This window comes from Phascolarctos cinereus, unplaced genomic scaffold (genome assembly GCF_003287225.1).
Source record: "Phascolarctos cinereus isolate Bilbo 61053 unplaced genomic scaffold, phaCin_HiC Scaffold_2;HRSCAF=192, whole genome shotgun sequence".
NCBI lineage: Eukaryota > Metazoa > Chordata > Mammalia > Diprotodontia > Phascolarctidae > Phascolarctos > Phascolarctos cinereus.
The window spans coordinates 201,596,497-201,668,585 of record NW_027555625.1 but is presented as its reverse complement, the minus strand read 5'-3'; the positions used below and the strand labels follow the sequence as shown (position 1 = coordinate 201,668,585).

General features: G+C 40.0%; 1 long non-coding RNA gene across 1 annotated transcript; it reads right to left on the bottom strand.

The window, feature by feature from the left end:
- Positions 1-31,305: 31,305 nt before the first annotated feature.
- Positions 31,306-44,856, bottom strand: LOC110212604 (uncharacterized). Its single transcript, XR_002325716.2, has 2 exons — positions 44,753-44,856; positions 31,306-31,525 (listed from the first exon to the last, which is right to left on the bottom strand). It is a non-coding gene; the product is annotated as an uncharacterized LOC110212604 (long non-coding RNA).
- Between the last annotated feature and the right edge of the window lie 27,233 nt (positions 44,857-72,089).

The window sequence follows — 72,089 nt, the reverse complement described above, 5'->3', positions numbered from 1 at the left end:
GTGTTGTGTCTGATGTTGTTCATGGACTACTATCTTGGAGATTTGTAAAGGGGAAAAATAGCAATAAAGACTTCCATAAAAACCAACCAACAAACAAAAAAAAAACTGTCACAGAAAGGGAGCTTAAAATAGTGGGGAAGATTTATGAAGTTACATGCTTAAAAGAGCCCTCCCAAGTCTTGTATAATCTGATACTAACTTCTTCTTCCCAATAAACAGACTTACTTCTACTGATCTTTTGACCAGACTTTCAGTGGAAGATAAGGTATTAGAATAGGCAGAACAAAACAACAACAACAAAAAAAAACCACCAAAAAACTATCATTTTAGCCCCAGTTAAGTTGGGGTTGCAGACATAAAGTCAGACAAGCAAAGAAAGGAATATTTTTCCCAGTTTGTAGATATTTATTTTATAAATTAGAGACTAAATTTATAACTGAAATATAATATCTTTGCTGTAAATTTCCAAATTATGGTTTCAAGATTTTTGTAAATGCTGAAATATTTTAAGAAGGAGATGAGAATAGAAGACATCTTTGGAACTGAGTTAACTGAAAGCATTGGGCTTTGTAATTTGAAGTGCTGACAGATAATAGGCCTTGGGAAAACTGAAATTTTGAATGATTTGCGATCACAAATCCACAGTTGATGTTATTTGAGTTTATTGCAAAACTAAATTATAATGTAGTCTTATTTAAAGTGAAATATGTTCCCCTATTAGGATAATTTGGATGCCCTCTATAAGTAGATCAGACCTTAATGGAAAATACACTAGATATTTGGCATTTAGTCAATATCCTAGAAACTGCACTTAAAAGAATTAAAAGTATAACTGCTTCAGAATTGCTCTATATTGGCTTTTGAATGCATTTAGTATAGAATGTCAAATTGATAGATGGATGAAGCAATTTTCTATGTGAGATGATTCGAAATGCATTCAACTAAATTGATGTTATTTGACTGGCAATAAATTTTGTGTTATGTTTTTAAAATCCATAAAATTGTTTTGTTATTGTTAAGCTTCTAATTTCTCTTATATTGTGATTTTGAGGAAATAATTGTATAAGAAAAGATGTTAATTTGAAAAATGATACCCAGGAAGTGATGCAATTGCATCATTGGAAAATTAACTCTTCTTTTGATACTGTTGTCATGATGGTTAAAACAAACTGCCAAGTATTTAAATTAGGTATGTTTTGCATTACAATGAATAATAATAATTACTTAGTGTTTGGGAAAGTATTACAGACTTTACAAATATTTGTGAAGTTCTTTGGGGACTTGTCAGATTTTTAGTACTCTGGATCTTCGGCTTTGGTGAGGTCATAAATCTTATTAGCTCTGTGACAGAAGTTGCTGAAAGAATGCTATGAAGTTCTAAAATAATGAAATGATTTCATGAAAAACTAGGTCTTCCTGGTAGAAAATTGGGAAAGAATTTTTACAACCAGTCTTTCTGATAAAGGCCTCATTTCTAAAATATATAGAGAATTAAGACAAATTTATAAGAACACAAGCCATTCCCCAACTGATAAATGGTCAAAGGATATGGACAGACAGTTCTCAGATGAAGAAATTAAAGCCATCTATAGTCATATGAAAAAATGCTCTGAATCGTTATTGATTAGAGAAATGCAAATCAAAACAACTCTGAGGTACCACATCACAGCTATCAGATTGACCAACATAACAAAACAGGAAAATGATAAATGTTGGAGAGGATGTGGGAAAATTGGAATGCTAATACATTGTTGGTGGAGTTGTGAAATGATCCAACCATTTTGGAGAACAATTTGGAACTATGCCCAAAGGGCTACAAAAATGTGCATACCCTTTGATCCAGCAATAGCACTTCTAGGGCTATATCCCAAAGAGATCAAACAAATGGGAAAAGGACCCATATGTACAAAAATATACATAGCAGCTCTTTTTGTGGTGGCAAAGAATTGGAAATTGAGAGGATACCCATCAATTGGGGAATGGCTGAGCAAATTGTGGTATATGAATGCAATGGAATACTATTGTGCTCTAAGAAATGATGAACAGGCTGACTTCAGAAAAACCTGGAAAGACTTATATGGTCTGATGCTGAGTAAAGTGAGCAGAACCAAGAGGACTTTGAACACAATAACAGCCACTTTATGCAATGACTAAGATTGTTAAACTGAACCTTTCTCAGCATTATGAGGATCTAAGACATTTCCAGAGGCCTTGGGATGGATAATGCTGTTCACATCCAAAGAAAGAACTATGGAAGTCGAATCACTATCACTTATTTTTACCTTCTGTTGAGTTTTGTTTCATCTTTCTGATGGTTCCTCATATTGGTTTTAATTTTTACTTACAACTTCACTAATGTGAAAATATGTTTAATAGGTATGTAAATGTAAAACCTATATCAGATTGTACACCATCTTGGGGAGGGTGGGGGTGAGCAAAAGGAAGAAAAATTTTCAACTCAAAAGCATATGGAAAAAATTAAAAAATTTTAAAAATTTTTAAAAAAGAGGATTAAAAAAACCCTAGGTCTTCCTATAGCTAAAGTAAGGGGGCTTACAAATGTATTTTATAAAAATAATTTTAATCTGATAGATGATCTGATCGTTGCTTTAAAAAATTATGAAAGTGTACCTGGAAAAGTATATATTGAACTTATATCTTTGAATTAAATTAGTACTGACAGATCCCAGATTTAAAAATGTCATTTTTGCTCTAGGTTAATATATGATACTTTCAGATATTGATATCTGTCAGCCTAGAGGTTTACAGTGGCCAGTGTTTTTCTGGGTTCCAAGTGAATTATCATGCATTCACTATATGTGTGAAACTACAGATCAAGATTATTTTCTTAATTTCTAATGATTAATTTCTGCTCCATGATGGATTTAAACTAGAAAGAATGAATAAGATAAGGCCTTGTATATGCTTATCATTAACTGTTATCACAACATGAGAAAAATAATAATAACTATCCCTAACCCTAAGCTGTGATTAATGAAACATACTATTTGAGGTAAAATCTCTTGGGAATGTAATTTGATATAGTTCTGAGATAAGAAATTTTGGAAAGGCAGCTGGGGTAAATGAGATAATAAATCGATTAAGAAGGTGTAAAAGGTTGTCTTACTAAATGAGGGCCCAATTGAAATCATATAACATAAATTTACAGACCCAGTCAGCAGGATTTTGTGATTTTCTCTAGCTTCCTTCAACATTTGAATAGGAGCCAAGTGCAGATAGTGGGTATAATTCAAGGTTGAGGTGTGGCAATGTGTGGTTGAAGATAGGACAAGGGGAACAAATGATTCAAATATTTTGGATAGTGTAGAGTTCAAATGATTCACTAAGGAATCAAGATAGAGAAAAGAAGACCGTCTTGACAAACATAAGTGATGGCTTGAGAAAGAACTGAAGAGCAGAGGGTAAAGGGTAAAGACAAAGAACAAAGTTAGGGGTTGGAAAGCATTGGGAAAGACAGAATTATAAAAATTATCAGATAAAAGAATTTCAGAGCTCATGAACTTAGAAGTGAAACCTGTAGAGCAATAGTTCAAAGTTATGACCACTTCTGCATGTACCAGAAGTGGAGTGTAGTAAATCACTAAAAATTGAGTAGACTGAAGAAGTCAACAGGCAATAAACATTTATTAAGCATGTGCTATATGCCAGGCACTATGCTAAGCACTGGGTATACAAATACAAAAAAGTAATCCCTTCCCACAAGGAACTTACAATTTAATGGGAGAAAACAAAACACAAAAAAGCTGAAAAGTAGGGGTGGGGAAAGGAGAAGGCAAGAGACAGGGGCATAATGAAGAAGTTAGCCAGAGAAGTCCCGAAGTAATGGAGCCAATGAGAAATAAAGAAATGTATGAGTTGAACTCTCTCCTTAAATGGAGGTTTGGAGTTCATGGCCTTACCCTCAAATCAGAGAGGTAGAATATAATAATTAGTCAGAGTACCAAGGCTAATGAGATCTTATAGGATGATAAGGTTATCACAATGAAGTCCCTGGGACATGGTGGAGAAGTCAGTCAGAGAAGTCCCAAAGCAGTGCATGGCTAAATCACACAAGATGAGACATGTGGAAGAGTTGTGAGCTATACCAGTGGAAGGAGTGCCTACATCAATGAGCCTGTGGAGTCATAAAAACATTAAAGTAGTAATAGCAACTATTGTTCACATAGGGCTCTAAAGCTCTAAAGCATCCATTTATCACATTCTATCTATCTATCACATTCTAGCCCTGTAACAACCTTTAGAGGTAGGTACTGCAGATATTATCATCCCCATTTTATGGATGAGCCTCAGAGAGGTTAGATGACACACAGTAATGTCAGTTAGCAAAGTTATGGAGCACAGTTTAAATTTAGATCTTTCTGAGTCTAAATCTAGTGCTCCATCCTCTGTATGCATGCTACCTCTCCAAGGAAAGATCATATCGATAGTTCATATTTCTATAGTGCATTAAGCTAAATGGCCAAGTGGATAGAATACAGGACTTGGAATTAGAAAAACAGATCAAATCCTGTCTTGGACACCTACTTGTTGACCCTAAGTGAGTCATTTAACCTCTCACAGCCTCAGTTTTATGAGGCCCCTATGAGTTGACATGTAAAGAGCTTTGCAAACCTTAGAGTGCTATATAAATGCTAGCTATCGTTCTTAGTAACTAGTATTATTTATAAAGCACTTTCCTCATAACTCTGCATGAGGTAATATAAGCATTATTTTGTAGATAAGGGGGTAGAGCCAAGATGGAAGAATAGTGAAGCACTCAGCTGAACTCTTCCAAATTCCCCTCCAAACAACTGCCTCAAAACAAATTCTGTACCAGCAAAATCAACAAAAGGATGGAGTAAAACAGTATTCCAGCTCAAGACAACTTAGAAAGTTGGCAGAAAATGTCTGTCTCACTAGGGCCAGAGAGGAGGATAGTCCAGCACACACCACGCCTTGCAAGCCAGCAGTGAGGCCCCAAGCCTCAGTGCAGGCCAGCATCAAGACCCTGTGTTCTAAAAAGCTAGCAGAGAGGTCTTGAGCCCCATCACAAGCCAGCTGTGTCAGTGACTTCCAGAACTCTCATCTCACAGACAGTAAGGGGGTTGGACAACTAGTCAGGAAATCACAAGGTACACTATGCTACACTGGGTGCAGAACTCTGTTGCATTGCCCATACTTGGTTCCAGGTCTCAGTCCCAGGACAAGAAGGATCACTAGGACATTAGAGCTCCTACCTGCAGGGCAGCAGGGACCCTGATCACAGTTCCAGGACAGAAAACAGTATTTGTGGTCACTCACAGGCCAGAGTACAGACCAGCAGAGCAGCAAACACACCTTTCCTTAGACCATACCACTTTGGAAGAACTGAAAACTTTCAGGCCCCCAGAACTAGCTCTGAAAACAACAGAACAAAAAACCTGAAGCTTCAGACTGGGCACTTTCTACCCTAGGGGCAGAGCCAAACATAACATTAAAAGTCAAGAAATAGGTTGGAAAAATGAGCAAGCAACAAAAAAAGAACCTGACCATAGAAAATTACTATGGTGACAGGGAAAATCAAAACACAAATTCCAAAAAGGACAACAATGTCAAAATGGCTGTATGCAAAGCCTTGAAGAGAAATGTGAATTGGTCTCAGGTCCAAAAAAGAACTCATGGAAGAACACAAAAAGGATTTTAAAAATCAAATAAGAGAGGTAGAGGAAAAATTGGAAAAAAGAAATGAGAGTGATACAAGAAGAAGACAGCTTAAAAAGTAGGCTTGATCAAATGGAAAAGGAGGCATGAAAGCTCAATGGAAAAAATAATTCTTTAAAAATTAGAATTAGTACACAGTAACAGCAATATTGTACAATGAACAACAGTGAATGGCTTAACTATTCTCAACAATACAATGATCCAAACAATCCCAAAGAACTCGATGAAAAATGCTATCTGTCTCCTGAGAAAGAACTGATGGCATCTGAATACAGATCAGAGCATACCATTTTTCTCCTTCCTTCTTTCCATCCTTCTTTCCATCCTTCTTTTCTTTCTCTCTTTCTTTCTTTTTCTTCCTTCCTTCCTTCCTTTGTTTTGTTTGAGTTTTTCCCCACAAAATGAATGGATTGGAAATGTTTTACATGATTACACATGTATGAGATATATCAGATTGCTTATTGTCTCAAGGAGGGGAGGGAAGGAAGGGAAGAATAGAATTTGGAACTCAAAACTTAACAATGAACACTAAAATTGTTTTTGTTATGTCTTGGAGAAAAATAATATATTTTTTAACAAATTAGATTTGGGCAAGTGGAAGCTATTGACTCCATGAGACATCAAGAAAATTTTATAAAACAAAATCAAGAGAATGAAAAAATAGGAAAAAATAGGAAATATCTCATTGGAAAAACAACTGGCTTGGAAAATAGATTGAGCAGAGATAATTTAAGAATTATTAGACTACCTACTTTGCAGATAAGAAAACTGGTTCAGAAAAGTTAAAAGATTTTCTTTTTTTTCTAATAGTTTTATTGATATGTTTTGTTTTTACATTACATTTACAGTTATTCTCTCTCATTTTATGAAACATCTTTTGTAACAAAGTAAGTTAAGTAAAACTATTAATACAGTTACCTCATCTGAAAGTGCATGTAGTATTTCATCTGTAGCTCTGTCTCCATCAATTAAAAAAAAACCAGCAAAAATCTATTTTCTCTCCCTCTCACCACCACCTCACCCCATGGGGGGAAGTCAGAAAGGAAAACAAATGTCCTTTAACAAGTGTGCATAGTCAAGCAAAACAAGTTTCCTCACTGGCTGTATACATGTGTGTGCTTATACACATACACATACACACACACACACACACACACACACACACACACACACACACACGTCTCATTGTGTCCCCTAAATCCATCATCCCTCTGAAATGGATAGCTGTTTCACCATCAGACTTCTGGAGTGGTCATTGTACTGATGGTAGTTCTTATGCTTTCAAAGTTGTTTGAGTGTAAATAGATGGATCATCCAAAGCAACCAGGCAAGCAATGAAGACAACCCAAGGGAGCACATCAACCTTAAGAAAGAGATTAGAGAGCCACCTTGTGGTGCTCTGCCCTATTCTAGTCAAAAGGGCAAAGCTGGCTTTGGTTTTGTTTTTTAAGAAGACCTAATTAAGAAGACTCAGAAGATTCTCCATATTCTATTGGAAAGTATCTTGAACATGACTATATCTTCATTCAACTGGTACATGACTTGGATCCCTCAATACTAATTTAAACATTCATTGAGTATGAGAGGAATAGTGAATACATGGCTCATAAAGAGAAGTCGGGGAAAGACTGACTCTAGGACATAGGTATGGACTAGCCTAGGGGGCAATGGAGGATTGTGAACTATCGCCTCCTTTTGGGTAATTCAATTCATCAAAAATTTATTAAGAACCTGGATGAACCCCACCCTCAAGAAGCTTACAGTCTAATGGTGAAATGAGAGGATACAATATACACATAAATATGTGTAGCACTCAGAGTCCTTTGATGTGCCCCATTCCTTTCTTAGTTTGCCCATTTTCGTGATACGATGAGTATAATCTTCTATTCAGTGACATATCTTATGAGCCACCATCAATGCATCTTTTACTAGATCAAAGCAGATGACCATGAATTCAAGACAAATATATTAATGAAACAATAACTAGACAAGAACAGGGAAATCAAGCAAGTATTGAACACTCTGACATTTATTTCAAAATAACGCCACACGTTTGAAATGCCTCCACATGTCCCTGAGGGGGTGTTGGCATGCTTGAGGGCACTATTTCTAGGCAAACACAAGAGCCAGCAAATATGTAGGAACTAGATGAGCCACGGTCACCATTTTCTTCCCATTTCTCCCTGGCTTATCCCCATATTTTCCCAACCTCTGCATCTTTTCCTTCAGAAGACATTTTGCCCAGCCTCTTACATAGGTAGAACATATTGTGAATCCTGGCTCTGTTCATTTACCAGCTATGTGACTGTAGACAAGTTATTTTACCTTTACAAGTCTTTCCTTATCAGTAAAATAGAAGGTGATAATAATAATTATACTATCTACCTAGAGAGATTATGGTTTGTTTTTTTAAAAGCACTTTGAAAACCTTAAATTGCCCTATAGATATGAGTTATTACTATAAAAGAGTCAATAACCCTCTCACTCTACCCAAGTGCTTTCCAGAATACTGTGTTCCTTGCCCTCTCCCTTCTCCCATCAAAAAAGCATCACCCTTTTCCCCAACTTCTTGGTAGTAGGAAGGAATACTGGACTTGAAGTAAAAAAACTTTGGGTTTAAATGCATTATCTTTATCTTTAAAACCTATTATTGTTATTATTATTTTGTTATCTTGTGCAAATCAAATCCCTTCTCTGGACCTCAATTTTGTTATCTGTAAAATGGGGAAAGGGGAAAGAGTCTAAATTGGATAAGACATTCCCAAGGCTATGTACATCCTTTCAAGGTTTCAGCAGTTTGACCTAATCTCCTTGGAAAGGAAACAGAAGGCAGCAAACTGTGATCAACTGATTTATTAGACACTATATAGCTCTCAGTGGCGGGGCTAGATTTGGCATTTATAGTTACTGAGTTGATAAAACTTTTCCACCTTTAGATTACCTTAAGACTGCAAGGAAAGAGATATTAAGACAATTTTTTTTCTATTACCATTACCAGTGGGGCTACTTCCTTGAGATAGACAGTATTTATATATGCATTTTATAGGAGGAAAAACTGAGGTGCAGAAGTTTAGGTATGCATGATTTATATATACTTAGGCAAACTGCCTAATGTCTCTGGGCCTCTGTGGCAACAAGGCATAGCAGAAAGAGCCTAGTAGAGGAAATATCACTTCACGAAAAACAAAACAAAACAAAACAAAAACAAAAAAACAAAACAAAAGCCACCCTATCCCCTCTAAACCACTACCATCATCACCATCAGAGCAACAACAACCTTCTCTCTTCCTACTTCAGGATCATGGAAAATAGCACAAGCTTTAGAGTCAAAAGACCTGTGTTTGAATCCCAGCTCTGCTATTTACTGATTATATGACCCTGAGTAATTTATTTAACCTATCTGTGTCTCAGTTTATTCATCCGCAACATAAGTATAATAATAATAATAATGGCTAGTATTATATAGTGTTTTAAGGTTTGCAAAGCAATATTACATGTTGTTTGTCCTTTGCTGTCAAAGAGGACCATGGCATCAGGGAGGTGACACCATGACTTGGCAAGTGGATTGGATTTAAGTGAGGGAGGGCTATGCCAAGTCACCAACCTCCCTTTCTCCTTTGGAGCCATCTGTGCCCAGTGGCAAGATATAGATCAGGATGATTGAGATGGCCTTGGATGCAGTGGGAGACCTTAGCCTTTTTAAGCAACAGTCTTTAACAGGTCTCAGATTGACTGAGGCAGTGCCCATTCAGTGATTAGGGCTAGGTTAAAAATGAGGCAAAAAATGGAAAAGTAAAGAGAGGAAGGAAAGGAGAGAGTGAAGGAGAGGAAGGAGAGAGAGGAGAGAAGGAAGGAAGGAAGGAAGGAAGGAAGGAAGGAAGGAAGGAAGGAAGGAAGGAAGGAAGGAAGGAAGGAGCTGTGTCATCCAACAGGAACTGGCCAGTTGGGTCCCCAGTGAGGCAGCTACTACTGATGGGGTGATAGGACCTGGACTCCTAAAGGAAAAGACTACGTCTCTGGAAGAAAGCCAGTGCCTGAACTTTCCTATACATTTTCAGCAGCCCAGTCCTTGGCATCTGGCCCTGCCCAGCCCATCTAGTTACTCAATAATCCTTTCAACACCCCTTTCACTGTGGCTCTCCAACCACTTAATTCCTTTCATTGTCTGCACCTTGCCCACCCCAGGCTACTTAACACTCCTTAATCCCATCAAGATCTTTTCACTGACCCTTTCCCCCTTTTTTTACATATAAGTACCAATCTCACTCCCATTGAGTTGCAGATTCACTTAGAATCTAGCCACTTCTGTTAGCATTACAGTAAAACTTGCTCCCTTGACTAAAAGAGGACTTGAGCGTGTGAATTCATTCCAGGCAAACTTACTCTATACCCTTACATTTCAGGGTTCTCAGCAACCCCAAACCACAACACTGCTACTCACAGATTGTTTGTCCTTTGTTCTCAAAGAGGACCATCAGGAAGGTGATGCCATGACTTGCAGGTGAATTGCATCAGAACAGTTTATGCAAAAGTATGGAGATAGGAGATACAATATTACATATGGAGAACAGAAAGTAGGACAGTTTGAAAGGGAGTAACTTAAGCTGTTGCTGTACCACTATACTAAATAATCTGGGTAAAAAAAAATGCAAATGTTATTAAAATAAATCAAACAATTTATCTTAAAAGGATCAACTGCCATCTTTTAGAGTAATAATATTTGGATGCTGTCCATCACAAAGGAAGATTCCAGTTTCTTATGTTGGGTCTTTCTGGCTTTTACCAATAATCTTAACTGCAGCGGGGGAGCTGATATGGAGGAGTAAAAGCAATGACTTGCTTGAGCACTCCCCCAAACCTCTCCAAATACCTGTAAAAAATGGCTCTAAACAAATTCTAGAGCAGCAGAACCCACAAAAAGACAGACTGTAACAACTTTCCAGCCCAACCTGGATGGTTGATTAGAAAGGTCTATTACATCAGGCTGGGAGAGGAATGCGCTTTAGCATGGGTGCGCAGGTAAAACAGGCCTCAGCAAAGCTGAAGCAGGCCTCAGATGACTGAATCACAGGCAGCTGTGGTGGTTTCCAGACTTCTCAACCAACAAACGCCAAAGAGCACTTAGAAAAGTCTGTGACTATGGTGAGAGAAAAGCTTGACCCCAGCCACAGTCCTGATATAGGCCCAGGGCAGCAGCTGCTTCCAGAGCTTCTGGCCCACAGACTGAGGGGGAATAGAGTGGCTGATCAGAGGGGGACTGCAGGGATCTCTTTGCTGGTGCTGGGGCAAGATTCTCTTGCTTTGCCCATGCTCGGATCTGGGTCACAGTTCTGGGTGGCGGTCCTTGGGTGAGGAAGAGTGCTGGCATGGTGGAGCCTGTAGTGGTGATGGAGAGAGAATCCTCCTCACAGTTCCAAGGTAGAAAAGAGTGCTTGTAGTCACTGGACAAGAGTACAAGCTGGGAAAGGCGTGAACACCTTGCCTTTGATCATATCACCTTGGAAGAACTGAAAATTTACAGGTCTCTAGAAGTATCTCTGAAAACAGCTGCACAAAAGCCCGAAGCTTGGGATAGTACATTCTCCACACTGGAAGCAGACCCCTACCTTAATGAAGAGTTTATAACTCAAGGAATTGGCTGGGATCATGAACAAACTGCACAAAAAAAAAATCAGACCATATAGTCTTTCTTTGGTAACAAAGAAGATCAAAACATACAACCAGAAGACAACAAAGTCAAAGCTCCTACATCCAAAGCCTTCAAGAAAAATGTGAATTGGTCCCAGGCCATGGAAGAACTCAAAAAGGATTTTGAGCAGCAAGTAAGAGAAGAAAAACTGGGAAAAGAAATGAGAGTGATGCAAGAAAATAATGAAATAACCTTAACTACATATTCCTGTTACATCCCTCATATATAGCTTGACCTCCTTCCAAGGACCCAGAACTCTGTTCACTCTCCATCTCAATTTCCAAGTAAGATTTCAGGGAAGGAGTGCGGCTACCTTCACAACATATATACTACTTGTGCAATCTCTAAAAGTTGTAGCTTCTAAGATTGTAAATTACAATTGAGTTTTTGATGTTTCTAAGATTATGTCTAGAACTGAAAAGAATCTCAGAAGTCATCAGGTCCAAGCAACTAATACAACAGGTGAGAAAACTGAGGCCCAGGGAAGTTAGGTTATTTGCCCAAGGTCATATAAGCAGTAAGCATCATAAATAGGGTTTGAACCCAGGTGCTTTGACTCCAGTATCAGTGCTTTTTCCTCTGGTAGAGGGAACTTCCACACCAAGAGTTTCTCATATAGTTGAAAAGAAAAATCTGAATCAAAAATAATGGACCAGCAGTGTAAATCCTGTGTGTGGGTAAGTGTGTGTGTGTGTGTGTGTGTGTGTGTGTATGTGTGTGTGTGAGTAGGTAATACATGCCCCTATCCTAGAAGAGTAGTATGGTGTTATAGAAAGAAAACTGGAACAAGAGTCAGAGGCCTTGAGTTGGAATACCAAATCTATTACTTATTATGGATTATAAGAAAAGCTGAGCACTGCAGAATCAGTGCTTTTGAATTGTGCTAGAGAAGACTGTTGAGAGTCCCTTGGACAGCAAGGAAATCAAATCAAGCAATACTTTTGTGTGTGTGTGTGTGTGTGTGTGTGTGTGTGTGTGTGTGTGTGTGAGGCACTTGGGGTTAAGTGACTTACCCAGAGTCACACAGCTAGTAAGTGTTATGAGTCCGAGGCCAGATTTGAACTCAGGTCCTCCTGACCCCTAACTGACAGGGCCAATGCTCTATCCATTGCGCCATCTTAGCAGCCCCAAATCAATCAATACTTAAAGAAATTAACTCAAACTGTTCATTGGAAGGTCAAATACTGAAGCTGAAGCTTACATACTTTCTTATAAATATTGAGGTCTCCTCACTGCTTCGGGTCTCCCCACTATGGATGGGGCCCTGACACATGTGTCCTTGTTTGCAAACCATTTCTCTCACTTTGAAATTAAATTTCTATTTCATTCCTGACTCTCCTATCTCTAGCCTCTCTGTTTGGCTCCAGCTATCCAGAGGTTAGAAACTGGTTCAGTCTGGTTGACATTAATTGGTGTCAGAAGTGGGATTGGATATGGAACCGGACCATTAGACTCTCCAGTACAGCAGGAATGGACCAGGTGCCACCAGAGATTTATTTCTCTGGAGTCCAAGCCCTCTCCTCTGATGAGTCCTTTGTCCCTGTCCCTGCTCCAATCCTCTGAGCTCTTACCTTGGTCAAACTCACCATTCTTTGTAAGGAAAACTCCAAGGCCCCTCCTGTGACCTGGTTCATCTTGGATCACTCTGGTAAGGTTATCCCTTTTTTTTTTTAGGCAATTGGGGTAAAGTGACTTGCCCAGGGTCACACAGCTAATAAGTGTCATGTATATGAGATCCGATTTGAACTCAGGTTCTCCTAACTCCAAGGCCAGAGCTCTATCCATTGCACCACCTAGCTGCCCCAGTGCCTCTGCTATTTTTAAACTGCATGCTTCTTAAAGTTGCAACTGCATGCCTCTGTTGTTTTTAAACTTCATGCCTCGGTGACTGTGTACCTCTGTAAAATTAGAATTGTAACTGCACACTTTGTTAAAGCTGTGTCTATTTGTATGTCTTGTCATTTTGTCTGTGTTTGCGTCCTTGTACAATGTAAAATGTCTGTGTCATGTTTGTATTGTGAGCTAGATTCTGTTACCTCGAAAGATTTAAAATATAGCCAGCCAACTTCTAAGGGCTATAGCCAAAGAGTTTAGAACACTGGGGAAGATTAATGAACTCTCATATTTGAAGCAATTGTCCCAGTAAGTAGGACTAACTCTCACTTTAGGCTTTTCAAGGGAGATCAGGTTATAAGAAAAAACAAACAAACAAACATGGTAGACATTTTTTTCCTGTCATTTCAACTTTGGTTGAGCTGGAATACCAGAAATAAAGTCAGGTAATCATAGTCTGTAGAACTGCTAAAAACATCTTAGCATATTTTTGAGGTTTGAAGATTTATCATTTTTAAGATTGTAGGGGAGAATTCCTGAGATTTTGGGTAATTCCAGGAACTCACTTCCTTCTGAAATATCTTAGTAAATTTTGGGGTACCACTCTGTAGAATTTGTTTTAAGAAAAAATAATCCTAAAAGTTTCAAAAGTGAATGTCAAGATTAATAGCCACATTGTTCTAGGGCAATGAAGGAAGGCAGCTAGTTTGGAAGTAATCCCAAGTGAAGAAAGGGGAAAAAAAAGGGTAAACAGTTTGCACCTTATAGCTACCTCTTGTTAACCCTTCTTTGACTATGAAAAAAGAAATTATTGTTTAAACCAAAGATTTCTTGTAACTCGCCCAGTTTAGAGACCCTCTTCCTTTCTCTGTGAACCCCTCTCATCTCAGATCAGATTCCCAAATGAAGATATTGGGAAAAAATGCTGGAAAAATGTAGGGAAACTTGAATTACTTTCTAAGTTGCAGAAATTTATTATCTGTATAATTAGCAAGTTATATTATCTCTGTTTGCTCCAGTTTCCTGATCTGTAAAGAAAAAAATAATAATGGTAGCCACCTCCTTGGGTTGTTCAGAGGATCAAAATGATATAATGATTGTAAAGTGCTTAACACAGTGACTGGCATATGCTAAGCACACATTATTATTATTTCTTTAGTTGAATGTAATTGTTCCATATCTGACAATTCTGAAGTGGTTTTATAATGCCAAAGGTAATAAGATTAATGATTTTTATATGTGATAATTTGGAAATGCAATCAATGTCATCAGAAGTTTTGTTCCAAGTTTTTGTTGTTGTTGTTGTTGTTGTTGTTGTTGTTTTTTTGTTTTTGTTTTTGCTTAGGCAATTGGGGTTAAGTGACTTGCCTAAGGTCACACAGTTAGTAAGTATCAATTTTCTGAGTCTTGATTTGAACTCAGGTCCTCCTGACTCCAAGGCCAGAGGTTTATACACTGCATCACCTAGCTGCCCCTGTTTCAAGTTTTAAATACATAATGTTGTTTGCATTATTATTGTATTTCTAAATTCTCTCATATTGTGAAATTTGAGAGACCATTATAACAGAAATGGTGTTAGATAAAACAACTTTTTAATTTGAATGCTTACATATGAATTGAGCTTTTAAAAGGATGTGACAAAAAAATTGGCATTTGAAAACTTAAATATTTAACAAAGTATATTTTGTTATAAAGCATATAATAATAATGAGTTTACTGTAATAGTGAATTTTCATTTGAAATTCTTGGCTATTATGAAAGTGTATAGGGTGGTTTAAAGATGTAGCTTCAACATATTTGTGATAAGTCAACTATCAGGTATTTGTTGTATGTCTGAAACCCCAGAATATAGGTAGTTTTCATTTATAAGTAAAGGATAAATAAAATGTTAGCTGTTAGGGAAACATCAGGAAGGACACTCAATTCCTAGGTTTAATTAGTAAAATTTTCCTATTTAAGGTAAAAATTCCTGGGATTGTAATTTAATATTGTTTTGGGCTTTGATTATGAAGATAGTTGTCTGAATTTTCATAAAGCCAATAGTAGAAAATGGCATGTGCTGTAGTCTGGAAATTGCTAAAAGTGGATATCTATACCTGGGAAAAGTTTTGGGGGTGACTTTGGCATGGCCTAGGTAGGATCCACCAGACTCCATTTTCCCATTGTGCTATTTGCTTTCTGAAAAGGAAATTTCCCCACCTGGCTCATCCTGAGCTTTGTTTTTGATACCCTGTGATTACATGATGGGCTATCAGATATGACTCATGGCTGGAATCAAACAGAGCTTAGCGAATTTTTCCCTGTGTTATGATATATGACATTGTTATAACTATGTCACTATTTTTCCTTTACCAACAAAATTCTATAATCAAGAAATTTTCTCAGTACAATACTAAATCTATTAAATAATAGATTGATATTGGAACATCTCTGAGTTACTATAATAGGATGCAAGTATGAACATCTTACAATTGCAACCTGTATTTGTGGTCAAATTATAATATAGGGATGTGATCCTCCTAAGAGGGAAATGATTAGACAAGAATAAGACCAAGATGTAAAAAGTTTTCTAAATAAACGGAATGGAAAATTTTGAGAAAAGCAACAGGATTAGAACGTTTTCTCTAAGAACTATATACATATGTATATGATTGGCTTTCAAATTTATTTGTCATGGAAATTCAGGCTTTGAGTATGTTTTAGTAATAAGTTCTCAAAATTGGATTAAGGATTTATTAATTAAGGATTAAGGAAATTACACATAAATTGTGCTGATAATGATAAAGAAAATGAAATTATTTTTTGCATTTTTAAGGTATCTGTCTGATAATCTTTTTTTTTTTTGTGGGGTGGGCTAGGCAATGGAGTTAAGTGACTTGCCCAGGGTCACACAGCTAGTAAGTGTTACGTGTCTGAGGCCGAATTTGAACTCAGGTCTTCCTGAATCCAGGGCCAGTGCTCTATCCACAGCACCACCTACCTGCCTCAATGTTTTGTCTAATAATCTTAAATGGCAGAAGAGTTCATTTTGCAGTTGGACCTCATACATTTTTTAAATATTTTTATATCAAGTATAGGATTTAGGTAAGGACAGAAATAGCAAATGGTATATAAACAAAAATTCTCTGAAGTTCCAGAATTATCTAGGAATCCCAAGATTTGGAACCAGAGAAGCAGAGCCCCTTTTAGAGCTGTCCTGAGAATACAGCTTATTGTCCAAGAAAAGTTATTTAAGGCCCAGATAACTACATAAGACATCTGGGACTCAAAATGTGCTGATTAAATGGATATTGAGAATGGGATACTATGATACAAAGAGGTAGTGTCAATTAATATTGGTGATAACTACTGTATTGCTTTGGTTTTTTGTTTCAAGATGTTTATGTTTAAGCTTTCTTGGTCACCTCAGTGACATGTAAATCTTCCTTCTCAGAACTAGTCCATTGTGAGCCCTCTAAATAGTCCGATCTATACCCGATTTAATGTAATTATGAAATGATAATGAATTTATGAAAAACCCTATTGCATTGTTCTCCTCTTCCCTTTTGTTATGTGCCCAACCATCAAGGCCCTGATTCAAGCATATGTTGGCATTTTCTCCCTCTACATTCTTGTCCCACCCCCCTCTCTTTTCTGCTTGCGAGCAAATAACGGCTAGCAATGATACCTGGGACACACTTCCCCAGTATGTCCCTTCAAGAAACTGACCTCCTGGGATCAAATGCTCATCCTGGCCCAACTGACCTCCTGTGGCATCTTGCTTATACTAGGCTTTCCTTTATTGAGCATAAAGTTAGGGGCTCTTTGAGACTCAGTCAAGTTGTTAGGAGATACCTTGTTTTCCAGAGCTAAGGCCCAGTAAGCAAGCTGTGCTCTGAGCTTGGCATAACAACAACCCTTTGCATTTACCCTCTGGATGATCTCACCTTCAGGCAAAATCCCATATAATTATGTATTGCTTTGACCAGCACCAGCTGTCCTCTGAGCTTGGACAAGCTTAGACAAGGACCTGTGTTCCAGTCACGAAGCCCTGCTATGAATCAAACTTATCTCGTTGTTGCTGTTACCCCTCATTGTCAGGGCTACAGTTCACTGCGTAGCCATTGGCATAAGTATTGAGATCAGGTCCCCCTACTAGAGATGGGGCCCCGGCACATATGTCCTTGCTTACAAGCCATTTCCCTCACTTTGAAATTCAACTTCTGTTTGATTCCTGAACTTTCCTGTCTCTAATCTCTGTTCAGCTCCAGCCATGTATACGTTAGAAGCCGGTTTGGTTCAGTTAACATTGTACTTAAATATAATGGTTTCCTTTGTAATTCTATGTATTTGATATTGCATTTAAGAACATTATTCTGAGAAGGGGTCCACAGGCTTCATCAGACCACCAATGGGGTCTTTGATGCACAAAAAAGGGTAGGAACCCTAAATTAGATAGATAGATGAACTTGATAGAACTCTAAGGTTCCTTCTGGTTATGTTATGACCTCTAGTGAGACTTTTCTGTATTAAAGAATTCAGTGAAATGGGGTTCTTTGAAAGATGGTTCTGTCATGGACACAAGGAAGTTGTGCAAATTTTGCAAATCTTTTCCCTGATATTAACAAGGTCTCCCATCCCTCTTCACCCCTCTTTTCCCCACCTCTCTCTAGTATCTCCACTGCTAGGGCTAGCTCGTTACTGGTATCTATGGGATTGCATGTGGGAAAAGTGTATTGTGAAACACCATAGTTCATTATTTTAAGACCATTTCTGTGGAATATAGATTTATAGGACTTTGAGCTGGAAGGGAACTTAGAAGTTAATTAGTCCAACATTATTATCCCTTCTCCCCATTTTACAGATGAGAAAACTGATACCTGGAAAGGGTAAAGGAATGCACGAATGGTCACATAGAAAGGAGATTTGAACCTAGGTAAGAAAATCAAGTTCTAGACAAGCCTTTTAACTCCCAATTCAGTGTTTTATTATATCATTTGCCTCTATAAGTCCTCCTTTGTCTAAAGGCTCCATTTTGCCTGAATCTATTCTATTTTTCTCTCATCTCCTCCCATTCCCCACCCCCCACCCCATCTGAAGTTTGAATTAGTCTGAAATTACTTACTTAGACAAACTGCATACCAACCATTCAGTTGTCCGCTTCACATTCATCTATTATTCCCAAAACATCAGCCACTTGTCCCTGTGACACTTTGCCCCATGGCCTCAGTCCAAGCCATTGTACTAATCATTCCATTTTATCTGCCACTGAGAGTGTTCGTTTTGCTTTGTTTGGAGTCTCCTGGAGGGGCCTCCCAATAGTGGCAGCCAATCTGGGTGGGGTGAAGACCCACCCTTGTTGTGGTGCTGTAAATTTTTTGGGGAGGGAAGAACAGTCAGCTTTTGTGAGGCCTGTTCGTGCTTTACTCCTGAGATTCTCTCTCACCAAAGTAGGGAAGAGGCAAAACTAGTCCTTTAATATCTTCTTCAAACATGAGAACAATAACCTTGAGTCTTTGTGTACCTGCTGAAGGATTAGGAGCCTGGATTAGGGTCAGCCTTGCGTGAGTTAAGTCATGCCAGTCAAACTCTTTAGAAAGACCTGGTTTACCAGAATGGTTGATAGGGGCAAGGAATTTTCCTGAGGAACCAAAAGCAGGCTTTTCTGTTACTAATTTACTGTCTTCTGTATTGGTACCATCTGAGACCCTGATATCATCTGACATCATTACATCATCTGGAGCCTTCAGGGCAGTGTAAAACCATTGCTTTACTTGGCTCTTTCAGATCTTTCTATTTAATTGGCTTTTCCTTTTATATATGCATGCGTGTGTGTGTGTGTGTGTGTGTGTGTGTGTGTGTGTGTGCACGCGCGTGCTTACGCGTATGTGTTGTTCAGTCATTTTCAGTCCTGTCCAATTCTTTGTGACCCCATGTGGGGTTTTCTTGGCAGAGATACCGGAGAGGTTTGCCATTTCCTTCTCCAGCTCATTTTACAGATGAGGAAACTGAGGCAAACAGGGTTAAGTGATTTGCCCAGGGTCACACAGCTAGAAAGTATCAGAGACCAGATTTGAATTTATGAAGATGAGTGAGTCTTTGACTCCAGGCCCAGCGAGCCACTGTGCCACCTAGTTGCCCCATGTGTGAATACACATACATTTACATACATATATGCACACACACACACACACACATGCACATATACACTTTATTAGACTGTGAGCTCCTTGAAGGCAAGGTCTGCTTTTTGTCTTTCTCTATATCCCTAGTGCTTAGAACAGTGCCTGGAGTGTAGTAGGTATTTAACAAATGTTTGTCGAAAGAAAGTCTTAAGAGAAGAGACATGAGAAGACACTCTCACCCCATTCACTTGCAGAGGTGTGAGGTCCACAAGTGTACATGACACATATTTTCAAACTTTTTAATGTATTGATTAGTTTTGTTGATTCTTTCTCTTTTGTCTTTAAAAAATACTATTCGTTATATAGAGTGTCTCTCTGGGAGGAGGAGGGGGAGGGATACTGGGAGGAGCTATGGTGATATAAAAAATAAAATACGTCAGTAAAACTTTTTTCAAGTTTAAAAAAATACTTGTTGATTTTTACTTTGTACTTTCTGTTTTTTGTTTTCTTTACATTACTCTGAATTTCTTGATATATCCCCTTACCACGCATTCAATCCTCCCGTGTAACAAAATGGGTAAGAAAAGCTGACAGGCAAAACAAGCACATTTGGCAACATATGCAATGTTCCACACCCATAGTCCACCACTTCTCCACCAACAGGAGGGAAATATTTCACCACCTGTTCATGGGACCAATCCTGGCTTCCTTCAAAATTCAATTCCAATCCCATTTAATCTGAATCCAATTGCTTTTACTGTGTTACTTTCCTTTACATTCCTGGAATGTTGTTTTCTTGGCTCCATTTACTTTGCGGTCAAGTCAACAGATATGCAGCACTTATATGTGCCAGGCACTATGCTAAGTTGCTGGAGATACAACGAAAGGCCAAAAACAGTCCTTATTGTCTAGGATCTCACATCTAATGGTGGACACCATGCAAACAACTGTGTACATATACAAGGTATAGTGGAGATAATCTGGGAGAGACTATGTATATACAAGGTAAATTAGAAGTAATCTCGTAGGCGAGGCACTAGCATTGAGGGGGACCAGGAAAAACCTCTTACACAAGGTAGGATTTTAACTCAGTACTGAAGAGATCCAGGGAAGCCAGGAGGTTGAGTCAAAGAGGGAGAACATTCCACATGGGACATTCAGTGAGAAGCATGGAATCTGGATATGGAGTGTCATGAGCAAGGAGCGTGGGGAAGGGGATAGAGTTTAAGAAGAATGGAAATATAGGAAAGGGACAGGTTGTGAAGGATTTGAAAAACCAAACCAAGGATTTTATATTTGATTCTGGAGGTAACAAGGACTTGCTGGAGTTTATTAATTAGGATAGTGACATAGAGAGACCCGTGCTTTGGGAAGATCCTTTTGTCACCCAAGTGGAAGACAGACTGGAATGGGGAGAGACTTGAGTCAGAAAGAACAACCAGAAAGGTACTGCAGTAGTCCCAGTATGAGGTGATGAGGCCCTGTGCTAGGGTTGTGGCAGAGTCAGAGAAAAGATGGCAGCATAGATAAGAGACGTTATAAAGATAAAATCGACAAGATTTAGCAACAGGTCGAATATGGGAGGGGTGAGAGAGCAAATGGCTACACCTAGATTTTGTGCTTAGATGACTGGTAGGATGGTGGTACCCTCAACAGTAACAGGGAGGTTAGGAAGAGAAACAGATTTGGGAGAAAAAAATAATGAGTTCAGCCAGTCAATAAACATTTATTAAACACCTATTATTTGCCAGGCACTGTACTGAGCACCGAGGATTGAAATATGAATACAGTCCCTGCCCTCGAGTAGCTCATGATCTAGTGGAGGAGACAACAAGCAAACAAATATGTACAAACTATATGCACGAAAAAAGGAAATAATTAAAAGAGGGAAGGGACTAGAATTAAGTGGGGATGGGAAGAGCTTCCTGCAGAAGATGGGATTTTAGTTGGGACTTGAAGGAAGCCAGGGGAGCCAGCAGATAGACATGTGGAGGGAGAACATTCCAAGCATGGAGGACAGCCAGAGAAAATGCCCAGAGCCTCAGAATCTTTTTTTTTTTGAGGAACAGCAAGGAAGCCAGTGTCGTTAGATCAAAGAGTATGAGTTGGGGAACACTGGGAAGTTCAGTTTGGGATATATTGAGTTTAAGATGTCTACAAGACATCCAGTTTGAAATATCCAAGAGGTAGCTGGAAGTGTAAGACTGAAAATCAGGAAAGGAGGTAGGGCTGGGTAAATAGATCTGAGAATCGTCTGCATATAGATGATAGTTGAATCCTTGAGAGCTGATGAGATCAGCAAGTGAAATCATATGGGAAAGAGAAGAGAAGGCCCTAAAGAACCTTGGGGGACACCCATGATTGGTGGACATGAATGACCTGGCTGGGGATCCAGCAAAGGCAACTGGGAAGAGGTGGTCACCAGTTAGGAGGAGAATTAGTAGAGAACAATGCCATGAAAAGTTGGAAAGGAGAGGGTATCCAGGAGAAGAGGGTGATCAACAATATCACAGGTTTCAGAGAAGCAAAAAAAAAAAAGAGACCTGAGAAAAAGCCATTAAATCTGGCTATTAAGAGATCATGGTAACATGAGAGAGGGTAGTTTAGAAGACAACATTCATACAAATCCTCCCATGTTTCTTTTTATTTCCCATATTTGTCATTTGTTATAACATAATAACATTTCATTAAATTTGCATACCACAATTTGCCTGCTTGATAGACACCCACTTTGTTCCCAGGTTTTTGTTTTTTTCTCTTGCACTAAAAATTCTGCCATTAATATTTTGATATATATGAGTCCTTCTTTTCTGTCCTTGACCTCGTTGGGGTTATACTTGGTAGGGATCATTGGGTCAAAGGGTTTAGGTTTAGAAGGATTTAGTGACTTCCTTCAAATAATTCCAAATCGTGTACTAATTTGTAACTCCACCAACAGTGAGTAAGTGTTCCTGTCTTCCCACTAGGGGTGGATCCCCAGTTGACTACTGCTTCTCTCAAGATTCTAGTGCTATGGTGCATGAGCCCTCACCAGTAGTGCCCTCCTATGTCAATCAGCCAGTGGAACTCTTAGCTTTTAGAAAAGAATATTTAGTAAGGACAATTGTCACAGAAAAGGTTCACCCAAACTGAGGGCACACTCTCCCCTTACATACACAAGGAACCTGGGGAAAGTGGGCTTAGCCCTCAAGTACAGTGACAGTGAGGCTCATATGTTGAGGAGACATGTGACCATGGGTCCCTTCTGACTCTTGACCCCACAAGTCTTTTTCTCTCCGCAGGATTTTCATGTTGCTCTCCTGGGTGGAGGTTCCTGCTGGGTTGGTGGATCAGTATTTCTAGAATATATGGGCAGCATTTCTCTTCATTACAAGGGGTCAAAGTCCTCAAAGCTGCCACTGTCCTTGAGAGATTGTCTTTCTCCCTCCCTCTCCTGGGGCTTCCTCAGTCATCAGCTACTACTATTAACTCTACTGGACTCTGCTCGCCATGGTTGCTTGTGAGATTTCTCATGGATTTGATGGATCTCGTGGTCACCTTTTGGTTGTTCAGATGTTGTACTCGTGTCCAACTCTTCATGACGCCATTTGGAATTTTCTTGGCAAAGATACTTGAAGGGGTAGCTACGTGGCGTAGTGGATAGAGCCCTGGATTCAGGAGGACCTGAGTTTAAATCTGGCCTCAGACAAACAACACTTACTAGCTGTGTGACCCTGGGCAAGTCACTTAAGCCTAGACAAAACAAAACAAAAAATAATGCAAAGATACTTGGATTAGTTTGCCATTTCCTTTTCTAGCTCATTCTACAGATGAGGAAACTAGCAGAGTTAAGTGATTTGTACAGGGTCACATAGCTAGTAAGTGTCTAAGGCCAGATTTGAACTCAGGAAGATGAGTCTTCCTGACTTCAGGTCCACACTCTATCCATTGCCTCACCTAGCTTGCCCCCTCTTCCCCGTGGTCACCTGGGCAATTCCTTCTTGAAATGCTCATTCACCTAAGATCAGGAAAGAATATACACAAAAGAAACAGAGGAACTATATGCTCAGAGACATACAGTGGCTAGGTGGAAGAGTAAGGGATCCAGCTTCCCTCCCCAATCCAGAAGCTCAAAGTGAGCATCCTCATTCAAAAAGCCAGGGAAAAGAGAGAAAGATGGGCTGCTCAAACCTTTCATATGCACACTTAGTTCTGGTTCAGCCTCCCCTAAGTCGTTTCAGCTCTGAAGCCAATTAGAAAGCTTTTCATCATAACATACTACTAACCCTAAGTCATCATGGTAAAAATCCCACTCAATTCATGTTTTCTTCTCCTGAACTGAGACCAGGCAGGGAGGATCCATGTATGGATACTCCCATCCAGTGGGCCCTCATTGACCAATGTCCCCATCACATACAGAATCACAGAATCTCAGAGTTGGAAGAAACCTCAGAGGCCATTTAGTCAACTGGTCCTTGAAGGAATCCCTCATGAGTCCCCTCTACACTATCAGATGAAAACCCACAAGTTTTGCAAACTAAATTAGCTCATTCTGTAACTGCCAGTGGGTTTTTGAAGAATAAGACTTCGCTGCAAATCTGAATGGGTTAGTAGCTCCCCCAAATCCATATTGTTGTCATTTTCCAGTTCCCATGACTTCATCCAGCAACTTATACATGAGGCTGTCATAGACATGGTACCACCTTCAAGCATCTGACAATGATCACCTAGTCTTTGCTTGAAGGCCTCCAGTGAGAAGCAACTCACTACCTTCTGAGGTACATATGCCATTTTTGGATAGTTTTCATCGTTACGAAATTTTCCTCACATCAAGCCCAAATCTGCCCCTCTACAAATTCCACTAAGTCCAGTCAGTCTGTCTTCCACATGCCTGTCCTTCAAATATTTAGGCACTTGTTATGACCATTCTGTGCTTTTTATTCAAGCTAAAAAAAAAAAAAATCCCAGTTCACAGGTGCTTGATTAGAGCCATGGCTATCACGAAATCACCACTAGCAGAGCCTCCGAGACAGGGGAGTTGCAGGGGGAACAATGCTTTGCAGGCAGCATAGCTAGCACCATGTTTCCATCAGCTGCAACCCCCACCTGGGGTGATATCTACCAGCATCAGAGATTCAGACACTGGAGATAATAAGTTAGCTTTCTCAGCTTGCTGACAGAGGCCATGGCAGAGTTTTAATGCCTGGTGATTCAATAGCAAAGACCTTTGTGCTCTGGCAAATTCTGCTGCTACTAGATGCGCTGCTTTCACAAAGGCCCATTGTGTGTGCCTCCCTCTGGGGCAGCCTCTTTGGAACTGACATGCAAGGGAGGCTTGTCCTGTCTTTGTATTCCTAGAAGGGTAGAGACCCCATTAGTTTGTGTCTCTCTGTGGGTGGAGAGAAACAAGAGAAATGGTTTGAGTTGGCTAGATGGTCAAGGCTGGCAGCCACTAATGAGAACTTGACCCAGACTAGGACAATTAGACTCTTTTTAGAGCTTCTTATTAAGGGAACCCCCTTCCCTACCATCCCTTGCCCCAGGGGAAAACATAGTACTCTCTCCAGGAGGGAGGTTTGCCTTCTGCCCTCCTGGTACTTCCAGTTCTGGATGAGTAGCCCTAAACCCACAAGTATGTGATTGAAGTCAGAAGGAATTCAAAGGTCTGCTGATGCACCCTTCTCCTGGTTGAAGCAGGGAAGGAGGTGATGGGGTTACTGGGTGGATCTCATATTGGAGAAGATAGCATGTTCAAAAATGTAAGGGCAATTAAATGAACCACACCTGACCTCCTCCACCCAAAAGTATTTTCTCTTGAAATTTTTGCTTTTATCACTGGCTCTTGTTTCTTGAATACCTTTTCACGTGGTTGATTAAGGTCCTGGAAAAGCTCACAGTCAGACTGGGAATATCCAGGTGACTCTGCCTGGTATACATCTCTTTCTTCTCGGTGTCCTACCTTCTACTTTTTAAAAAAGTTACACTGGTCTAGATCCCCCAGATGTGACCAAGTTCTTAAATGTTTTTTGGTTTTGTTTTCTGAGAATGGATCTCCCTAATTCAACCAGTCTGCTTCCAATCCTGGTGGCCTGGAAGTTTTAACCTTACATGAGCTGCCCTTCCTAGGTAGACTGGTGACCCTCCCCTACTCCCATTCTCAAAGGCTCACCATATTGATACCGGATTTAGCAAGGAAACTTGATAGGTTTTATCCCTACTGCAACTCAGAATTTCCAAGCTCAAGCAATGCACCAGTCTCTGGCATCCCCAGCAGCAGGGATTATAGGTGTTCAGTAACATACTTGGCTACTCAGATGCTATAAAGCTCAGGGTAGGGATTCTTAACCTGGATTCTGTAAACTTGAGGGTTTTTTTATTTTTAGCTATATTGCAATATAATTGATTTTTAAATAATCCTATGTGTTTTATTTCATGCATTTAAAAAACATTATTCTGACAAGGATTCCATAGGCTTCACCAGACTGCCAAAAAGACCTATGACACAAAAAACATTAAGAACTCTTGGTGTATGAGGATCAGGAATGTCTGTTGTGAATTTGGGGAGTGCGCTGAGTATTAATTTGAATTATTCTGATTTTCTGAGGTGATGAGAGAAATGTTACTTGATAATACGTTTATAGTAAATACATATATAAATTTAAATGCACATATACATATAAATGTACATATTTTTATTAAGGTGTGAATATAATAGGAAAATCAATTGGAAATCAAAATATTTAAATTATAGGCCTGCTTTTCTATTAGCAGCATAGTAGGTTGAGACCAGAACTGTGTGATCTCAACACAGTTAGGGGGTGGATAAGGAGTGAAGCTTCTATCTCACAGAAACCAGAGTCTCCCAGCCCTGGGGTTCACATCTGTTGATCTGTCAACCTATGCCCCCAGGGAGGTTGGTCCTGGGAGAGAGACACAGACAGAGAGAGACAGAGAAAGAGAGAGAGGGAGAGACAGAGACAGAGAAACAGAGAGAGACAGAGAGAGAGAGACAGAGACAGAGAGACACAGAGAAGGAGTAGGGTCTTTAAATGGCAGAAGTTGGGGAAGGTGGGGGGAATGAGCCACTCCCTCTCGCTTCACAAATGCACCCAGTGTTAGATCATGTCTTGTTGTGCACTCCCATCCCAGCTGTTTTTGGCTCAAATGAAAAAAAATTTCTTAGTCACACCCCTCCTTGGGGTCCAAAGATCACAGAACTTAGAGCTAGAAAGATTTCAGAGGTCATCCATTCCAGTTTCCCCATTTCACAAATAAGGAAACTGAGGCTCTGAAAGGGCAGTGTCTTGCTCTCCTTTACATAGACAGAGGTAGAATTGAACCCATATCCTCTGATTCCAAATCTAATGCTCTTTTTATACCATGCCACTCAATATCTTCATATTACAGATGAGGAAACTGGGGTCCAGAAAGATTAAGAGATTCACCCAAAATCACGTAACTGATCAGCATACTACTTGGGGATGGTGGACAATACATGGAGCACGCTAGTGTGTGTGTATATGTGTGTGTGTGTGTGTACATGAGCATGTATCTCACTCAGTAAACAGTCATTAAGTTCCTACTATGTGCCCTGCCCTCAAAGAGCACAATTCATTCATACATACACATACACATATGTGTACAGAGACATATAGAGTACATGTGAGCGCACACATATACATATATGCATATTACTATAAATGCACGTGTGTAATATATATATAAATCCCATATCAAGGTATCTATGTATGTATCATCTGTGTATTTATAAAGGGGGTGTGTAGGAGTGTTCAGGGAGGACTAGCACCTCTGGTGTGAGGGATTGTGCAGCTCTTTTCAGGGCTGCTCATACATCTTTGGTGTCTACTTGTCACCAATCTCTCACCTGTGGCTCCAAGAAGCTGTAGCATGTGCAGCAGCCACATCCCAGTAAACCGTCTCAGCAGATGGGCTAAACCAGGTTGAAGGTAACCAACAGGCCTCAAAGCCATCAGTGAATTAAGGGGATGTCTACCTAAGCATAGGAAGACATCCCCCAAGGGAATGGGCAGATGAAAACAATTTGTTCCAATGGCCATGAAGGTGGCTGAAGATACTAAAGATGCCAAGGTCATGCACTGCATTCCAGGTCATCACCACTTGTCTTGACTTTTATCTTGGCACTGGAATGATGACACTGGAAGAGAGAGTGAGGCTAATGACTGTGCAACTGTGCCTCACTTAAATCCAATCCACAAGCAAGTCAAGACATTACCTTGTGATGTCATTGGCTCTCTTTGAAAACGAAGGTCAAACAGCATTTATAAAGGAGTACTCAACATGTGGAGCAATACTATTAATGGTGGGATTACTACATTCCATCATTCTGCAACAGTTGAGTATGGAGCCAGGTGAGATAAATACAAAAGAGATGAGGAAATCTGTTTCCAGGTGACATGTGGAAGAGGCTATGGTATTTTGAGGATTCCAAGATGCTTACTCTCACACATTGTCTCTGTTGTGTGAGGGGCAGATTAATCCCACCCCTGGGGACTATTTCCATGTTTCCCTTTTTTTCCCCCTTGGCAGGACTATGTTGCCAATTTGGATTTTGTCAATACTTCTAACCACCTAATGCCCCAGTTGGCTCAAGGACTTAATGTATCAATATTATCAAAGGTGCCACATTGCCAAATGTACCAAAAGACACTAGTAGAATCAGCTGTCTACTGCTTGACAGACAAACCCTCACAGGCCCCTTCCTTCTCCTCAGACATTCATTATAGCAGAAATCAGGGGCCCTAAGTCTTCCTCATTCATTAGGTGTGTAACCTAGAGAAGTCACTTCATCACTTCATCACATTCATCACATCACTTCATCAACAAGCATTTATTAAGCTTACATGCTAGACATTGTGCTAAGCTCTGGGAAAACAAAGAAAGTCCAAAACAAGGACCCTGCCTAAAGTAGTTTACATTCTAGTGGAAGTCACCACCTCAAATTCCTTATTTATAAAATAAAGACAATAATATCTGTCCAAACTACCCCACAGGATCCTTCAGAGGATCTCAGGAGATAATGGATGTGAAAGGATTTTGTAAACTGTAAGGCTCTATGTGAATGTGAGGTAATATTATTAATTTTATTGCTCCTCCAGATCACAGATTAAAAGCTGAAAAGGATAGCTTGATGGGAACCAATGTCGTTGTTCAGTCATGCATGTCCAATTCTTCATGACCCCATGGACCACAGCACGCCAGGCCCTTCTATCCTCCACTATGTCCCGAAGTCTATCCAAGCTCATGCTCGTTTTCTCCCATGTTGCTATCTATCTCATCCTTTGCTATCCCATTTTCCTTTTGCTTTCAATCTTTCCCAACATTAGGGTCTTTTACAATGAGTTCCATCTTCTCATTATGTGGCAAAAGTATTTAAGCTTCAGTGTCATTATTTGACCTTCCAATGGAAAAAAAAAGTTTTGAACAATAGAATTTTGGGCACCTTGAAAAACCAAAGGAAGAAATATTCCTGGGCACAAGGGCTACCAAAATTAATTATGCTCTGCATCACAGATATTTTGTACTTTCATGTGCCTATGTGACAGTGTTGATTCTACCCATGTAGGTGAGATTAATTGTTATTGAAACCCGTGTTATTACCACAATCAGGGAGGTAAGGCATTTAGTCTGTGGACAGGAGGGCAGCAGCTGTTGTTAGCAGTTCTAACAAGAGCATCAGCCCCTTTCTTACTTTCAGATATAGTCCAAGCTGCTGTCCTGGCGTTAGACTGGCCCTTACACTGTGACTGCTGCTGAATAGTCTCAAAAGAAGAGGGGGAAAAGAGCCAATGTACTGGCATTGAGTGCCGAACTTGAAGTCAGGAAAACCTGAGTTCAAATCCAGATTTGTGAACTTTCAAGTTGCATGACGATGAGCAAGTCACTTAATCTTTATGAGCCGCAGTTTCCTCATCTGTAAAATGTGAATAACACTCACGGCAACTACCTCAGAGGGTTTTTGTAAGGATCAAACAACAGTGTATTAAAGTGTTTTACAAATCTCAAAGCATTATAGAAATGTCAGCTGTTACACTCACTAGTGGCAGATCAAATTTGTTTTAGGGAGTCTGGTTACATAAATGGCATTTTCTGTGTATTCTCAAACTTTGAGAATTTTCCTGGGGAAAGTCTCATTAACTGGGCCAAACTAGAAGCCGTCAGAGACCACTGGCACAGAGTATATGCTGAAGGGCTAATGATAATGACTTGTGTCATAAGGACATCGATGCCTGTGTTCTTGACATCATCTGACCTCCACCTTATTTTCTTTGATGTGATTATGTCATTGACCTTGTCAGTGAGAGGCTATGAGGCCTTGACTCTAGGACAGGTTCATATAGCCCTCAGACTCTGGACTTTGGGTAGCTTCAGTAAAAACTACATGTGTATGTGCGTTTCTGTTAGTACATGTCCAAGTATGTGTTTTTGTGGTGGGTGTGTGTATTTTTTAAAACATTTGTAGTTTCAAATAACTGTCAGGAACTCAGCATTAGAAATAGCTCAGCCTGAATGATAGTATTTAACTTTGCAAACAAGACAATGAGAAGACTGTCCCATAAGAGGAAGTGATTTCCAGTTGATTAAGTGACCTGAAAGGATTTTCCTTAGCGGAAATCTGGAGGCAATGAGGCCTGTCCACTCAGAGCTTTTTAGAAGATATAGGATTTATTCAAAGTATCATTAATAATAATTAATGATTGCATTAAAGAAGGATATGAAAGGCAGCATGGTGTGGTAGAAAGAGTACAGGCATAGGAGTCAAAAGAACGAGGTCACCTCTGTGGAGGCTTCTACCCTGGGGCTTTGGGCCCTATTAAACACAGCTTTCTGGGGAACTAGCTTTTCCACTAAAAATCATCCCAGGGCATCTAGTGTTAGAAGAGAACTTGGAGTGCCCCAATACCTTCATTGTACAGAGAGAGAGCTGAGTCCAGAGATGGGAAGCCATTGGTTCAAGGTCACACATTTTAAGTGGCTTGCACTTGGGTCTTCTTACTACAAATGCAGGCTATTTCCATGAAATTATCTTGCCATTTCTGAATTCTCCCATTCCTCCAACTCGAGCCTCTGCACCTCACTGGGCCCTGAACAGCTTGGCCCCTTGGGTTCAAAGATCTGCCAAACCAGAGTCCTCATTACTTTCGCCCCTTCTACTGCTACTATCTCCTAATGCCGATCCTATTCCTTAATGAAAGTTCCTCATTCTAGCCCTATTGTGACTTATCCTGATTTCCTTTAGACCAAGAATGTCCTCCTACTTATCCCAACCTACTACTTACCTGTGTCATCCTGACCAAGTTCTTTGACCTTTGTTTCCTCACCTGTAAAATGAGGGGGTTGGACAAGATGACCTCTAAGATCCTTTGCAGCTCTATGATTCTATCTAACTTACCTTGACGCAAGAAAATACAAATAGATATATAAAAAAGATAGGGTTCCCATTGCCTCAGAAATCAGTAATTTAACCTAATACATAGATCACCCTGGCAGCTTACAAAATACATTTTCTCCCTCTCTCCCCCACTTCCTTACATACTCTCATCACTGGCAGTATTTTTACATGACTTTAAAAAGTCATTTCCCAGCTCTGGGCCTCAGTTTTCTCCTCTGTAAAATGAGAAGCCTTGAAGATTACTGAGAACCTTCCAGTTCTAAACAAAATTCTAAAAATTCTGGGGTTTATGATCTATAAAGCTCCAAGGGAGGTGTTACTGGGAATCTGCTGACAAGGCAGCCCTTCAGTCATGGACTCTTTCTACGTTGACCTTATCTGAACCTAGTTAGCATAACTCCCTTTAGCTCAGCTTCCCTGCCCCACCCCCCACCCCCGCCTCCCCCGTTGGCTTCCCCACCCCTTAGCAATGAAGGTTCCAGGGTGAATCCTATGTGATGCCCCTAGGAGGGGTGTTGTGTTCCGTGTCTTACCTATTTTAGCAAGTTAGCATTCATAAGTCATGTCTCCAAACAGCTTGCTTGTTCTTTAATTAAAGAAATGAAAGACAAAACCCTCTGGAGGATAGGCAATAATTTGATTGCAAAAGAGAAGCCCAGAATAGGAAGAGAGCCTTTCTCCATTGCCCTGGGGTGCCCCCGATGCCAGGGCTTTGGCAGGGTTCCAATTCAGCTGTGGATGGTGTGGCTGGATCTTAGGCTTGAGAAAAAGAAAGATCTCCTGTTCTTTCTGTTCGGAAACAAGAGAAGAGCTAAGAAAGAGTGATTCAAATGTGGAGTAGGCCAGAGTAGGCTACTATGGGAGGTGGTGATATTTCCTTATCACTGGAAGCCTTCAAGTGAAGGCTTGATAACCCCTTGTTGAGGTCCAGGGGATTCCTGTGCCAGTATGGGTTGTACCAAATGGTCCCTGAGATCTTCTCTATATCTGGGATGTTGTTGATTCTATAAAGTGTCTGCCCAGCCTGAGAGGCCCAGGCACACAATTAAGGCTAGGCCTTAATGTTAGAAAATTGTGTACCTGCCCATCCTCTTCCAGACCTCATGGAGGCCTTCCCAGTAACTCATGTAATATGGAAACCTGGTGTGCATGGCTGAAAAGGACCTTAGAGATCATCTCAATTCCCTCAGTTTTCAGAGGTGGAAGGAAACTGAGGCCATCAGAGAGGGAGTGACTTGCTTATCCAAGGTCATAGATCAGTAGCAGAGCTGGAATTCAAACCCAGGTCTGTAGTACCCTTTTCATTACCCCACACTGTTCACCTAGTTCAAACCCTTCATATATCAGAGTAAAAAACTGAGACCAAAAGAGGAGGTAAATAATTATAACTTATTTCTATAGCACTTGTCTCACAACAGCTTTGTGTGAGGTAGGTAGCACAAATATCCTTATACCTACTTTATTTTCCCCCATCTTCTTAATGGTATTTTTATCCTGATTATATATAAAGATAGTTCTCAACATTCATTTGTATAAAATTTTGAGTTCTCAATTTTTCTCCCTCCCTCCTTCCCCTTCCCTCTCCCCAAGACAGCAAGTAATCTGATATTGGTTATACATGTATGATCATGTTAAACATATTTCCACATTAGCCATGTTGTGAAAGAAGAATTAGAATGAAAGGGACAAACCATGAGAAAGAAAAAAACAAAAACCAAAAAAAAGTGAAAATAGTATTCTTCCATCTGCATTCAGATTCCATAGTTCTTTCTCTGAATGTGGTTAGCATTCTCCATCACAAGTCTTTTGGAATTGTCTTGGATCATTCTGTTGCTGAGAAGAGTTGTCTATCAAAGTTGGTCATTGCACAGTGTTACTGTTACTGTGTACAATGTTCTCCTGGTTCTGCTCACTTCACTCAGCATCAGTTCATGTAAGTCCAGGTTTTTCTGAAGTCTGCCTGATCATCATTTCTTTTGGCACAATAGTATTCCATTACATTCATATACCACAACTTGTTCAGTCATTCCCCTATTGATGGGCATTCCTTCAATTTCCAACTCTTTGTCACCACAGAAAGAGCTACCATAAATATTTTTGTACATGTGGGTCCTTTTACCTTTTTATTTTCCCTTTCTGTCATATTAACCAATCTGATAGGTGTGAGGTGGTACCTCAGAGTTGTTTTAATTTACACTTCTCTAATAAATAGTGATTTAGAGTTTGTACCTACTTTATAGATGAGGAAATTGAAACTCAGAAATCTTAAGTGACTTACTCAAAGTCATGCAGTCAAATCAAGAAGTATTTGTTAAGCACCTACTATGTGCCAGGCAACATGCTAAACACTGGGGATACAAAAAAATTAACAAAAAAGGCAAAAGCAGCTCATACCACAAGGAGCTCACAATCTGTTGGTGGAGGGGTGGGGGGGAGTAGGAGGAGACACTGTGTAAACAACTATGTGCAAACAAGACAAGATATAAGCAGGATAAATTGGAGATTAGTTAATTGTTATCCTTCCTGCTTGAAGAGGAACAAAATGTCAGCACTATGTTGGGCCAAGGTACAGTGTGTCTGACTGTGGCTGGTCAGACCAAAATGAGCTCAGAAGTCTCTACCACGGGTCTGGCACAAATAGTTCATATGAACATTTGGAGGGGAAATCTTTCTAAATTTGTGCGTCTCATGATTCTTTTCTATGGTAATCTCAGAGGGAAGGCACTAACATTAAGGAGGAACCCAAGAGCCTTCTTGCAAAAAGTAGGATTTTAGCTGAGATGTGAAGGAAGAGGCAGAGATAAGGAGAGTGAATCACAGGAATGGGGGCAGCTAATGCACGATTGGGGAAATGAAAGATCTTATGTGAAGAACAGCAAGGAGGCTGGTATCACTGGATTGAAGAGTATATGGAGATAGAAAGGGGCCAGATTATGAAGGGCTTAATAGCCAACTAGAGCATTTTATATTTAATCCTTGAGGGAAAATAGGAAGTCACTAGAGTTTCTAGGAGGTCAATCTGACAGTGATGGTCAGACTTGTGCTTTAGGAAGATCACTTTCATAGCTGAATATAGGATGGTTTGGAGGGAGGAAAGACTTGCAGAAGGGAAGATGATAATCATTGCAATAGTCCATATGAAAGCCTGCACATGGGATAACAATATCAAAGAAGATAAAAGGATATATACAAAAGATATTGTAAAGGTTGAATGGACAGGACTTGGCAATAAATTAGATATTAGTGGTGAGAGTAAGGAGTTGAGGATGACACCTCATTTGCTGTGTTGTTGTGAGCCTAGTTTACTAGGAAGATGATGGTGCCCTTAATACTAATAGGGGAGTTAGGAAGAGGAGGGGGTTTGCAGAGAAAGATGAGTCCAGTCTGTCTTTTCTCTCTTACTAAATTATAAACTCCTTGAGAGCAGCAATCTTTGTATTCCTAGAATCAAAGCCCAGGTTTTGTACAAAATAGGTACTTAATTAGTGTTGCTGAATTGAATTGTCAGTTCCTTCTTGAGGTTTAAAAAGATTGAAATAACATGGTTTTCACTAATGGAAATCCTATAAAATAATGACAATAATTCACATGTCTGCAGTACTTTAAGGTTTACAAAGCATGTTCCCCTTGTGAGTAAAGGACAAGTATAATTGTGTCCGTACTACATATGCTAAAAACTGAAACTCAGAGAAATCATACAGCTAGTAAATATTTTAATAAGAATTCAAACCCATGTTTTCTAACTTCAAGAAAAAATGGTGTTGGTATGATTAATTGCAAGTCTAGCTGCTGACTTAGACAAAACTCAGAGTCTGAAGAAATCTCAGAAGTCATCTGCTCCAACTCATACCCACACAGAAAGTTCCTCTACAACATCCTCAAAAAATGGTCATTCAAACTTTTCCTGAAGATGTTGAATAAGGATGAACTCGTTAACTCTCAAAGAAGTCCATTCCATTTTGGACAACTCTTAACTGTTAGGAAGCTTGTCCTTACAGTGAATGGAAATCTGCTTCTCTGTACCTTCTACCAATGAAGTGTGCCTCATTCTGCCCTTTGGGACCAACCAGAGTAAATCTAATGTCTCTTCCATATGACAACCCTTCAAATATTTGAAGAGAGCTTCAGATTCCTGCAGGTTGTAGGTGGGCATCCAGTGTTGGGGAATTAGCATTTAGATTCAGTAACTACTGAAGAAGAAGAAAAAGAACACAAGAAAGCAAAAAAGATGCTTTGACTCTATGTGATGTTTTTCTATCCCTTCTCTCCATACTCAGCCAGATGAGGGCTAATAGCCAGAGGGTATGATGAAAACTTCCAAATAGGGGCACCACTCCAAGGACATCAGAAGTTTCTGTTCCAAAGATTAAGGCCCTGAGATTTAGTCACACTGAAGTCTCCTTCCCCAGCTCTCTAGCCTCCAGCCAGCTGTTAATTATTTCATTCACATGGGAGATTTCATTTTATAAGCTATTTAATTTTTATACTTCTGCGGATGTGTGATCTCAGTGTGGGGTCTCCTGCTACTCACATAGATCCCAACCTTTCCGTCTATGCAAATATCATTGCTGTCTCCCCATAAATCCACTATGGAGATTCTTCCCGGTGAACCAGCAGCATTCTATTAGTATCTCGAGGGTAGCAACATAATAATTGGTTTATTTATCTGTCCTTTCTTACTCTACTTACGTAGCTTGCCCACTTTTTCCGATCACTCCTCAGCTCAAATTTCATCTCCTTTAGGAGATCTTACCTATTCCTCTTCTGCCCTCCCCCATCTTTTTTTTTTTCTGAGATCCCCTTTTATTTACATTATCTATTTTATAAGCGGGCAGCTAGGTGGAACAATGGATGGAGTGCTGGGCCTGGAGTCAGGAAGACTCATCTTCCTAAGTTCAAATCTGGCCTCAGAAACTTACTAGCTGTGTGACCCTGGACAAGTCACTTTACCCTGTCTGCCTCAGTTCCCTCATCTGTAAAATGAGCTGGAGAAGAAAATGGCAAACCACTCCAGTATCTGCCAAGAAAATCACAAACTGGGTCATAGAGAGTTGGATATGGCTGAAATGATTGAAGAAAAAATTCCTATGTACACTTTCTTGACATCTCTCCCATTTGAATGTGAGCTCCTTGAGAACAAGGATGATGTTTTTGTCTTTCTTTGTATTCCTAGCACTTAGCACAGTACCTGGCACATAGTAGGAGTTTAATAAATGCTTGTTGACTAACTAGCATATGTTACTGATGTCCTTTATATCACAAAAACTGCCACTAGGTGGCACAATGGATCATTAGGCCTGGGGATAGGAAGACATGAATTCAAACTTGACTTCAGATTCTTGCTAGCTGTTTGACCCTGGACAATTCACTTAACCTTTGTCTATCTTAGTTTGCTCAACTGTAAAATTAAGATAATAAAACACTGATTTCACAGGGTCATTATAAGAATTAAATTAGATAATATTTGTATAGGGTTTAGCACAGTGTCTGACACGTAGTAAGTACTTAACAAATGCTTGTTCCCTTCTATTATCTTCTTCAACATCATCATCATCATCATTGTTAGTACTTATAGGGTGCTTATGGTTTGCATATATACATGTAGATATATAGATATAGATATCATCCCATTTTATCCTCACAACTACCCTGGGAAGTAGATGCTATTATTATCTCCATTTTTTATAGATGAGGAAACTAAGGCAGACAGAGGTTAAGTGATTTGCCTATGGTCACACAGCTAGTAAATGTCTCAGGGCTGGATTTGAATTCAGATCATCCTAATTCCAGGACTAGTGCTCTACCCACTGTACTACCTAGCTACTTCCCAATCATCATAAGATCAAGAATCATAAGATTAAAGGATTTAGAGTTGGGAAAGACTTTAGAAATTATCTAGTCCAGCCTACTCATTTGTAAAAAGGAAACAAAGCCCAGAAAGGTTAAATAACTCCTCCTTATGCACAAGTCATTGATAGCAATCAGGGCAGCTTATTAATGCCCATTATGCGCATTTCCATTGCATTGTGGGTGGCCTGCAACTTTCATTTTTCTGCCATTATTGTGTTCCATGGTTCATAGCCACTTAGTATCTCACCAGGAGAATAATGGTGTTAAGGAGAAGGACTTTGTCAGCCCGCCATTCAAAGAATTGCTCTGGAATGCAGTCTGGTCTGATCTCCTCTGCTTCTTGTATTCCTGAAGGCTATGTCAGAGAAGTCCAAGGTCTCCAGGTCCTTTCACTCTGGAAAGATTTCCATGATATGCCTGGTAGAAAATGGGGCGCTTGCTGTTTGTGAACCAGCATTCTTGAGTGCAGAAAGGCTCATCACCAGGAAGTAGGCTACCAAGAGAGTGGATTTTTTAACCACAGTGATCCGTGAAACAAAGTCAATAAGGATTAGGTATATTGCTGCAACAGTCTCATGGTATTCAACACAGTATTAAGTCACCTTCAAATATTGCTCTGCAACTTTCAGGTCCTTTCTGTTCCATGCCCAGATTGGGAGTTCCTTTTGTAGTCTGGACCTTTATCTTTTCTAGCTCTCCCCTATCTCTTGGTCTATGGTCTCTTCTCAAGTACATGCAGATAGAGCACCAGCCCTGGAGTCAAGAAGACCTGAGTTCAAATCCAACCTCAGACACTTGACACTTACTAACTGTGTGACTCTGGGCAAGTTGTGTGACCCTGGGCAAGTCACTTAATACCATTGCCTAGCAAAACATAAACAAAAAAAAATCAAGTGTATGCAAAAAACATATACATTCAAGTCTTTTCCCTTTTCCTGGTCTCCAGTTGCCTCATCTGTAAAATGAAGTATTGGACTTGATGATTTCCATGATTCTTTCCATCTCTGATGTATTATTTTCTATATTCTAATGCCTTTTCCATCTCTAACATTCTTCTCATTATTCAAAGTTACTCAGTAGCCAGCCATCATATCTGAGACTGGAATATTGGCCTCCTGACTATATTCACGCCTTCCACCACACCAGGTTATATTGTCCCCCAGTAATCTGCAGAAAGATTCATTAAGGTACTCTTGGACTCCAGAGCTCCCTTATCTCTAAGATGTTGATATGCTTCCGCTATTAGGGCTGGGAAATGAACAGCTAATTAACGACTATCGGGCATCTTGCAGATGTTGCTTAATAACAATCCACAGCCTCTCAGTAGTTTCAAGCTTCTTTTTTCATGTGGCTGGGTACTCATAGGATCAAAAGGCTGAGACCTGGAAGGGAGCTCAGAAATGATTCAATCCAACCCCTTATCTTACATATGAAATAAAGACACAGATAGGAAAAGTGCCTTGCCTGTGGTTACATGCTAATATGTGGGGAAACTGGAACTTGAATCCAGGACAACCTACTCCAAATATAGTCTTCCTTCCACCAAGTTTAGATGTCTTCCTTTATTGTATTAGGGCATGGATCACCAACTTTCTTTCTTACTCTCTTTTAAAAAAAATTTTTTTTAGAGAGCATAGTATTTACTTCCTAAAAGCTTTAAGATCTCTGGGAATTGTGGGGGCAAGAGATGGAAAAATTTGTGAGAAAGAACAATAGTGAAGTCTCTGAGCAGAGCAGAAGAGGGACCACTTCTACCTCCAATGCCACCTTGTTCAAGGGGCCTTTTCTGATTCCCCCATTTGTAAGTGCTTCCAGCCTCTACTCACCTTACTCTGTATTTACTTTCTATGTGCCTTGGATTTTTTAATCTTTATAAGTGTTGTTCCTCCTTTTCAACTCTCCCTCCTCCTCAAGTATAATAATACCTATCATTAATATAGCTCCTACTATGTGCCAGGCACTGTGCTAAGTGCTTTACGAATATTATCTCATTTGATCTTCACAATAACTCTGAGAGGTAGGTGCTAGTACTATATTCATTTTACAGTTGAAGAAACTGAGGCAAACAGAAGTAATTTGCCCAAGGTCATGCAGCTATTAAGTCTCTGAGGTCACATTTGAACTCAGGACTTCCTAATTTAAGGCCCAGCACTCTATGTACAGCACCACCTAGCTGCTGTATAATACAAGCTTCTTGAGATCAGAGACTATTTCATTTTTGTCTTTGCATTCCTAGAACCTAGCACAATGCCTGGCACATAGCAGGTGCTTGATAGATGCTTTTGAATTGAACTGAATGCCGGTCATGTTCTCCTATTCCCAAAGATGACAGAGTACTATATGTATGTTCAGTTGTTTTAGTCGTGTCCAACTCTTCTCAACCCCATTTGGGGATTTCTTGGCAAACATATTGGAGTGGTTTGCCATTTCCTTCTCCAGCTCATTTTACAGATGGGGAACTGAGGCAGACAGGGTTAAGTGACTTGCCCAGGGTCACACAGCTAGTAAGTGTCTGAGGCCAGATTTGAACTCAGGAAGTTGAGTCTTCCTGATTCCAAGTCCAGTGCTCCACCCACTATGCCACCTAACTTTCCTCGATAGAGTTCTATTAAAGATGATATGGAGATTCATAGACAGATTCTAACATGCTTATTAGAAGTGCCGCTTAAGGGACAAAAGACAATCAGTGTCTGATTCATTGTCATTCTCTGGGAGGCCAGTTGAAAAATTGGAGTAGAATTCTCCATTTGATGGAAACAAAATAGATATCCATTGACTGGGGAATGCCTAAACAAATGGATACATGGATATAACAAATCCATACATGAGTGCAAAGAAATATTACTGTACTGCAAAAAACGATGAACATGAGGAATACAGAGGAGCACGCAAAGATAAATTAACAGATGCAAAGTGAAGAAAGCAGAACCAGGAAAACTACACACACACACACACTACAGCAATGTAAATAAAAAGAACAACCGCAAAGCAACCAAAATGAAATGCCTTAAAATTGTAATGATCAAAGTCTGGCCCCAAAGAAGAGATATGAGAAGTCACATACCCATCCTTCCCCACCAACTTTTTTTCTTTTTTGGAGCAAGGCAATTGGGGTTAAGTGACTTTCCCAGGGTCACACAGCTGGTAAGCTTCAAATGTCTGATCTGAGACAGGATTTAAACTCAGATCCTCCTGACTCCAGGGCCAGTGTTCTATCCACTGCACCACCTAGCTGGCCTGCACCAACTTTTTTTCAAAGATGGGCAACAGTGGATGTAGAAAGAGTATATATAACATCAGGTTTTTTCAATAAGTTGATTAGTAGTGCTGAACTTCTTTTTCCTTCCTCTTCCTTTATTCTTTATTGTAACAGATGACTCTCTGGGTGATGGAAGGATACTATCATAAGTATAGGTGATATGAAAGCAAAAGCTATCAATAAAAATTCATTTACAAATAATTTCCCAGTCAGCATGGTGTAACAAAAAGAACCCTGGATTGGGAGACAAGAGACTTGAATTCTAGTTCTGACGCTAAATGACCTTCAGTGAATCTTTTCTACCTCTGGACATACAATGGTTGTGTGACTCTATACATATCATTTAATCTAGGAACCTCAATTTTCCCATATCTAAACCAGGGACAATTATACTTGCCCTTCCTAGATGAAAGAGTTGTTATGAGGAAAATGCCTTGTGACCTTCAAAAGACCACAAGTTTTGATATAGAAACTCACATGGTAGAACCAGATACTTTGCAGTTTCCCATCTGTTAATATGGGAAGCTGGGAAGCTGCCCGAAAGTTGAACCTACCTGGGACAATTTCCTGATTACCTGTGCAGTAGCACAAGTAATAAAAAGCTCATACTCTCAATGTAAAGCTGTCTGGGCACCTGACCTACCCTACCTTGTTTAACCTCCTGCTCCTTTCTATAACCTTAAGTCATTATGTTCCTCTGGTCCCTGCAGGTCCACCTAGAAATCTGCATAGCAATAACAATAGCAATAACATAGAAATAACATAGAAATTTCCATAGTAAGTATATCCTATTGGCTTCTGAGGTTAGAATTAGACTCATCAATAAATCAAATCTAATCAATAATTTACTTTTTTATGGTCCTTTGAAGGTCACAAGGCACTTTCCTCATAACAACTCAAATCAAATTTTGGAGTGGCAGAGCTCCAAAATGGTTAGGGTTAGACATTTTTCCGGCCTAAGAAAACTTAGGTCAGCAGGAGACATCTGTGACGATGGAGTGGAGGACTGTCCAGAGTGTAGACACACAGAGGCAGCAACAGTGGCCACAGCAGCAGTAGCAGCAGCTTTGAGAGTTCTAGCCCAGAGATGGTAAGAGGTTGGACAACTGGTCAGAAAGAGATTACAGGGGACCCGTTGCTGGCACTGGGTATAGCAGGTGATGATTTGCAACTCTATTGCCTATATGTAGTTCTGAGTCACAGTTCCAGGGCACAGAAGAACACTAGGGCTTGTGGTTGCAGGGGAACAGGGGACCTGGTCATAGTTCTAAAGTCAAGAGGAGCACTAGTGCTTGCAGTTGCAGGGGAACGACATCCTATCCTGGGTAAAGATCAGAGCATAGATCAAGAAAGCAACGATCACACCTCTCCCCTAATCACACCACCTTGGAAGCACTGAAAATTTGCAGACCCCCAGAACTAGCTCTGAAAACAGCAGCACAAAAAAAGCTTGAAGCTTGAGACAGTGCCTCTCCGTTCCCAAGTGAGCAGAGCCCAACTTTAACATAAAATTCAAATTCAAGAAATAGGCTAGAAAAATGAGCAAACAACAGAAAAAGAACAATCATAAAAAACTACTATGGTGGCAGGAAAGACCAAGAGACAAACTCAGACAAAAACAATAACAGAAAAACAGCTATAATCAAGCCTCAAAGAAAAATATTAATTGGACACAAACCCAATAAGAATTCCTGGAAGAGTTAAAGAAAGATAAGAGTAGTGGAGAGGAAATTGAGAAAAGAAATTCAACTGATGCAAGAAAATTATGAAAAGAGAATTAAGAACTTGGTAAAAGAGGCACAAAAATACTGAACAAAATAACAACAAAAAAATAGAATTAGCCTAATGGTAAAATAAGCGCAAAAATTCACTAAAGAAAAGAACTCCTTAAAAATTAGAATTGGGCAAGTAGAGCTAATGATTCCATAAGACATAAAGAAACAATCAAACAAAGTCAAAAGAATAAAAAAAATAGAAGAAAATGTAAACTATCTCATCAGAAAAACAACTGACCTGGAAAATAGATTGAGGACAGAAAATTTAAGAATTATCGACTACCAGAAAGCCATGATAAAAAAGAGTTTCAACATCATATTTCAAGAAAATATCAAGGAAAACTGAGCCAGAGGTAAAATACAAATGGAAAGAATCCACCAATCACCTCTGAAAGAGGTCCCAAAGCAAAAACTCCCAGGAATCTTATAGCCAAATTCCTGAGCTTCCAGGTCAAGGAGAAAGTATTACAAAGCAGCCAGAAAGAAACAATACAAATATCATGGAAGCACAATCAGGATCACACAAGATTTAATGGATGCCATGTTAAAGGAGCAGAGGGCTTGGAATATGAAATTCTGGAAGGCAGAAGAGCTAGGACTATAAACAAGAATAACCTACCCAGCCCTCAAGGGAAAATATGAATGAAATAGAGGACTTTCAAGCATTCCTGATGAAAAGACCAGAGCTGAATAGAAAATCTGACATATATATGTACACACACACACACACACACACACACACACACACACACACATGCACCTTTTTTTTTTCCCAGGCAATTGGGGTTAAGTGATTTGTCCAGGGTCACACAGCTAGTGAGTGTCAAGTGTCTGGTCTGAGACTGGATTTGAACTCAAGTCCTCCTCCCTCCAGAGCTGGTGCTCCACTGTACCACCTAGCTGCCTCATACGCACATTTTTAAAAGAAAATTCAGCATTCAAACACAAGACTTGAGAGAAGCATAAAAAGGTAAACATGAAAGAGAAATCATAAGGGACTCAATAAGATTAAGCTGTTCACATTCCTATACAGGAAGATAATGCAGGTAACTACTAAAAACATTATCAATATTAGGGCAGTTAAAAGAAGTTTACATAGAAGGCATGGGTGTGAGTTGATCGTGTTGGAATGATCTCCAAAAAAAAATGAAAGGGTGAAAAAGAGGGATGCACTAGCAGAAGAGGGAAGGGAGAGGTGGAATGGGGAAAATTTTCTCATATAAAAGAGGTACACAAGGAAGAGCTTTTATAGTGGAAAGGAAAATGGGGGGGGTGCAATGCTTGAACCTCACTCTCCTTGAGGGAAGATTGTTGGACCTCACATAGTGCCTTTTCACTTCTCTGTTACAGGAGATCTTGGGCAGCTAGATGGTGCAGTAGATAGAGTGCCAGGTCTGGATTCAAGAAGACTCATCTTCCTGAGTTAAAATCTGGCCTCAGACACTTACTAGTTGTGTGACCCTGGGCAAGTCATTTAACCCTATTTGCCTCAGTTCCTCATTTGTAAAATGAGCTAAAGAAGGAAAGAGCAAACCACTCCAGTATCTTTGCTAAGAAAACCCCCCAAATGGAGTCTCAAACAGTTGGATGTGACTGAAACAAATGAACAACAATCATAACTGTGCATGGAAATGGGAAGAGCTAACCCACAAAAGGAAAATGGATAGCAGAAAGGATTAGAAATCAGAATCCAACAATATGTTGTATGCAAGAGACACACTTAGAACAGAAAGATGCATGCAGATTTAAATTAAAGGTTGGAGCAGAGTCTAATATGCTTCAGTGGAAGTAAAAAAGGTAGAGGTAGCAATCATGACATCAAACCAAGCAGAAGCAAAATTAGACCTAATTAAAACAGATAATGAAGGAAACTACATTTTGCTAAAAAAAAAAAAGTACCATAGACAATGAAGTAATATCAAAAATTTTCATAGCAAACTTCTCCAATGAAGGTCTTATTTCTCAAATATATAGAAAACTGGGTCAAATTTATAAAAATAAGAGCCATGCCCCAGTTGATAAGTGGTTGAATGATATAAACAGGCAGTTTTCAGAAGAAGAAATAAAAAATGCTTTAAATAATTATTGATTCGAAAAATGCAAATTAAACCAACTCTGAGGTGCCATTTCACACCTTTCAGAAATGACAAGTACTAGAGTTGGTGAAGGCAAATAGTTACACTAATAAACTGTTGGTAAAGTAACGAGCTAGTCCAACCATTCTGGAGAACAATTTGGAACTATGCCCAAAGGGCTTTAAAATTGTGCATGACCTTTGACTCAGCAAAACCGCTGCCCAAAGAGATAAAAGGAAAAGGAAAAGGACTTATATGTACAAAATAATTATATCAATTCTTTTTGTGGTGGCGAAGAATTGGAAATTGAGGGTATATGCATCAATCTGAGAATGGCTAAACAAATAGTTGCATATGATTGTGATGGAGTACTATTATGCTATAAGAAATGACAAGGGGGGTGGTTTCAGAAAAACATGGCAAGACCTATATGAACTGATTCAAAGTGAAGTGAGAAGAACATCATTGTGCATGTAACAATGTTCTACTGTGAAAGGCTTGGCTACTTTGACAAATACAATGATCCAAGACAATTCCAAAGGATTCATGATGAAAAATGCTATCCACCTCCAGAGAGAGAACTGATAAACTCTGATTTCAAACTGAAATAATTTTCTCACTTCTTTTGGTTTTTTTTTTTTGCAATATGGCAAATATGGAAACACATTTTGCATGATTTCACACGTACAATTGATATCACATTATTTGCCTTCTCAGTGGCCAAGGGAGATTGTGGGAGGGAGGAAGAGAATTTGTAATTCAAAATTTAAAAAGAAAAGAATGTTTAAAATATATAAATAATAAAATTTAAAAAAAAATAAAACAAAATGGGGAACATAATGATGCTTGCACTACCTGCCTCATGGGGTTGTTGTAAGGAAAGAGCTCGCATTACAGGTGGACTGGATCTAACCCCAGAGCATGTAGTGTGCTCTGCCTGCTGACCAGCCCACATGGAAGAGGCTAGGAAACCTGCTTCCAGAAAGGGGTGATTATGGAGAATGGAAGAGTCTTGCTCCCCAATTCAGATTGTCAAGGGGTATTCCAGTCAGCTTACCTTGTAGTGAAGAGGTGCTTTTTTGATTGGCTGCTGAAATGGAACTGAGACATAGGCAAAAGACACTCACAGAGGGCAACTTGCCCTTTCTTTCCTGCCTAGCTGGTTTGAGTGAGGAAGTTGTTGTGTAAGCCTTTGGGTGGGACCTCAGGTCCTCCCCATCCAGGCCATCTGTAGTCTGTAGTATAAAAGGGGACAGGCCAATGGAAATCCTGTTCCTAGAGTGTTCCTGTCCACTCTGGGGCAGTCAGATCATGCTCTGTGGACAGGACTGTAGTTGGCCAGTCTCCCTACTATACTTTGAAAGTATACTACTATACACTATAGAGCAGAAGCACTATAGAAATGGAAATATCTTCATCATCATCATCAGAGGAAAGTAGCTCTTTACCTTCTGGTTGTTTTGACATTAGTCAAACATAAGATGAATAACTTCCCTCCACCTCAAACAGCCTAGAGTAGCATCATTCCCAACCCACACCCTACAGTTATGGTGATGCCCAGAAGACATATTCAGGTGTATTTCAGGGGACAGAGGGTGACTCCTCTCTAATGGCAAATTGAAATAAGGTGCTCATATTACTGTGTGAAGGCAGCTAGATGGCATAGTGAATAGAGCACAGGACCTGGAATCAGGAAAACCTGAGTTCAAATCTGACCTCAGACACTTATTAGCCACGTGACCCTGGGCAAATCACTTAACCCTGCTTGCCTCAATTTATTCACTTGTAAAATGAGCTAGAAAAGGAAATGGCAAACTAATTCTAGCATCTTTGTCAAGAAAATCCTAAATAGGGTCATGAAGAATTGGACATGACTGAACAACAGCTACTATGAGAGAAAGAAAAAGGCTTGTAGGATCTTAGGATTTAGGGCTGAAAATGACCTTGAGGATCATTTAGTCTAGAGGTTCTTAAACTTTTCAGTGTTATTGACCCTGCTGGCAATCTGGTAAAACCTATAGATACATCTTTTCACAAAATAATCTTTGAAAACACATGAAAGATAGGATTCCAAAGGATTGACATTTCCATTTCAATTATAATGAAATGCAGTTATCAACATATTTTTTAAAAAAATAAAGTCATATATCCCCTAAAATCTATCCATGTACCCCAAGGGTTTCTTAGGGGTGTAGGAGGGAAGAAGGAATGAAAAACTAAGAAGTCTATGGCCCTTAGCTTAAGAATCCCTAATCTAGTCCGACCCTTTTAATTTTACAGAAGAGGAAATGAGACCTGAAGAGATCAAGTAACTTATCCAGTTTCACATAGAACATAAGCAGCCACTCTGGGTACCTGGAGGTCCTCTGATTATAAAATTGGTTTTCTTTCCACTATGCCAAGTTGTCAAATTTGCCCAAATGTGTGACCAGGCCTCTTTGATTTAGCACTTGAGGAGGAACAGAGTGGAGATGTGGGTGAGGCAGGTTTCATTGTGTCTTTGCTGGCTTGAATACTTCTTGTTCCCTCTCTGCAGCAGGTACAAACCAATCTAAAGCATTCACCCATTTCCTGTTCCCACATTTTCACCCAAAGCCCAAAGAAGCAATGGATCAGAGAAAGGCTATACCCACACTTGGATCTTTAGAAGGGTGCTACACTATTCGAGTCAGGATAGTATAAGATGGCTACATGGTACAGGATAAAGAACACTGGATTTGGAATCAGAATTTGTCGTTCAGTTGTTTCAAATGTGTCCAACTCTTTATGGCCCCATTTGGGGTTTTCTTGGCAAAGATACTGGAATGATTTGCTATTTCCTTTTCCAGTTCATTTTGCAGATGAGGAAACTGAGGCAAACAGGGTGAAGTGACTTGCCCAGGGTCACACGGCTAGTAAGTGTCTAAGGCCAGAACTCAAGAAACTGAGTCTTTCTGATTCCCAGTCTAGTACTCTATCCATTGTACCATGTAGCTGCCCCTGGAAGTCAGAACACCTGGTTTCAAATTCCAGCTCTACCACTTATTAGACATGTGACGATGTTAAAATTATCTGAAATTAAAAAGTAACTGAGGTACAAAATTACCAAGCAAATAAATAATGGTTTAATAGCAAGGCTAGTAAGTTAACATTAAATCACGTCAACTAATTCTTTAGTAATTAGTGGCAAAGGAGTGATTTGAAGAGCTTATTTTTATAACAGAAAAAAGGAATAAAAATTAGGAAACATGTTTTGAACATAATTTTGAATAATTTTGAACATAGTTCAATTGGGCAAGAGAGGTCATCTGACTAGTTCACTTCTCCCAGGCTTTTTTAACCCAACAGTAAAATCTGGTTATCAAAGTGAGATTATTCCAGAAGTCCTTGCCCTACTTGTGACTTTTGTAACCAGAAAGCTTACTGGGAAAGAGGAACTTGTGGTTTGCAGTTTGCAGTCACCCACCATCTTCCAGCTGTCAACCGTAGAAGATTCTATTACTCAACTTAGATTCTATCTCAAGAAAAAAGGGAGCTTATCCACTAAGACTGGAAAAAAGAAACAAACCCTTTGTCAACCCCCCTTTCTCCAGCTGCCAGAAAGGGGAACTTAGTCTTTAAAAAGAATCTTATAATCCTATGATTTTTTTATTCCTACAAAGATATATGTCTTACTCTAAATTATCTGCTACTAAATGATAAAGTCTTATCAATCTACCTATTCACTAAATCTATATGTAACCTAGACTTAAGAGACTATCTACATTAACCTGGCTTAGCTATTAGGACTAGCTTTTCTTAAAAAAGGGAGCTTAATTCTACAATCAAACGAACAAAAAAATAATCAAAGCAATCAATTCTAACTGATTTCTTTTTCAGCGAGTCATTTCCCTTTAGTTTCCTCCTTTGTAAAACGAGAACATTGAATTAGATGATGTCTAAAGTTGTTCAGGCTTGTGATTTTGGGGACAGTCAAGCCCTAGCCAGAACTCTTGCCCGCCTTAGAAGATAGTGAGGGAGATCCTAAGCAATAATCTAAAGATTTCATAATATTTTCCAAGTGTCCAAAGCAGTAGGGTGCACTTCATATCATTAGATAGTTTTCCAGGAAATTATATCTTACTAAAAGTTGCATTAAACAATGAAGTAATTTCAATTCTAAACATATATGTGCCAAATGACAGAGCATCCAAATTCTTAAAGGCACAAGCAAAACCAATGCAACCAAAATTAGAAGGAAAGCAGGAATTGGGGGGGGATTTTTACAGCAAGTTTCTCTGAGGAAAGCCTTATTTCTCAAATACATGGGGAGCTAGAATCTGTGAAATCAGCCTCCTAAATGCCTCCCCTGACAACTACAGCCTACGCCAATGTCTGCCTTCTGTGAACGCCTACAACCCTCCAAAGTCTGAACCACAAGTGTGAGTACCCAACCAAGTTTCTGACACTTTTCTCTAAGTGTTCTCTAATCTTCTTTCTGTTTTGTATTCCATTCATCCTGTAAGATCCTCCAAGGCACTGACTGTGTTTTATCTTTCATAACCCAAACTAGGTCTAGGCATGAACCAGGTGCTCTAAGCATGGCCTAGGTGAGCACTAGGTGCTCAAATAGGCAGTCAGTAACCTAAGAAGAACTTATTGATTGTCAACCTTATGTATAGGCATTATGTTAGGGGCTGGTGCTATAAAACTAAAATGAATCAGTCCCTGTTTTCAAGGGTTATATTCCATTGAGGGAAACAACATATACACATATAAAGAAATTCCAAATATATACAAGGTAAATACAAAGTAATTTCATGGGGGAGGGGTGTGGGGAGGGGAGGTAGAACTAGCAAGGAGAAGTGTTCTATGAGGTATATATTCAGGGTTAAGAACCTTCCCCAAAACAATATAACGCTCTTTTTGAGGGACTAACATTTGCAAATATAACACTCTTTTGGGTAAATAAGCTCCTTTTAACATGCCAGTATACCTGGGAACATTACATCTCAAGTCCCACTAGTCATTTATCCCTTGGTATGAATCAATTAAATAGATATGGTTTCCCTTCAAGGATCAAAAGATTTAGAGGCAGAGGGGCCCTAGGCCATAGCTGTAGAGCTGAAAGGGACTACACAAATCATCTAGTTTGACCCCTCAATTTACACAGAAGGAAACTGAGGCTCAGAGGGGAGGGGAGATGACTTGCCATCAAGAAGATTCATATAACAATTGTTTACTAAACACCTACTTTTCGGTTGTGACTGACCCGCCATGATCCCATTTGGGGTTTTCCTGGCAAAGATACAGGAGTGACTTGCTATTTCCTTCTTCAGCTCATTTTACAGATGAGGAAACTGAGGCAGACAGGATGCAGTGACTTGTCCAGGGTCACACAGCTAGTAAGTCTCTGAGGCCAGATTTGACCTCAGGAAGATGAGTCTTTCTGACTCCATGCCCAGCATTCTATCCACTGGTCACCTAGTTGCCCAAACTCATACTACGTGCAACTAATTGTACTAGGTGCAGAAGATAACAAGGATATCCTGCTTTCAAGGGACTTACATTCTAATAGAGGAGAAAGCCATATATACACATAAGTATAATGCAAAGGACAATGTATTCACTGCAAAGGAGAGATCCAGGTGTAGGTTGTGAGAAATAGAAGATGGGAGAAAACATCTGAGAACTTGAGGTGATAAAAGGCATGGGATCCAGAAGGGCTTCATGGAAAAGATGGAACCTGGTCAGCCCTTAAAGCAAGGGAGAAAGGGCCTTTCACAACAATGATAATGATAAGTCATATTTCTACAGAACCTCAATCCTATGAGGGAGGTATCTTGTGAGGGAGATGCCTAAGCATCATTAACTCCATTTTATGGATGAAGAAATTGATGTGCTGAGAGATTAAATAATATGTGCATGGTCACATAGCTAGGAAGTAAAAAGCAGGATTCAAACCCTGATCTCCAATTCTGCTACATCATGCTGCTCTCGAGAGAAGAGCTATCGTCTGGTCATATCTTCCCATCCTATGTTCCCAGTGTAATATAGTGGAAAGAATGCTGAATTTAATGAGAAACTGAAGATTCAAATCTCTCATTCAATCAATAAGCATTGAAGTCCTTACTAGGGACAAAGTGCAATGCCAAGCACTGGGGATTTTGTTGTTTGTAAGTCATTTCAATCATGTCCAGTTCTTCATGACCCCATTTGGGATTTTCTTGGCAAAGATACTGACATGGTTTGCCATTTTCTTCTCCAGCTCATTTTACAGATGAGGAAACTGAGGCAACAGGTTAAGTGACTTGCCCAGAGTCACATAGCTGGTGTCTGAGGCCAAATTTGAGCTCTGGTCTTTGGGCACTGTGCTCCATCCACTGTGCCTCCCATAGGAGATGGTACCTGGCCTGAGCTTTGAAGGAAGTAAAGGATTCGTAGCGTCAGAGGTAAGAAGGGACAGTATTCCAGGTATGGCAGGTGGCCCTGTGCAAAAGCAAAGAGGAAAGAGATTGAAAACTGAGGACAGGGAACACCAGGAAGGACAGTTTGACAGGAATGAAAATTCATGAAGTAGAGTAATGTGCAATAAACCTGGAAAGGTAGACTAGAGCTAGATTGTATATGGTCTTAAATGCCAAAGAGGTGACTATGTATTTTACGCTATTGGCAATAGGGAAACCTTTGAAGTGACACACATATCACCTGGGTCCCCTTCTTTCTTGCCACTTCACTTTCCCATTACTGTTGGTTTTATCAGATAAGAGAAGTAGGAGCTGCATGGAAGTGAGATTCAGAGGAAGGCTTGAAGTATTGTCCAAGTACCCCTGTTATATCATATCATCACTCCCACATAGGCCTGATAATAGCACTTACATCAGAGGGCTGTGGCGAGGAATAAATGACATAATGCAAGTAAAATGCTTCACAAACCTTGTAAACAACAAATTGCTGCATCCTGCTTTCTAGTACATTCTGCTATCCTCTTCTGCTTCATGGTTGAGTATACCTGATTCACCTTCATTGTCACGATTGTTTATTGTGTATTTCCTTCCATCCTATCTTCTTACACTTTTTCCTCTCTCTACCAATTGCCCTACTTTTTACAAAGAGAGTTGGTGAGAGAGAAGTGTGGTCAAGACTAGTGAACTATACTTGATGCAAACTGATTTGTCTTCCCTTCCTCTCTTTTTATCTTCTCACCCAGAACATGACCATAGATTTAAAAAGATTCCTTTTAAACTCTCTTTCATGAGCCACTCCTGGAGGTTGGAGTTTGTTTTGTTTATGACTAATATTTCCCTGAATCTACCCTCCCACTTATTCCTCTTTTTCCCCTTTCTCACTTCTCTCCTGTTTCCCTATTAAATATTTAGGTACCATATTTCATGTGTGTGTGTGTGTGTGCATGTGTGTGTGTGTGCTCGAGCACGTGCTCGCAAGTGTGTGTATATTCTACTCTGAGGCTTTCTCTGATTTAGATGAAAATGAAATTCAATTGTTGCCTACTCATCTTCACCATTTCTTCTGTGTATGTACAGTCTTACTCTCCACATTAGCTCACATCCCAATTATATGTGATAGCAATTTATTCTCTTTTTGTCCCCCTTCTTCATTAGTATATTCTTTTCCCCTCTATTTTATTTCTTCTCTTAATAACATCAAAACATAACAAAACCATCCCCAGGCCTTCTGTCTTATTAACCCCTTCTATGACCCTAGATACCATTAAGGTTCTGAGGAGATATTTGTTTCTTCCCTATTGGAATATAAGCACTTCATTCCTGTAGAGTCTCCAATTGCTCATATGAATTTATCTTTTTTGCTTCTCTGTATTCTCGTGTTTGCATTTCAAAGCATCTACTTAGCTCTGACTTTTTCAGCAAGGATGCTTGAAACTTCTCTATTTTCTTTAAGGTACATTTTCCCCTTGTACGATTATACTGTTTTGCTGGATAAGTTATTCTTGGTTATAAGCCTACACCTTTTCAATTTTGGAATATTGTATTTCAACCTCTCCTCTTCTCAAGTAGTAGCTACCAAGTCTTATATGATCCTGACTGTCACTTCTTAGTACTTGAGTTTTTTCTGGCTGCTTTCAGTACTTCTGTTTGTTTGTTTGGGACCTAGATGCTCTGGATTTAGACTATGATGTTCCTGGAAGTTTGGGGTTTTGTTGGTTTTTTTCCCCAGGAAATGACCAGTGAGTTATTTTCAATTTTCACTTTGCCCTCAGGTTCTAACATTTCTGGGCAGTTTTCATTTATCATTTCTTGAAATACAATATCCAAGTCCTTTTTTGATTGTGATCTTCAGGTAGTATAATAAGTCTTAGATTTTATCTCCTTGACCTGTTTTCCAGGTAAGTTGTTTTAGAGGAGAGATACTTTACATTTTCTTATTTTTTCATTTAATTTTTATGTTTCTTGTCTTTCCATGGATTCATTCTGATTTTCAGAGTCTCTTAATTACGTTAGGTTTTTCAGTTTCTATTCTAACCTATTTATTCTCCTTCCAAATCTTTCCTCTAGGAGACACATTTCTCTTTCAATTCTTTCCTCTAGAACTCTCATTTACTCTATAATACATTTTGAAAACATTCTTGCTACATTTCTTCCGGGAATTTTAGTAGAACTTGTGGTAAAACTCTTATTTTGAGATTTTGCTTATAGATGTCAGTTATTCTCTTCTTTTGGACCTGTGTTTTGTGCCTCCTTGAATCCAAAATATTTCTTTATCATTCATTTTTTATTTACTCATTTTATTCCAGTCTTATTTCCTGGATTTGGACTTGTACTGTCTGGGGTCCTGCTGCCTCTTCCTCCTGGGTATCAAGTGCTATGCTCTTTATAGACCTTCATAGTTGACTCAGGTCAGAAAACTAAATTTTCAGCACTCTTAGTGGTCTTAATATGGGTCATGGTCTGCTTGTTGTGCTCATGCTAATGATCTTAGTCCAGGGTCTGGGCAACCCAGCTGCAAGCTTGCCCTTAGCTGGATCTCTAGTAGATAGCTGCTAGTATTCATCCCTTTCAGCAGATTGGAAGGTATTTATAAGGACCTTCCTGGACGAATTCCCTTCCCAGAGCCTGCAGGTGTCTGGTTGTCTTTTGGGGACAGAGAAAGGCACCCACTATCATTTTCCCTTGAATTTCCTTATCACTCTCCAATCTTTGCTGCTAGTGGTTGTGCAAGAGAACTTGGCTGTACAGTTTTCTCTCATACTACTATCTTATCTTTTTTTTTTAGCATTTTATTTTTTCTCAGTTACATGTAAAAAACAATTTTCAATGCTGATTTTTGAAAATGAGTTCCAAATTTTTCCCTCCCTCCCTATTCACATCATTGAGAAGGCAATTTGATACGATTTATACATGTGTAGTCATGCAAAACATATTTCCATATTAGTCATGTTGTAAAAGAAAACATAGACCAAAAAAAACCCACTCAAGAAAAATAAAGTAAAAAATAAATATGCTTCAATCTGTATTCAGACTCAGTTCCTTCTCTGGGAATGGATAGCATTTTTCATTATAAGTCCTCTGGAGCTGTCTTGGATAACTGCATTGATAAGAATAGCTAAGTCATTCACAGTTGATCATCTTGCAATATTGCTGTTACTGTGTACAGTGTTCTCCTGGTTCTACTCATTTGCATCATTTCATGTAAGTCTTTCCAGGTTTTTCTGAGAGCATCTAGTTCATAATTTCTTACAGCACAATAGTATTTCATCACAATCATACACCACATTCAGTCATTCCCCAACTGATGGGCATCCCCTTAATTTCCAATTCTTTGCCACCTGTAAAAGATGCTACAAATATTTTTGTACATATAAGTTCTTTTCCTTTTTGTTTTTTTTTTCCTCTCTCTTTTGGGATACAGACCTACTAGTGGTATTGCTGGATCAAAGCATTTTATAAGCCTTTGGGCATAGATCCAAGTTGTTCTACAGAATGGTTGAATCATTTCACAACTCTAGCAACAGTGCATTAGTGTTTCAATTTTCCCACATCCCTTCCAACATTTATCATTTTCCTTTTCTGTCCTCTTAGCCAATCTAATAGGTGTGAGGGAGTGCCTCAGAATTGTTTTAATTTTCATTTTTCCAATCAATAGCAATTGAAAGCATTTTTTTTCATATAGCTATACTGCCTTTTCTTGTACCTGAATCTGCCTTGAAAACTTTAAAGCACTATATCAGCTATAATACTATATTAGTCATTGTTTATTATTGTTACTGTTTTGCTATTGTTGCTACTCCAACTCTAAATCCTGTAACCATATCATGTTGTCACTTTGGTAGCAGAGTACAGGTCACTTCATATCAAGAACTGGGCTACCCTTTCTAGTCCAAACTCTTCATTTTACAAATAAGGAAATGGAGACTGAGAAACTGCCTATGGGCACAATGGGAAGCAAGTAGGAGAGCCAGGACTTGACCCCAGTTTCTCAAACTGCAAATCTAATTACATAGAGACGCCTTTTTAAAATGAGTGACTGAATTTAGATGATCTCTAGTTAAATGAATGATCACTTTCTAGCACTATGAGTACTCCTTAGGACCATAGGATTTGGAGCTGAAAGGGACCTTAGAAATCATCAGTCTCATTTTCTTTGTTTGTTTGTTTTAGCTATAGAGGTAGAGATTGCACCTGTGATTTCACTGGTATGAGGAATTCCCTAGTGAAGGAACTCCTACCAATATAGATCAGTAGCTTTTCTGCAACTTATAGTCCTAAAGAGTTGTTGTCAAGAGCACTGAGAGGTTAGGTGACTTGCCCAGGGTCACACAGCCTATATGTGTCAAAGGTAAGACTTGATCTTTGGTCTTCTTAGAATCAAGGCCAAGTCTGTATTTGATATGCCCCACTGTCTCTCCAGCCTCCTCCTTTTCAGAGATGAAACAAGCCCAGAGAAATGAAGTGTCTTATTCAAGGTTGTACAGATGGAAGAGCCAGGATTCAAGCCATTTTCTGACTCCAAATCCGTTGTTCTTTCCACTATGCCACAGGAGGGGAGATATAGCAAATAATTATAGTCCAAAATACAACATAATCAATGTCACAAAAGGCACAAAGTTTTCTGAGTGTTCTGAGGAAAGAAGGACCATTTTCAACAAAGGAGAAAATAGAAGGCTTCTTCTTGGAGGTGGTATGTGTTGTTGCTTGTGCGTTGTTCTCAAAGAGGACCATGACATCAGGAAGGTGATGCCATGACTTGCAAGTGAATTAGATTTAAGGGAGGGAGGGCTGTGCAAAGTCACCAGCCTCACTTTCTCCTCTGGAGCCATCTGAGTCCAGTGGTTAGATATAGATCAAGACGACTGGAGATGGCCCCGGATGCCAGTGGTATGTGAAGGAAGACTTGAATGAGGAGTAAGGGCCTCCTTATTTAGGAAATGAGATTGTTGGATCAGCTGACTTCTATGCTTCATTTCAGCTCTAAATCCTAGGATCCAGGACTGTGAGCTCCCTTGAGACGTGGACTATAACTTACTCATCTTTATAACTTTACCCCCCTCTCACTCCCAACATTCAACATAGTAATCTGGAGGAGGAAGGAAGGAAGGAAAGAAACATTTATTAAGCACGTACTATGTAACAGGCATTGTGTTAACCTCCAGGAATACAAATACAAGCAAAACAAAAAAATAGCCCCTGCCTTCAAGGAGCTTACGTTCTAAAGGGGCAAGACAACATATAAAAAAGGAGCTGGAAAAGCAAGGGGGTGGGAGGAGATGAAGGTACCCAGGGACAGAGCATGATTTTGAAATGTGGAGCTCAGAAACATAGCCAGGAGGGGAATGAAGGCTAGCTCTTCCATGAAATGGAAGCCCCAGGAGAAACTCACCAATGGAAGAAAGAAGCAGGCCTTGTGGAGGGATATTGTGTTGAAAAAAAAGCCTCATTGGTGGTTGGATGTTCCAGGAAAAGGAGCATCAGGCACTGATGAAAGTTCTAGGATGAAACAATAGCAGAGTGTTCTACACACAAGAAGCATGGTTGAAGCTGTTAACTTTAATCAAATTATCCATTCACAGCTTCCACTTTATACCAATGAAATTGCTTGAACTAGCCCACTAAGGTAGTAACCCAGCGACTGGTGCAATCTGAGTCAGGGCTACAGATCCATTATTGCAAGAAAAAAGGAGCATAGGACTTAAAATGGGAAGAAAATTAGAAGTCATCTATTCATTTTACATATGAGGCCAAGACACAACCCAGACCAAGAAAAAGGAAGTGACTTGCATAATAAGATCATGCTGGAAGCCATAAAAAGCCAGGGCTAAATCCCAAGCCTTCCAAATCTCAATCCAGAGGTCTCTCCAATATATATCCAATAAACACCCTAGAAAGAATCTCCGGTGAATAGAGAGTAACCCGGGACCTACAACACACAGGCCAAGCCCTGGCTCCAGAATGCCAGCACCTCGCCCTGCCCACAATCACTGGTACCAAGTGATCTGGGGCAAAGAGTCAGAAAGCCCTGCTTAGAAAAACAACCAGAAACCAGCTAGGAGGGAAAGCTTTATGTCTACTGCCTCTGTTCTGCTGGGTGACAAACTACAATGGAGACAGATCGCCTTTCAGTAGCACACAGGCCAGCATCTGAGGGGAATTCAACCCACGAGCATTCAACAAACATGTAATAAGTGCTTGCTTTGTCAAAGGGAGCCAGGCAAAATAGGGGATCCTGAAATGAGATAAGAAGCCCTTTGAGCAAGCAGAACCAGAGATCAGAGAGAACCCTATGAGGAAAAGGAGGCCCTAGAAAGGAGGGGGAACCCTACAAGATTACGTGAGTGGTGAGTCTTAAGACTACTTTGTAATTTCTGCTGACAGTCCAGGTGGACACACCCATTGACTTCAAAAGATTTTATTTATGTATTTATTTTTAATAGGCTGCTGTTGATGGCAGAGATGAATTACCTCCACCCACACAAGACAACAGACATTGTAGCAGCCAAGCCCAGAGAACCAGTCAGGTGTAGCCACCACAGGGCAAGGCTTCACAGTGAGGCAGGAGATTCTCTCCCCAGTGAGATGGAGAGCAGGAAGTGTTTTCTTCACTTCCCCCACCCCACCCCAGCAAGCTGGCCCTGTTGCTCCCTCCCTCCCTAAATTGAGTATCCCTAAGATTTCTGGATTTGGGACTCGTCGGCTCTGATTGACCCCAGCAGGCTACCAGGGCAGGTGTAGAAGCAGGTGCGTTGGGGTGAGATTCCAGAGACCCAGGATCTCCTTCCCACCTGCTGTCACCACTGCCATCACTACTTTGCTATGTCACCTTGGGCAGGTCTTTCAGGCTCTCTCTACCCACTGAAATACCTATGAGGTCACTGCCTTTCTCTGGCCCTGACTTAGTTTCCTTCTCTGTGAAATAAGGGATCTCTAAAGTCCCTTCTAGCTCTGAGAGTCTATAGGACCAGGGGAAGGAAATCCCTAACCAATGCCTTGGGGGCTTCCAGGGTAGCCAAACTGGAAGGGTAAGGGAAGAAGAAAAGGAGAAATGCAGGGTGGCATAGAGGAAGAAGGAGTGTGGAGTTTGGAGCTGCTGGTTTGAATCCAAGCCCTGCCATTTACAAGCTGAGAAGCAATATGGCATAGTGGAAAATCTACTAGAGCTGGAATCAGGAAGACCTGAGTTCAAATCCTGCCTTGGGCACTCACTAGCAAAGTGACCCTGGGCAACACAGCTCTTCCTTCCTTCCTTCCTTCCTTCCTTCCTTCCTTCCTTCCTTCCTTCCTTCCTTCCTTTCTTTCCCTTCCCTCTGTCCACATAGGCTATCATACCTTTACCTGCAGGTGTTCTGCCCAAAGGAGTGTAACTTTTCATCACTAAAACCTTGAAATATATATCTTGGGGTTTACAGGCTAGATTTTTTTTCTTAAGGACCTTGCCTTAAACCCAAATCACTCTGGCTGCCATTGATTGGCCAACAACAGGTCCCAGGCCAAGCCCAACTCGGTCTTGTTTGGTCCCCAGTTAGCTCAGAGTGAATGTAAACAGCAACTGTTTCTGTTTTGGTCAGAAACTTTGAGGATCTTCCCCTCCCAGATTGATTTTGACTAAGCTAGGTAATAGAGGCCATTCTCTGCCTCATTTCTTACCTAGCCTTAATCATTAAATGGGCTTTGCCTCCATCAAACTGAGACCTGTTAAAGATCTTAGTTTAAAAAGGCCAATGTCTCAAATGGATCCAGCGCCATCTCTAGTCTTCCTGATCTATATCTTGCTACTGGACCCAGAGGGTTCCAGAGGAGAAAGTGAGGCTGGTAACTTTGCACAGCCCTGCCTCACTTAAATCCAATTCATTTGCATGTCATGGCATCACCTCCGTGATGTCATGGTCATCTTTGAGAACAAGGGCTAAAACAACCACCTCTGTGAGCAGCAGTAGGAGCTGCCCCAATGGGGACCTGACTGGCACTAGCCAGTTGGCAACACAGCTCCTTATTTCTTTCTTTCTGGCACATATTAGCTGATATAGAAATGTTAGCAACTATTATCTTATGTGGTCACTATGAGTGACCTTGGAGAAGGAAATGGCAAATCATTTCAATATCTTTGCCAAGAAAACTTCAAATGCAGTCATGAAGCGTGGGACACAACTAAAACAACTAAATAACAATGAGTGACCCAGTCCTAGATTGTGAAGGATTTGGGCAGACAACCCAGGATGGCTACTTGAGGTCTGGGAAAGGGTGTAATCTGTACTAAGCTTTGTTCTACATCCTTCTACAAGGTCTTGAGGCTCAAATGAGACATAGTATGTCAAGTCCCTTACAAACTTTAAAATGCTATGTAGATGTAAGCTATAAGTATTTGTGTTACCCTGAGCAAGCCACTTGACTCCTCTGGGCCTCATTTCCTCACCTATGCAAGGGTTTTGAACTAAATGATCTTTCAGGTCCCCTATTAACTCTAAATCTTATACATTTAAAGAGAGAAGTGATGGGAGGAGATAGATGCCAGAATGTGGCAGGGCCACAGTCCTGGGCCAGGCTTCTCTGTTCTTCTAGAGCACCTGCAGGGCTGGTGGGCAGGAGAGGCAGGGAGTAGCTAGGGCAGGAACCTAGACCAGGGAGGGGTGAAAGCCACCTTTTCCCTCCCTGCCTCCCAGCAGAGACTCGTGGCCTCTTCACCACCATAGTCTGGTGCTCTGCATCCACACCCTCTCTCTGGATTTATTTTCTCACCCCTAAACTGAGGCCTTTCTCCCCTGTTTCTTGTTGGCCACCTGCCTAGCTCCTCCACCTATCTTCTCTCCCGTCCCTTTCCTTCACCTCTTGAGAACCTTTGGCTGTTGGTTGGGGGTGACCTCTGGTGGCGGAGTTTGGAAACATATTCCCAATTCCCTGGTTATCAATATGATTCAATAATCAGTTCAAAAACTTTTTATTAGTGCTAATAACAATAATAACTCGAAAGAAACCCTTATATTTCTATAGAACTTTGAGATTTACAAAGAGCTTTTCTTGCAACACTGATGTGAGGTAGGAAATGTAAATATCATTCCCATTTTACAGATGGAGAATCACTTGCCCAAGTAAATGTTACAATGCCATTCAAACTCACTTCACCTACTCTTTGCAAGGGCCTATTTTTGGAAATGGGAATATGGACATAAAAACAAACAGAGTGATAGCTATAAAGGACTTTACCATTTATCGAATGGGTGGTCACATGTGCACCAAATGGCAACAGCAATTATTACAGGTCCCTTGCCTCTAGTCCGCTGCACCATCTCTTCCAGCCCTAAATCCTATGATTCTTAGGGCTTTGACACAAGTAAGTAAAGCAGACCTATTTCTCCTTAGGGAGAGATTACCCAGCCTGATAGAGAGAGAGTCCCTAGCCAGGGGTGGGGAATCTGCAGCCTCGAGGCCACATGTGGCCTTTCAGTTCCTCAGGTTCGGCCCTTTGACCGAGTCCAAACTTCACCATTGAAGTTGGAGTTTGGACTCAGTCAAAGGGCCACACTTGAGGACTTAGAGGGCCACATATGGCCTCGAGGCTGCAGGTTCTCTATCCCCTGTCCCTTAAAGAGATTGGACTCACTCTCACCTTTGAGGGAGGCTGGTCCAAGCTCAGCTAGGAAGCCTGCTTCTTCCTAATCATAAAACACCTCATATAATGTTATCACAGGAAATAATATCAGAGCTCAGCTAGTCCTCCTCCTCTTCTTCCTCCTTCTCCTTTTATTGCTAGGTACCCAGTTTGAGGAATTTCTCTGTCTTGAATTTGGTCCATTTTCTGTTTATCTGGTATGTGTCATATCCTATTCCTTTCTTCCTGCTTCCTATCTTCAGTAGACTGTAAGCTCCTTGAGGACAGGGCTGTGTTCATTTTATCTTTGTATCTCACCTAGAGCACTCAACCTTATATGTACATGGTAAATATTCAGCTCGTGTGGGCCAAAGAGTTTCATGAAGAGAAGCAGTTGAAATAAATAAATAAATGAGAGTAAGGTTTGGGATCCTTTGTGACTTTCCATGTCCTACCATCCCCTACCTCCTTTGGCTCCTTTCCACTGCCCTCTCTCATGTTATGACTTCTTTCCTCGGCCCCATAAACTGTCCTATTGTGAAAGTACTTTCTTGTCAGCTGATTTCTTTCTCTCCTTTCTTACCAAGGGAACAAATGCTAACTAAGGTGTTCTCTAAGGTAGGAATACCTCCAAGGGGCATTGACATTTTAGTGGTAGAGTTTCTTGTTTTCAAAGAATTTTTATAAATTTAAGAAAGAAAGCTACAATTCAAAAGAGGAGTTTAAAATTTTGGACAGGGCTTTGAATGCAGCACCCATTCCAATGAAATGTCATACTGAGGCAGTTAGTTTGCGTAATGGATAGAGCATTGGATCTGGAGTCAGGAAGACCTAAATTAAAATCTGCTTCCGGCCACTTGCTAGTTGTGTGACCCTGGGCAGCTAGTTAGCCTCTGCTTGCAATAGGTTCCTCAACTATAAGATGGGGATAATAATCGCATCTACCTTGCAGGGTTGTCGTGAGAATAAAATGAGATAATATTTGTCAAGTGTTTAGCAGTGTGCCTGGTGCATAGGAGGTATTTAATAAATGCTGGTTAAAAAAATTGTAGTGTAAAAAACATTGGGGCAGCTAGGTGGCTCCGTGAATATAGTTGGGCCTGGAGTCAGGAAAACCTGAGTTCAAATTTGACCTCAGACACTTACTAGCTGGGTGACCCCGGGCAAGTTATTTAACCTCTGTTTGCCTTAATCCACTGAAGAAGGAAATGGCAAACCACTCCAGTGTCTTTGCCAAGAAATACCCAAGTTGAGTCACGAACTAACACAACAAAAGAACACTGGACGGGGGTTCCAAAGTCCTAGATTCGAGTACTAACAAAGACAATGCTAGCTGTGTGATAAGTGTGTCTATGTGAATTAATATTAGTAGTGTGTAAAATCAATCACTAATGCAGAATCATTCTGAAGTGACCCCATGTTTTAACCTTGCTTGACTTTGGGGAGGTTGGTCCTGTGGTTTAGGGCAGTCTCCATGCCCTTTAATGGTATCTCCTTAGCAGCACTAATCTCCTCTCCTCATAATCAGTAGGCAGTAGAAGCTGCCTGTCATGGGTGAATGCTCATTTACAAGACCTCCTCATTTGAAAGGTGGGCCAATTAAAATACTCATGGAGGAGCTGAAGAGAGGCAGCTCTAATCCTACCTCCTCATGATCACACGATCCAATCAAAATGTTATTTAGACCTGTCACACTCCTCCTGACATTGGGGCTTTCTTGGCAAAGATACTGGAGTGATTTACCATTTCCTTCTCCAGCTCATTTTACAGATGAGAAAACTGAGGTAAGTATGGTTAAATGACTTGCCAAGCTAGTTACGCAGCTAGTAAGTAATCAGACTTGAACTCAAGTCCTCCTGACTCCAGGGCCAGCACTCTGTCCCCCGTACCACCTAGCTTTACATTTGCCCTTCCATGGAAGCCACTTCTGTTTGTAAAATCAGTGTCTGGTTTGAATCCCGAGTTTACCCCGTTAATGGCCCACCAATGCTTTTTCTGCCTTGGTGTTAATAAACTCCTTTTTAACTTTCTCTTCCTGAGTTTTGCCTGGTAATCTGGATGGAGGCTCAAACGCAGATTTTTCCTTTTAGTAGTATTAGTAGTAATGTGTTGAGTCATTTCAGTCACGTCTGACTCTTCATGACCCCATTTGGGTTTTCTTGGCAAAGATACTGGAGTGGTTTGCTATTTCCTTGTCCAGCACATTTTATAGATGAGGAAACTGAGGCAAATAGGATGAAGTGCCTTCTCCAGGGTCACACTGCTAGGAAGCATCTGAGGCTGGATTTGAACTCAGGAAGAGAGATTTTTTTTTTTTAACTTCAGGACCAGTACTCTATCCACTGCACCACCTCACTGCCCCCAATCATGGATACATCCTCAATTCCTTCTATCTCCCTCACTTTCCTCATATCTAATCAATTGCCAAGTGTCATTGATTCTCCTGTTAGAGTATCTCTTGCTCTTGTTCCCTTCTTTTCAGCCACGTGAACACTAACTTTCTTCAAGCCTTTATCACTTCAACCCCCCCCCCCCAACCTCTCACCCGGCTCCATCTGGAGTATTGTAACAACCTAATATGACTCCTAGCATCTAGGTTCTTTTCTCTCCAATCCATCCCTTGCACTACTGACAAAATAAGCTTCCTCCTTTCTTCTTTTTCTTCCTCCTCCTTTTCTGCATTGTTTTCTCTTCTTCTTTCTCTCTTCTTTTCAACACAGACTTCAACTCTCTTTATTCCAAATAATTTTAGAATCCTCTGATATGAAAAGAATCAAAGGTTTTAGAAAATGTTCGTGTTGACAAATGTTGGAGGGGATGTGGGGAAATTGGGACACTAAAGCACCATTGCTGGAGTTGTGAACTGATTCAACCATTCTGGAGAGCAGTTTGGAACTCTGCCCAAAGGGCTATAAAACCATCATTCAGCAACTTTGACACAGCAATATCACTATTCCAAACAGAGAAAAAACGAAAAGGAAAAGGACCTATATGTACAAAAATATTTGTAGCAGCTCTTTTTGTGGTGGCAAAGAATTGGGAATTAAGGGGATGCCCATCAACCGGGGAATAGTTGAACAAGATGCAATATATGATTGTGATGGAATATTATGCTATAAGAAATAATGAGCAAAATGGTCTTAGAAAAATCTGAAAAGACTTAACATGAACCAATAGGAAGTGGAGTGAACAGAACTAGGAGATCATTGTACATAGTAATAGCAATATTGTATGATGATCAGCTGTTAACAACTTAGCTATTCTCAGCAATACAATGATCCAAGACAGTTCCAAAAGATTTATGATGAAAAAATACTATCTCCAGAGACAGAACTGGTGAAGTCTGAATGCAGATCAAAGCATACTTTTTTAAAAAAACTTTGTTTTTCTTGGATTTCTTTTGGTCTGTGTTTTCTTTCACAACATGCCTAATATAGAAATATGTTTTGCATGACTACGCAATATAACCTTATGTCAAATTGTTTGCCTTCTTAATGCAGGGGGAGGGGAGGAAGAGAGGGAGAGAAATTGGAACTCAATATTGTAAGAAGCAAATGTTAAAAATATGTAATTGGGGTGAATAAAATATTAAATAAATAATTTTTTTAAAAAAAGAAAATGTTCTTGTTTGAATCATTAGAGACAGTCACTATCCCCACAATGTAGCCCGCTAAAGGAGTACTATATTTTTTTCAATCTTGGAAATTTTAATTTCTATTGAAAAGTACAAGTATTCAAATATATAAATATGAACATAAGGAAATGAGCAAAATGAAAAAAAGAGATCACAGATGATTTTATATACATATATATATGTATGTATATATATATATCTCTTTTATTTACCAAATCTTTACTCAAGAGCACAAGGCCTAACTTTAGCAGAGTAACCAAATCTTCCCTCTTGTTTCTATGATTCCTCTTGAACTTCCTTTGTGTATGTGTATTTAATCTGAATTTGGTGTTGCTATTGTTGTCTTTAATTACATAGTTGGAGCCAGTGTGTATGTTGTTCATTTGCTTGTTTTCTTCATTCTGCCTCACTTCATTTTCCCACTTTTTTGTTTCTTATTATGCAATAATGTTCCTTTACAATTGTATATCATGCAGAAAGCCTTTGTTGATTACTCTGGTCATTAGTATTCTTTCCTACTTCAAATTACATCATATTTACTTGTCTGTATGAATGTTGCATCCCTAAATAAAGTATAGCCTCCTTGAAAGCACAGAATAGTTTTCCTTTTGTCTTTGTCAACCCCACTCCCCTTCCCACCAGCACAAATGTAGAAGGCAAGGCACCTAATTAATACTTATTGAATTGGTTATCTAGTTTGATTCCTGGTTTTTTGCTATCACTAACTGTCCTGCCAATAACATTTTTGGACAGATAGGTCTTTCCCTCCATATTAATAACCAACCTCTTCAGGATATGCCAATAGAGGTTAAAGGATGAAATATTTTGGTAACTTTAATTGTATAATTCTGTGTTCATATAAAGTTTGAACTCATTTAAAGCCCCAACAGTAGCTTTTTAGACTACTTTTCCACCATCATACCACTTGTGAATTTAATGGTATCACCATTATCTTTGTCAATTTTATGGCTGTGAAAGTGGAATCTTGGAGTGGTTTTGATTCACATTTCAATTGCCCATTCATATCCTTAAATCACTTATTTATTGAAAAATTACTCTTCTTCAAAGGAACATTTTTTTTAATTGGAAAACTGCTTCCAACAAAATTGTGAAATTTGCCCTCAGTGTCCCCAGTCTGTCCTTATTGTGCTGTTCTGCCTTGGATGGTCCTTCTCCTTTTTCTTCATTGTCCCTCCCTCCCTGCTGTGTAGAAAGGACCCAAAAGTCATTGAGGCTGAAGTATGTCTGAGATCGGCTTTAGTATTATGCTTCACTAAAAGGATGTGTATTTTAGTGAGGTCTAATGACTTAGGCTAAAGGAGCCAAGCTTTAATGGTGGGATTTCAGGCAATAAGTTAGGGAAGGGCATGGGGAATAAGCTAGGGAAAGGGTACCACTTGAAATCATACCATGAAGACAGACAATCTTTTCTATCCACTTTCACTGTCTCCTAGTTTCCTTGGCTCAAAAACCTAAAGTCATCTTTGACTTGGGTCTCTTTTTCTATCTCCTATATCTAATTATCAAGTCATGTTGACTCTTTCTCCAAAGGTCCTTTGGTTCCTTCGTGCTATAATCACTTCATTTCATTTCATAACCACAGTAATCATTACAATGTAAGTAATATTAATTACAAACAAATTTTAATTTGTTTGGCCATTACTTATTGATGAATACCCACTTTACTTCTAGTTTTTGGCTACCACCAAAAGTGCTGCTATGAACATTTTGGTATATAAGGGACCTTTCTTTCTGTCTTTGACCTCCTTGAGGTATATGTTAATAAAGCATATACTCTTTTCTTCTTAGAAGTCTCCCCTACCCAGAGTCAATGTTATCATGACACAATTACCCAGTACCATATATAGGTATGTAGGAAATGGAACTCTGGACTCCTTTTCTAATCAATACTCATATCTTTGGCCCAGACAACATGAAAAGTACAATCAGACTTCCCTCTCATATCTATAAGTAACCACAAATTTCCTGTACTTCTACCATCCCACCAATCATCTGAGTAAAAGTGGGGTAGGATCATCTCTTTTCCTTCCTCCTTCTACATACATCTCAAACTGCCCCTTTTGTGACTCCATTTCTTCTTCAAGGCTGCTATTAACATCCATCATGAACTTATGTCATCTGGGTATCAATATTGGGGAAAAGGGTCAGGAGAGATGGGAAACAGACACATTGTGCCTTGGCCCAGCCATCATGTCCATACTGAAGCCACTGGAGAGAGGAGGAGCTATAAAGCACAGTCAATGTCTAGAGCAGAACAGAGCTCTGGTTCTCAATGAGAAGGGTATACCATCCACAGGATTTTGAGTTAGAAGATAGAGAAGGGGAAGGTGGGATTGGAGGGAGCTATGTGGCACAGTGGATAGAGTGCCAGGTCTAGAGTCAGGAAGTGAGCCTTCCTGAGGTCAAATCCAGCCTTAGCCATGTACTGGCTATGTGACTCTGGACAAGCCACTTAACCCTGTTTGCCTCAGTTTTCTCATCTGTAAAACAAGCTGTAGAAGGAAATGACAAACCACTCCAGTATCTTTGCCAAGAAAACCCCAAATGCGGTCACAAAGAGTTAGATATGACTGAAAAATGACTCAACCACACTGTGTGATAGGCTCTGTGCTGAGTGCTTTACAAACACTCTGTCATTTGCTTCTTAGTTCAAAAGAGTTTAGGGAACGTCTAGCATAACCCCCTTCCCTTTATAGTTGAGGAAGTTAAGAGCAGGAGAGAGGCCGTGACTTTCCTGGGAACTCACTGGTAGCAACATTTAAAAGCTGAAATTGGAACCCAGCTCTTCTAATGTCAGGTCTAATACTCTTTCTCTTGTACCACACAGCTGTACTCAATAGTGAATCCTGCAGGATAGTCTGCTAGGATCTTTGACTATTACCTTACCCAGAGATGTCAGAATACACAAACACCTAAACACACGTATGAATGCATTTGTACTGCTGACTCAGCAGAGTAATAACATCTCATGAAATAGAGTTGTGGGAGATATCCACCCACAGCAGCCTACTGGATGGCTGAAGTTCTCTGTGAAAAAACTACCCTCAGGGCATCTAGGTGGTGCAGTGTATAGAGCACCAGCCCTGGAGTCAGGAGGACCTGAGTTCAAATCTGACCTCAGACACTTGACCCTAGCTGTGCGACCCTGGGCAAGTCACTTAACCCCCCCCATTGCTCACCGAAAAATTTAAAAAAAAATTTTTTTTAGTCTGGATGATGAAAAAACTACCCTCTTTGGAGGGCAGGAAAGAGAAGAATGTGACTGGTAATTAATGAAAGGAAGCAAATTCTATTTCCTTGTTTTGGGGAGGAGCCCTTCAACAGAGCTGTATGGGGAGTGTGATTTCATAGGATTTAGAGCTGGAATGATGGAAGGAAGGGAAGAAAAGAAGGAAGGAAAGAAAAGAAGGGAGGAAGTATTTATTAAATGCATACTGTGTGCCAGGCAAGTGCTTCGTAAATATTATCTGATTTGATTCTCATAACAACCCTGCAAGGTAAGTGCTATTATTATCTCCATTTTAAAGTTGAGGAAACTAAGCAAACAGAGGTTAAGTGACTTGCCCAAGATCACACAGCTAGTAATTGTCTGAGTCTGGATTTATATTTACATCTTCCTGACTCTAAAGCCAGGGATCTATCCACTGTGCCACCTAGCTGCCTCATATAGAGCATTTAGTGGAATCCTCTCATTTTACAAATAAGAAGTGAAGTAACTTCCCCCACAAGTCACCCAGCTAGTAAGGGGCAGAGCTGGGGCTTGAACCCAGATCTTCCGAGACTTTTTACCCAATTGCAGTGTTCTTTTCACTATACCATCCCAACTCAAGTATTCTGTCTAAAACACACTATTGCCTAGAAATTATTTTGCTTCAATACCCCCTCATCTTCCAGCACAATGTGGTATAGTAGACTTTGAGGGACAGGTAGATTTTCAACTAACAGAGATGGGGAAGGAGGTAGGAATAACCTGTGCAAAGACATGGAATTGGTAACGCCATGGAAGGGCTCAGAGAATGATCAAGCAGCACCTTTTAGCTGAAACTGAGAGAGGAGTGTGAGATAAGACTGGAAAGGCTTACAGGCATATTATTATACAGACTGTAGAACAGATTGTAAAGGACATTGAATGCCAGACTATATTTAGGATCATCAGCTATACCTCAGAGGTGGTCCAACCCATAATTTTACAGAAGAGGAAGCTCAAGGTAAGTGACTTTACCAAGGTCATACTGCTACTAAGTATTAGAATCAGAATTCATACTTCTAATTCCAGTTTACTTGCTCTAGATGGGCAATGATAAATCAGCTTAGCAATGTTTCCTAAATAGGGCTGTGGGCACGATAGCTGAAGTACTCTGTGAAAAAGCTGAGCTCTTCAGGGGAATAAGGAAGAGAAGAACATGACTGATGACTAATGAAAGGAATTGAATTGTTTCTATTTTCTTGTTTTGGGGAGGAATCCTTCAACAAAGCTGCTTAAGGAGTGCAATTTCATAGGAGCTGGAATGGCGGAAGGAAGGAAGGAAGGAAGGAAGGAAAGAAGGAAGGAAGGAAGGAAGGAAGGAAGGAAGGAAGGAAGGAAGGAAGGAAGGAAGGAAGGAAGGAAGGAAGGAATGGAAAAGCAAAAAAGAAGATAGGAAGAGAAGGAAAAGGGAAAGAAGGGAGGAAAAAAGGAAGGAAAGAAAGGAGGGAAGGAGGGAGGAAGGAAGAAATGAAAGGAAAGAAGGAAAAAAGAAAGGAAAGGAAGGAAAGAAGGAAGGAAGGAAGGAAAGAAAAATGAAAGGAAAGAAGGAAGGAAGGAAAGAGTCATTGTTTGAGAGTGAGTAGGGAAGTGATACAATGTGATCTGTGCTTAAGGGAGATTAATTTGGTCACATATACAAGATAATTTTTGAGGGAGACCCTGAGGGCACTTTTATAAGAGGGTATGGCTATCGATTCATTCAACAAGCATGTATTAAGTATCTTCTATCTGTAATTCCCTGTACTAGGTGCCAAAAATGTAATAATAAAAGTGAAACAGCCCCTACCTATCCTTAAGGAGTTTATATTCTAGTGGGGTTGGGGAAAAACAACATGTACACAGATGACTAAACACAACATTTAAATCTAAACTTCCTCTCACTTGTCCTGAAATCTCTTTTGACCTCCAAGAGGCACCCATCATTCTCAGGGGAACAGCTGAATGTTTGTGTTCGTTTCCTGTATCTTCATTATAATTTTATAGGTCACACTCCAGTTAGCCGCCATCAATCAGGAAAGGGTTGATGGGCTGGCAGCTGGCGAACAGCTGGTTTCTCTCATAGAGGAGGGAGCTCTCTGGAGCCCAAAGCAGTGACTGAAATACACAAAGAGGGGAAGTCAAAATAGGAGAATGAAGGTCAAGCAGGAGATTTGGAGACAGAGAATCAACAGGAAAACTGAGATGACAGATGTTGGGAGTTTTGGCCAATAAGATTTAACAGGAAGGAGGAAAATAGCATGGCCCAAGGGAAAGACCATGGAGTCACAGAATCTTTGTTCAAATCTTGGCTCTGCCACACCTGTATGACCTTGGGCAAATCGTTTCAACTTTCCGGGCCTCGGTTATTTGTAAAATGATGAGATTGTCTGTGAAATGGCTGACCAAATGGCATATGAATGTAATGACATACTCTCATGGCCCTAAATCTATGAGACTGAGGAATTGCAGTCAGGATGTTAGATGTAGACTTGACCTTAGCTATCCAACCCCCTCATTTTCCTAACTGGAGAACTGAAGTCTACAGAGAGAAAACCAAATCAAGCAGAATAGGATGTGTTTTAAGTGCCTAAGATGTGCAGGTCCTTTGACCCCACAGTTCAATGGTATTTCTCATACAATGAGAATGAAGTTGGGGGGGGAGGTGGTGGAAAAGCCAAGAGCTCAAAGCCATCAGTAAGAGATAATTGGCAGCATTTCTTCTGTGTCCCAGCCTAGTATTCTTTTGCAGAGGGGTTGCCAAACAAACTACCTTCCGCTCCTCAAACGGGAAACCCTCTCAGAAGCCAGGACCTGTTCAACAGGCTTTATCCTCATCCTTTCCCAGCCTTTCCCTTTCCCCAAGGCGGGAGAAAGGGTTGTGTCCACACTCTTCCACAAAAGGTGTGATGAGATTCAGGGAAGCTGATGGAGGCAGTGATTACTAACCTAAGATAAGATGAAAATATGAGTCATTTCTCTCCCATTATTAGTAAGCAATGATGGTGAAATAAGGAACTGCCTATTTGGCTCCACCCAAAATCAGTGTGTGTAGGGTGGGGGGAGTCTGGAGGGTAATCACAAAGAATCACAGGATGTCAGAGCTGGATGGGATCTTTGACAGTCCAAGCCCCTCAGATGACAGAGGAGGAAACTTAAAATCAGGAAAGTAAAGTGGCAAATAGTGAAAAGAGTCCTGAGCTGCTAATGAGAAGAATGAAGTTCTTTCTACCCTCTTCTCCCTACTCACCCCAAGTCCGCTCCTACACATTATTATGGTTTTTAAAAAATTTTTAACTTTTTTCAATTAACAAGCATTTATTTTCTTTCCCTCTCCCATTGGAAAATACTCAGAACAAAGTCTTTGAAAAACTACGCAGAGTTGAGCATAACAAATTCCCCTATTGTTCACGTTCAAACATGTATGTCTCAATCAGTGTTTAATAATGCCTATTGACTAGTGATTATTGATTGTTATTAATAAGTGATTAATGTTTATTGATTGATCTTGGGTCCATCACCTCTTTGTTGGGAGGTGGATAGCATGCTTCATCAAGACTCCTCTGAAGTCACGGTTGATTATTTACATTGTTCAGAGTTCTTAAGTTTTTCAAAGTTGTTCATCTTGACAATGTTGCTATTTTGTAAATTGTTCTCCTGGTTCTGCTTACTTCCCCCTGCAAAAGTGAAATCAAGTCTTCCCAGGTTTCTCTGAACCTGCCCCTTTCCCCATTTTTTGTGGCACAGTAGGCAGACCAAGGTGGCAAAGTAGAGTATTGAGCTTGGAATCAGGAAGACCTGAGTTCTAATTCTGCTTCTAATCCTGCCACATATGTACTTAGCTGTATGATTCTAAGTAAGTCACTTAACCTCTTTTGACCTCAGTTTCCTCATCTGTAAAGTGAAGATAATATCACCTGCCTCACAGGGTTGTTGCGAGGATCAAATGAGATACCTTAACACATATAAGTGCCAACCGTGTGTGTGTGTGTATATGTCTGTGTGTATGTCAGCTATTATTATTAATGATATTCCATCACGTTCATATGTCATAATTGGTTCAGCCATTCATCAATTGATGAGAACCCCTTTCATTTCCAGTCCTTTGCCATCACAAAAAGAGCTGCTACTGTTTTCATTCTTGAAAGTCTTTTCCTGTTTCTGTGATTTCTTTGCACCCCTATACACTAACTGTGTGACTTGATGTATCATTTCACTCCTCTGAGCTAAAATGGGAACACTTGCACTTCTTGTCTGATGGGATTATTATGAGGAAAGTAGTTAGTAAGCCTTGAGATATTATAGAAATAGATATCATTGGTGATATTATCATTATTCCCCCTCTGAGGCTCAGCTGTCTTTACAAAATGAAAATTATAGCACCTTGCAGACCCAGACCCTGTGTTAAATAAATAAAGTGTTGGGCCAGATAATAATAATAATAATTTAAGAAATATCTTAAAACTTTTTTAGCTCTAAGATCTATGATTCCAACGTAGGAAGATGCTGAGGCTATTCTAAAGAAGACAGTCAGTCAATCAGTTAATAAGCATATATTAAGCCCCTACAATATACAGGGTAGCTAGTTGGTGTAGTAGATAGAGCACTAGGTCTGGAGTCAGGAAGACTCATATTCCCGAGTTCAAATCCAGCCTCAGACACTTGTTAGCTGTGTGACCCTGGGCAAGTAACTTAACCTTGTTTGCCTTAGTTTCTTCATCTAAGAGCAATACATAGAATCAAAGAATTCCAGAGTTGGAAGGAACTTCAGCGGCTTTCTATTCTGACTTATGCTCTAAAAGGAATCCCCACCATGGCACATCCAAGAAGCAGTCACCCAGCCAGTGTCCCATTTCCTCTGCTTTCCATTCCTAGAAGCACATGAACCCTGGAGGTGCCACACACAGAAAGATGCGCTCTCCCCTTCTGTGTCTCTTGAAGCAGCCCCACATCTTGTTGCATCTCTGCCTTTTCAGCTCTGGTTCTCTCCCTCTTAAAAACCAAGACCAAGGTTGTAGCCCAGGTACATGAAATTGCTATTAAAGAAAGAGCAAGGTGAGTTCCAGATGTCAAAGGAGCTAAGGAGATGTGAGGGATTCATGATTGTATCACCAGGCACATTCTCTACAAAGCATTTACTAAGCACCTATGTGTACAGAGTAGTCCATTGAACATTGTAGAAGATCATAAAGCTTATGCTCAAGTATGGGATATAATAATAATAATAATAATAATAGCTAGCATTTAAATAACGCTTTAAGATTTACTGAGGTCTTTACACATTTATCTCATTTGATCCTCAAAATAATCCTGTGAGGTTGGTTGCTATTATTATCCCCATTTTACAGATTAGGAAGCTGAGGCAAGTTAAGTGACTTACCCAAGGTCACATAGCTAGTAAATGCCTGAAGGAAGATTTGAACTCAGGTGTTCTTGGTCTCAGAGGTAGGATTTGAACTCAGGTCCTCCTCACTCTGAAAATGGCTCTCTATCCATACTACC